This window comes from Saccopteryx leptura, chromosome 1, assembly GCF_036850995.1.
Source record: "Saccopteryx leptura isolate mSacLep1 chromosome 1, mSacLep1_pri_phased_curated, whole genome shotgun sequence".
In the NCBI taxonomy this organism is placed as follows: Eukaryota; Metazoa; Chordata; class Mammalia; order Chiroptera; family Emballonuridae; genus Saccopteryx; species Saccopteryx leptura.
The window spans coordinates 163,416,813-163,487,794 of record NC_089503.1 but is presented as its reverse complement, the minus strand read 5'-3'; the positions used below and the strand labels follow the sequence as shown (position 1 = coordinate 163,487,794).

Below are 70,982 nucleotides of genomic sequence, written 5' to 3'. Positions count from 1 at the left end.
GCGTGGGCTGGGGCGCTGAGAGGGAGTCCGACAGTCCCCAAAGGCGGAAGGGGCGGCGCGGGGCCTGGCGCACTAGCAGAGCCGGCAGCCTGCGTGCGAAGGGCGGGGCGCGGGCCGCAGTGGCCTGGACACCAGTCCTGCTGCTCTTGGCCGGCCGAGGAGTCTAAAATTAAACCGAGCGATTCTTGTGGCCTATTTGATATGCCGAATGATATTTCCGCCACGGCCACACCCACCCCGAAACCAGAAAGAAAATGACACAGTTCCAGTTCTTAGTCCCTCCCTGTTGACATTTCTGGGCCACGCTGCCTCTGGGGTCTCATGCCCCCAGCTGCCAGGGCTGGAGGAGGCAGTGGGGTTGAGCAGGAGGAAGAGTTCCACGGCCTAGGAAATGTTTTCTGCTCTCTTTCGTATGTTGAAATATTTTCAGTCTTAACATTTGATGCATACAAAATAATGTATTGAGTATATAAATTTTGCCCTGGCCAGATAGCTCAGTTGGTTGGAGCATCTTCCCAAAGCACAGAAGTTGATGGTTCAATCCCTGGTCAGGGCACATACAGAAACAGTTCAATGTTTCTCTCTCTTTCTCCCCCTTCCTCTCCCACTAAAATCAATAAATAAAAGTTAATAATATATACATATATGTATAAATTTTAAAGGAAACCAATAAAACAGCTGCCTTTGATTCTGTCATGTTATCAATGTCAATCACAGATCCGTGCATCTCGGGGATTCTGCAGCTTCCCTCCACCACTGTCCTGAACTTGGTTTGTCTCTCCTTGCCGTTTTTCAGTAGTTTTATCACAGTTGGATCCATTCCTAAACGATACACTGTTTCATTTTTCTTCTTTTTGAGCTTTATAGACCTAACACGCAAATGGCCGCATCGTTCAACATGTTGCTGTGTTTCTCAGACTCACGTGCACTGCTGAGGGTGAACACATTTGTTTTCACTGCCTGTAAGGTGTGTGTGGTTGTCTACCCACTTCCCTGTGGACACTTGAGTTGTGGCCAGTATTTTATTACTATTATTAGAGGCAAAGCTCTAATAAAATAAACTATGAAGCTCATGAAATTTGAGCTTAGCAGGGCCTCTCCCTCTCATGGGCCCCTTGGCAATGTGTTCACATGGTCATATATTTTGTGAATTCTGCAAAAGGAAGGCATTTGAGCCAGGATGGTTAGGACAAGTTTCTGTGCACGCTCTGTCAGCACTCCTCAAGCTGGGTCCCGGCCATGGGTGCTGTAGGCATTTGGGGACCCAGACAAGGTGGGTTGCATTGGGGATGCATTTACTGCTGACTCCAGTGGATTGTATTAGTGAGGTTCACAGTCTGTTCACATTACGCTCTTGCCCTTCACCCCATAGAGGGAAGGTGCAGGGACAGACGTTAATCTGTCCCACAGCGTGCAGCACTTGGAAGTAGGTGCGTGGGCACAGGGAGGTGGGGGCACCATTTGAAATGTAATGAGCTAAAAGCTGGTCTGTCAAAATTGATTAGACGTGGTCCTGGCCGGTTGGCTCAGTGGTAGAGTGTCGGCCTGGTGTGCAGGAGTCCCGGGTTCGATTCCCGGCCAGGGCACACAGGAGAAGCGCCCATCTGCTTCTCCACCCCTCCCCCTCTCCTTCCTTTCTGTCTCTCTCTTCCCCTCCCACAGCCAAAGCTACATCGGAGCAAAGTTGGCCCAGGCTCTGAGGACGGCTCTATGGCCTCTGCCTCAGGCGCTAGAATGGCTCTGGTTGCAACAGAGCGATGCCCCAGATGGGTAGAGCATTGCCCCCTGATGGGCATGCCGAGTGGATCCCGGTCAGGTGCATGCAGGAATCTGTCTGACTGCCTCCCCATTTCCAACTTCAGAAAAATACAAAAAAAAAAAAAATTGATTAGATGTGCCAAACTATAAGCAGGGGACCCAGTTCTGACCCATGTCCAAGCAAGTGGAAGTTCTCTCCCACTGGGAATGTATTCATTATTATATAATTATAAATGCACCTTACATTTTCATACACACAAAAAATGTTATCAGATACCCTGAGTTGGTAGGTCACAAACCTATAACAGAACTACAGAGAATCTGGATGTGAAGACACATGTTTTTTTATAATTATTAATAATAAAAAATGTTTAATATGCTGCATTGAAAGACATTTCATCAGTTGTTCCAATAATGTCAGGTACAGCCATTTTTTTCCCTCACATTCCAGGATCCAGTTCAAGATCTTTTCTCTATTTCTGCTCCAACTCTTAATAAATAAAAAAGTTCTTAAGTTTAACGTAGTTCAATCACAGGTCCCCATTTTATCCACCATTGTTAGTATTGCCAGAGCTTCCCAATCCTTTGGAAACCTCAGAAATGACTCAACCTTCTATGTGTTCCAACTCTCATCAGTTTCCTCACAGACACTTTGGGCCGTGGCTACCTGCATTTGTGCTGTGACTTTTGGAAAACTAGTCAGTCCTTACATGTGGGATGCTTCCTTCCTAATGGGCAGCCTAGTGAGTGACAATTTACTTTTGCACGTGCGTGACACATGCTGGACAAAGCCTAATATTTGACATCAAGCCCTTCATCTTTTGGGGTCAATGAGTCAAACCCCAGAGCCACAGTAATCCTACGCTTCTGGCCCCACTGTGAGTACTTTCAAGAGCTCAGATTCAGATTCCAAATTAAGTCCCATAAGAGCACAGTCTAACCAACATAAAAGTCTTCACTGACAGGGTTAGATGATGGTCTTCAAATGGCGAGACTGCGGGAAGCCCTCCCTGCCACAGTTCAGGTGGAAACCGCAGATGGCATTACTAATATGTTCCTCAGCATTACTAATATGTTCCTCGTTTGCATTATGCTGTATGGCAGGGAGGGGCAGGAAGACGTCCGGGGTGACTCAGTTCGACAAGAGTTGTGGAATGCATATATCCTACATGACCATTCTAAGAGTTTGCCCTGAGCTGTGTCTTAGAACAGGAACTGCTGTAATAATGTGAGCTGACCCGTTTGTCATCCTCATAGGATGTTGAGATGCGAACAGAAATAATAAATAGTGCTTATCATTCTTTTCATTCTGGGGAACTCTGGTCTGACACCTATTAGTTTATAGCTACTCCTTACTCTTTTTAATACGTGAGGCTCAGAAAGCCTGCATAAATTTACATCCTGGGGAAGATAGCACAGGGTGATGAGCTTTTGAGTGCCATTGGTTTTGTTTTTGTTTTTTCCATTTTATCATCAAAATGAACCAGACCATAGAGGGGACCCTACCACTTTCTGCCTTTGATACCGTTTTCCTGATAAGTAGTATGACAAAGCCTTCAAGTTCTAAAAGTTGGATTACTTAGTCATTTGACAAATTCATGGGCTCTTCCATGTGGCAGGCTGGGAATATCATGATGAACAAGAGAGATGGGTTGTACTCTCACTACGCTTCCAGTGGAGAAGGGAACAGTATGGGTGTAGGAGACATGCACAGATGGGCACACAGCAGACATGGGAGACATGGACACCGAGATCCAAGCGCTGAATAAAAATTGAGATAATTAACATGGGAACGACAAGAGAGGGCAAAGGCCCCAAGTGAGAGTTGGGCACATCCAAGGATCTGACAGAAGTCAGGAATGAGTCTACTTCGGTCAGGTTACACTGCAGTAACAGACGGTTTCCGACTCTCAGTGGCATTTAACAGCAAAGTTTCATTTCTCATTCAGACTGCAACGTAAGAGAAGTGATTGTCGGGGGTAAAAAGTGAGGTAGGAAGCTGAGGCAGTAATCCAGGCTGGAGAAGAGGGTGGTCTGAGCAAAGGTAGGGGCACTGGGGATACAGAGAAAGAGATAGAATCAAGACAGACATAGGACACAGAAGGCAAAGCCCTTCCTGATTGGACATGGACACAAACGAGGGGTCAGGGCTGACACTCAAGTCTAGTATACACGATGAAGCTTTCTACTAACCACAAAACGTGAAGATAACAGCTGTCGTAGTGATGAATTGAATACAATTGCATGATAAATATTTTATTGTTAATAATTTTAGAAATGTCTTTCTACTCCTCCCAATACATCCAAGACTTGACAATCGCAGTGATCCATGTTATTCTTTCTGCCCAAACTCCAGGCACAGGTCTATTCACAGATGTACATAATTGTTGGCAGTGAACCTTCTGAGATGCCAAATTAGGATACGCCTTGTGAAGATGAAGTCTAGTTTACAATCCGACGTTCATCCTAAAACTGGAACTTATGAATATGTCATTGTGTGGTTAAGAAAAACACAATGGACTGAGGGTATAGAACCCACTTCTGTAAACCTTAGCAAAGACTGTCACATACAGGTTCCACCAGATTCAACGTTACAAGGCTGTCACTCTGAAGACACAATATAAGAGCTATGACTATGCAAATTTTTGGAAACCTGACATCAATATGCACTCATTTTCTAGAGGAAAATGACATTGGCTTCCTACCTCACTCCATACACAAAAACTAACTCAAAATGGGTGGACTCACATGGAAGAGCTAACATTTAAGAACTCTTAGAAGAATATATAGGAGTAATCTTCACAGCTTTAGGTTAGATGCAACACCCAAAGCACAAAAGGCAAAAGAAAAAAAAAAGATAAATTTAAAACTTTTGTGCTACTTATGACAATATCAAGAAAATGAAAGACAAACCCCCCCCCAATGGGAGAAACAGTTTGTATCTCATACAACTATCTAACAAGGGTCTAGTATCCAAAATATCTACAGAAGCCTACAACACAACAATAAAGAGAAAAATAACCTAATTTTTAAAAGGGCAAAGGGAAGCCCTGGCCGGTTAGCTCAGTGGTAGAGCGTCGGCCTGGCGTGCAGGAGTCCCAGGTTCGATTCCCGGCCAGGGCACACAGGAGAAGCGCCCATCTGCTTCTCCACCCCTCCCCCTCTCCTTCCTCTCTGTCTCTCTCTTCCCCTCCCGCAGCGAGGCTCCATTGGAGCGAAGATGGCCCAGGCGCTGGGAATGGCTCCTTGGCCTCTGCCCCAGGCGCTGGAGTGGCTCTGGTCGCAACAGAGCGATGCCCCAGAGAGGCAGAGCATCACCCCCTGGTGGGCAGAGCGTCGCCCCCTGGTGGGCGTGCCAGGTGGATCCCGGTCGGGCGCAAGCGGGAGTCTGTCTGACTGCCTCTCCCCGTTTCCAGCTTCAGAAAAATACAAAAAAAAAAAAAAAAAAAGGCAAAGGGATTTGAATAGGCATTTCTCCACAGACAATATACAAATAGCCAATAAACACACACAAAGATGCTCAACAGTATCAGTTATTAGGGAAGTACAAGTCAAAACCACACTAAGTAGAATATAGCTATTTAAAGAAAAAGGCAGGCAATAATGCAGAGAAATGGGAACCTTCATAGATTGCGGATGGGCATATAAAATGGAGAAGCCACTCGGAAAAGAACCAGGCAGGTCCCTGAAAACATTAGACACAGAGTTTCCACGTGACCCAGAGAGTCCACTCCTGGATGCCGAGAGAAGTGAAAACCTGCGCATTCATAATGTGGTATGGCCTGACTGGGCAGTGGTGCAGTGGATAGAGCGTAGGGTAGGACTGGGATGCGGAGGACCCAGGTTCAAGACCCCGGAGCTCACCAGCTTGAGCCCAAGGTTGCTGGCTCGAGCAAGAGGTCACTCAGTCTACTATAGCTCCCCCCCCCCCCCCGTCAAGGCACATATGAGAAAGCAATCAACGAACAACTAAGGTGCTGCAACAAAGAATTGATGCTTCTCATCTCTCTCCATTCCTGTCTGTCCCTATCTATCCCTCCCTCTGACTCTCTGTCTCTGTAAAAACAAAAAACTAGAGACATGTTAGTAGGTGTTTAAGGCTAAGAAGCTGGGGAGTGTGCGGTAGAAAAAATGGGGAGCGACTGCCAATGGCTTTCTTTTGGGGGTGTTGAAACATTCTAAAATTATATTGTGGTGATTTCTTTACAACCCAGTGAATAACTGAATATACTAAAAAATAGATGTACATTGAAAATAGGTGAATTGTATGGTATGTGGCTCTCAATAATGCTTTTAAATAAAGCTTGTAGAGGAAGTATTTCTGGATGAGGGGCTCATGTGGATTTTTTTATCTTGTGCTCATCAATATTTTCCACAGTAAACAAGTGTTTCTAGCTATAAGAAAAAAGAAACAATGCTATTGGTATAAATGGTTTGTCTCGACAAGGTAACTCCTTAGAATCAAGCATAGAGGTCCATGGGCTGAAGACCATTTCAAACTTCAGCCATTGTCCCTAGAAGAGAACTTCCTGCCATTTCCTGAGTCTCCTCCTGCTCTCTATTGTAAAATACAGGAAGTTTTATTTTTTCCTTCCAATAACAAAATCTGTGGGTGTTTCTTTTTTTTTTTCTTTCTTTCTTTTTAGAGAGCTCTAAATTAGGAGTAGGTCCCAGCCTGAAATATGAGTGGGACATTGAGGTAGGAGGGATAAAGGAAACACTATATATTAAGCAAAGCAGCAGAAAATAGGACTATCAACACCCACAACAGAGATCTTTGAGGGAAGAATAAAAAACCTGACTATTCAGGCAAAACATAGTTAAGTGGCCCTTGTGCAAACGAGATCAGTTTACCTGCTTCTTGGAAGAAATACCCTAGGCTCGTCCACAGTGTTGTAGATGGGGCCGACGGCCCTGGGCATCTTCAGCCTTCAGTGGCAAACCCCAGCTTTCTGGGCAAGGTTAGGTCATAGGTGGCTGGAGCAGGGCTGGAAGAGACTGAACCCTCCCTTAGAGGAGCTAGGGGGAAGCCTACCTTCCAGTGTCCCTGTTTCCTCACAGCAGAGGCATGTAAGCCTGGCAGGCTTTAGCTCAATGACCTTCCTTTCCATTATTGAAGCAGGACCCAGATGGCATCCTATGAGACCCCTTTGGGGCAGGGTGTTTCTTTTTTTATTTTTTTTATTTTGTGTGTTGATTCATTTCAGGCTGAAGGCTTTTCCATGTTTGACATTTCATTCTTCGTTGCTTCACCAGAACCACCTGCCCTTAAAAAAAGAAATCTCAATTTGGGTGGTCATAAGTTGAGTGTGGCTTCACACATTGAGCTGAAAACTCATCTGCTGTAGAAGATTGCATTCTTGCTCCTTTCCTTACCCTGTGACTGGTAATCATTTGTTTGTAATCTCATAACAGTGAAAAGGTTAAGCAACAATGAATGTATGTGGTAAAAAAAAAAATTTCTTAAATATCGGCTTAATAGTATAACAATATACTCTGGGAATTAAAATGATTGTGTTAAAATAGATTATAGAGTCTAAAGGACGATATAAACATAGTTTAAAGCAGGGGTCCCCAAACTTTTTACACAGGGGGCCAGTTCACTGTCCCTCTCAGATCATTGGAGGGCCAGACTATAAAAAAAACTATGCACACTGCACATATCTTATTATAAAGTAAAAAAACAAAACAGGAACAAATACAATATTTAAAATAAAGAACAAGTAAATTAAAATCAACAAACCAGTATTTCAATGGGAACTATGGGCCTGCTTTTGGCTAATGAGATGGTCAATGTGCTCCTCTCACTGACCACCAATGAAAGAGGTGCCCCTTCCGAAGTGCGGTGGGGGCCAGATAAATGGCCTCAGGGGGCCGCATGCGGCCCGCGGGCCGTAGTTTGGGGACCCCTGGTTTAAAGAATTAGGGAGTTCCTCCTCCTTATTGTAGCATATGTTAATATGTGTATTAATTACTGCAAGTGGCTCAATTGGGCAGAGTCCACTCAAGACAGTAAGGTTTAGCTCAGTGCTGGTCAACCTGGTCCCTATCACCCACTAGTGGGCATTCCAGCTTTCATGGTAGGTGGTAGTGGAGCAACCAAAGTATAAATAAAAAGATTTAACTATAGTAAGTTGTTTTATAAAGATTTATTCTGCCAAACTTAGTGAAAATCTGACATAAAGTACTTGGTAAGTAATCATTGTTATGTGCTTTAACTTGCTGTAACTCTGCTTTATAAATTTTATAAAGTTACTTCCCTACTTTATAAATCACCATTACTGTGGAACCGGTGGGCTATTAGAAAACTTTACTACTAACAGAGATACAAAAGTGGGCGGTAGGTATAAAAAGGTTGACTACCCCTGGTTTAGCTAAAGCATGAATACAATTTTTTTTAAAAAAACCAAGGGGGATACCTGACTAGTTCATACACTTAAACGAATGAGCTATTGTCCTATGACAAAGACACATAGTATCTTTGTTGTGCACACATAGTATCTTTGTTGTGCATTGTGCTTCCAGAACTTGATACTCCTGTCTGATTATGAACCTCAGGAATTCTTTCTCACCGGCATTGTTAAGTAACTAGTGTTACTGTAGATTTAAGAGCTTAGGAGGTTGGTCATTATCAGAACTCAGCCTTAAATCTTCCTGGAATGAGGTGGGCATATAATAAGTTCCAAAGGTATCACATAATTTTTTTTCTCTAATAGCTCCTTTTTTAGGAGGACAAATTCCCCTTCCATACAGACCCCTCTCTCATCCTGCAGTTCTTAAAAAGCACCAATACTGCTTCTTACCACTTAGAGCAAATCAGTAATTCAGAGTAAGAGAATACCAAATGCAACAGAGGACGAAGCACAGGTCTTCCCAGTACCTCAAGAAGTATCTCCCAAAGAAATAACCAACAATTTTGTGGATTCCTGTGTTGTTTCTAATAATGTCCAAGCTGGAAGTCATATTTTCTGCTGTCTGTTTGGAAAACTCCCCCTGGATCAGCGGGTGGTGCCGGGGTTCACTGTTACACCTGAAGTCCGAAGCCCTTACCCACAATATGCCTGAGAAGGAGGAGGGCTGAGGGTCTTCCCAGTTCACATCCTTGAGGGAATGACTGCTCCAGAATGATCCTAGAAACAAGGGGTGCATTTCATCTCAAAGATGGGCAGGGGTAGGAATCCATTCCTTTCCAGGGACCCATGTCAGGGCTATCACAAGCCTCAGGAGAATTGAATCAGCTAGGTTTTATCCAAATCCTTTGGGCAGAAATTCATTTGGTTTCTGTCTCAAAACAGAAAGCTGCTGACCTGGTTGTCTGTGTGAGCGCCCTACATCTGCGCGGATGGATGCTGTAATTAAAAGCTTTGCATCAGGCTGAACATCTTAACTCCTTTAACCCGCAGCTCCCAGCTGGGGGAGAGTTTACCCCCAGGGGACAATGTCTGCAGACTTTGTTGATTGTCACACTGGAGGTGGGGATTGTAGTGGGGAGAGGCCAATCATGCTGCTCAACACCCTACACAAATGGTTTTCACTTGTAGACTATTGAAAAAAGGAGAATGACTTTGAGGACAGCGCAGGCAGAAATCACCCTGAGCATAAGCAAATTTGACTAAGATCATTGGGTCTATAATCTTCATACAACGTTAGGGTGATTGACTCTTTCACTGACCGGCACAAAATTTCTGGCAGACCAGCACTGATCCCTGGACTGATGGTTGAAAAACATTACCTTACAGTGCCCAGGACTGGTGCACATGCACCAAAGAATTACCCCCAAACCCCAAAGTTAACATTATCAAGGCCAGTACATTTGCTCCTTTTTCTCACCCAGACCATATTTTTCATATCTTTAATGATTATTTAAATTTTCTTTGAATCTCGTCCCAAACTTACATTTATCCCCCTCAGATTAGAGCTATAAATGACACATGGGCCTGATCATTACTGGGGAGGGGGTTGGGGGGAGAGAAAGGACAAATGACTTCATAATTCCTTCAGGACACTGGTCGAGGAATCACCTAAAGCAGTGGTCCCCAACCCCTGGGCCGTGGACCGGTAGCAGTCCGTGGGCCATTTGGTACCGGTCCGCAGAGAAAGAATAACTTACATTACTTCCGTTTTATTTATATTTAAATCTGAACGATGTTTTATTTTTTAAAAATGACCAGATTCCCTCTATTACATCTGTCTAAGACTCACTCTTGATGCTTGTCTCGGTCACGTGATACATTTATCCGTTCCACCCTAAAGGCCGGTCTGTGAAAATATTTTCTGACATTAAACCGGTCCGTGGCCCAAAAAAGGTTGGGGACCACTGACCTAAAGGACATGTTCTGTGTGAAGATTGCAGACCCAGAACTTCCCCGGGGAAAGAAATGACCCACATTGAATGTCTACAGGCATTTGGATGAGGTACTAGGGATATACCCAAAGTTCTACTCAAGTGAGACCATCACTATCTGAGGCTGATGGACAGAGGAGGAGATGGAGGGGGTGGGACAGGGACAGGATGGTCTCCCTGGGCTAGAGCCAGGGGAACAAGAGCGATGAAAAAATGCACAATAGGTTCGCCAAGGCTTGCTCTTGCCATTCCCAAAGAAAGGAACCTCCTAACCTCCAGTGCATTTTCCCGCACCTATGGACACGCACTTAAGGTAACCTTGGGTGAATTCTTAAATATCTGTAGCTTTTCCAATGTTTATTTTAACCCTGTTTCTCAAGAATGTAAAGCAGAGGAAAACCCTAAGAATGTGAAGGCTTGTGTGTTTGCATCAAAAAATAGTGGTGGGCAGACCCCTTTGAGGCTACTCTTGGGGTGGGGAAGAGAAATGGGTTAGGGCAGTCATCTGGGAACGTCCCAGAGATGTGCAGGGAGAAATCAGGGACATATGGAGGGCGCTTCCAGCCCAGACAATGAAAGCTGAGTCCTGTCTTCCATCGTGTCCAATCACATGGGGGGGGGGGTTAATGCACGGTTTTCTGATTTTGATCAGCATTTTCTCCTAACTACTGCTCTTGCATTCAAATTATAGCTTTCCAGAGGGTTTAAAAAAAGAAAGAAAGAGGAGGGAGAAGGAATGAAGGAACAAGCTGAGGTTTGCACAGTGATCACATAACTGTTTCATTCTAAAACTATAGATTCTGCCGTCTGTGGAGTTTTCACGGCGGGTTTGCCTTTTCTCGAGCTCAGTGTTGACTTCCAAACATTCACATTGCAGGGTTGGCACACAACGGTGGTGAGCAGGTGGGTGTCCTGCATGGGATGGATATAACGTGCTCCTTGAAATTTTAGGTCCAAGTAGGTTTGTCTGTAAAATGGCTCCCAAAGACTTTCTTGGCACACATCTCCACTGAGCATGAAAGGCACTCTGGAGGAAATAAGAAATGATGCCACTCAACTGCGTGCCAGGGGAAGATGGCAGATTAATGTCTGTCATAGCCCCTCTACTTTGATGTCCATCTCCTGGGGCCCCTCCATAGGCAGGAGGGACCTGCAGAGTGACACTCAGAGGCCTGATGTGATGCTGTTTTCACAGTGGGCAGGACAGGAGATGGGGCAGTGTGGGACTGTGTTGCCATGATGACTTGAAAATGGAAGTCCCTCATAGTTGGCCCCCCCACCCCCACCCCCCAAATGGTGTCATGATGAGCAGGTGGGTTCCTGCCAGCAGGTGCCGGGTGGGGTGGGCAGTGACAGGGAGCACAGGGCAGCAACACTCCAGGAAACAGTGACATGAACAGGGTGACTTCACCTTCTCCGCCTCTGGGGGGTCTTCCTCTTGTGTTTTTAAGCCTCTTTGTAAAAGGCTCACGGGGCCCACGTCTTCAGTTTTAGGTATTTTTATAGACAGAGGATACAGGGAATTGAGGATGAAAACTGTGGAGGGCTGTTGTCCCAATCCATCCTCCGTCTATTTTTATTTCTGCAGTTCCAGCAGAAACGTCTCCGTAACACATTCCTGAAAATGTGGGAGAGGAAGTGTCACAGAGGGAGCTTCTTGAATCTGGCTCAAAGATGAGCTGGGAACCCACCGAGGAGAAGCAGGTCTGTACGCAGCCCCATGAGAACACCTCTGCCTTTAAAATGTGATCGCCTTTTTATTTACTTACTTTTTTTATGTGAATCACATCAAATGGAAGCAGTGAGCCACAGTTTTTGATAGATGGTGGTGGTTTTGAGCTGGGCATTGGTTCCGTGCTTTAAGATGGAATACGAAATTAAAGAGAGCACACAAGAACCCAACTGGTTGTGTCACCCATGTAGCTTGGAGTGTCTTGTTGTTGACCTCGAAAAGCACAGGATGCCCTCATGAATGCCAGAATAATGTCTGGTCTACCAGGAGTCCGACAAGGGATGCCAGGTACATGTTTCATGTGCTTTTCTTCCATGCCTTTCAGTTTTACAGACACATTTCACCAACTGTGCCAGCAACCTTATGTTTAGCTAGTGACAGACGGGAGCATGAAGTGAATGCATCTTTTATTCTGTGGTGTGGCTGTGAGGGCACCATCCCTCCCAAAACTGGCCAGCCCCGCCTCCCTCAGCTGAGACTTGTAACTTGGCTAGAACACTGTATTCATCACACAACTTCAGGTCTAGGGTTTGTTTTTTCTTTCATATTCTGAAAACACACATACCCCGTTAAACCAAGCCAGCATTCTACAGACAGCCTGATTTTTCCTGCCCTTTTAAGTTGTGTTCTCGCTTTTTATTTTAAGACATTTTTGGGAAACGATGCAATTTAGGAGGAGGGGGGTGTTGTTTCAATAAGCAATATCAGTTGGCAAAAATTAGTGACATCATGGAGCTTTAGTTCTATTTGGAATCTAGGAAAAACTAACACATGGGCTTAGGGGGGAAAACATTTGGCAATTTGTTTTCTTTTGAAGAATGTCCTCTAAAAAAAAGCACCCGGGATCTTACTGAATCTGTTAAAAAATACCTTGGAGTAAAACCCAAATAACACTGTTCTAAACTACAGTAATCAATATTTTAAAAAAAAATAAGACAAAATGGTAAAAGTTCTATGGAGCTGTGAGTGACCATGGAAATGTCACAGAGCTCAAGGCTTGAACAAGGCCTCTGAGGTCACGGGGCCCATCTTGACTCCAGGTGGGACTGTCCCCTTCATTGTTTTAGTCCAAATTTTCTCCAGCCCCTTGGACTGTCTGCAGCAACACAATGGAGTCTTTTGAATGATGATTGTTACCCCAGCATTTTATCCATGGGAGCAACGCTGAGTGGAGACAATTTTCTGAATATAATGCTGCTTCTAATCTTCATTAGGAGATTTTTTTTCCTTTTCTTCTTTTCCAAGTGAGAATAGGGGAGACAGAGAGACAGACTCTCACATGCGCCCCGACTGGGATCCACCTGGCAACCTCCAACAGGGGCTGATGCTCACAACTGAGCTATTTTTAGTGCCTGAGGTAGAGGCTCCATGGAGCCATCCTCAGCACCCAGGCTGATGTGCTTGAACCAATCAAGCCATAGCTGCAGGAGGGGAAGAAAGAGAGAGAGAGAAAGAGAGAGAGAAAAGGGAGGGGAAGTGGTAGAGAAGCAGATGGTTGCTTCTCCTGTGTGCCCTGACCGGGAATTGAATCCAGGACATCCACATGCCAGACCGACACTCTACCCACTGAGCAAACCGGCCAGGGCTCATTAGGAATTTTTTAAAAATTATTTTTATTTATTCATTTTAGAGAAGAGAGACATAGAGAGAGAAGGGGGGAAGGAGCAGGAAGCATCGACTCCCATATGTGCCTTGACCAGGCAAGCCCAGGGTTTTGAACCGGCAACCTCAGCATTCCAGGTCGGGCCTATTAGGAAATTTAAAATGAAGGCAGCATCACTGTTTCTAAGGATGTGACTCTGTTTGGGGAAGGGTCTTAGCCTGCTATGCAACTCATAGACTGAGTTAATTCAAATGTTCACTGTAATTACCACGTTTTCAAAGAGACAGTTCTGGGTAGAACCACGCTATAATGATGTCCTACTATAACATAATATTTTGAGGTTTTACTGCTTGATCACATACAGTGATTCCATAAAAATGATATACTGTGCATTTCAATGTCTAATTGAATGTGTCTGTTGGAAAAAGTATTTATTGTTTTTCTTTCCTTTCCAACCCCAGTTTTCTTTCTGAATAACCTAAAAGTAAAATGTTCTCCACAGGACAAAGATAACATTGAATTAGCAAAGTTCCACAAATAATGTCAGTGTAGGTGCCATGGGCCCTGGCCTTTTCAAATGCTCAACATCAAGCTGTAATTTTCCTCTTCTGGTTTTATCCAGAGACTTTAAAATGTACAACAGGAGAAAATAAACAGGAAGTTGCATTTCTCTGATCTGGCAAATGAGGAGGAAGACAGGGCGCAGACAAGAAAAAGTCAGGAGAAGGAAGCCACCATGTTTTGTTTCTGTTTGTCAAAATTATGCATTCAAATTCTTCATCATGTTCTGACTCAGAAAACCTCCTCTCATCAGGAAGACACACCGTCTTCCTGGCTGTCCCTAGGCCCTTGATGACAGGGATGCCCATGACCCATACCCACATCTAGTTAGAAAGAGGTCCACAAAGTTCAGCTTAGCTCCCAACCAGAGCTTTAAAGAAAGATCTGACTTCTATTTTTAGTGACCAGCCAAGGAGGAAATTAGGCCGTATGCCGTGTCTTATTCAAATACCAACATGTTTGAAAATAGCAGCATACTTGAAACTGCAACAATAACTATTTCTATAGCAAATAGGATACACAAAAATCACAGATATAATTTTTTGCTTCATTTTTCTGAAGCCAGTTTTGTCTAACAAGCTCATCAGGACTAAGCCACTCAGTTCAGCTGATCGGAACAGTGGCCTCCAGACTTGGGGACTATGTAAAGCAGCCAAGTCTCTCAAATGAATGACTCGCTGACTGACTGAATGAATTGGAGAGGAGTGAACATATCAACTTTTCATTTTACCAGATGAGGAGACATAAATGCTCCACTAGCATCAAGAATCACCATCATTTTATGAGAAAGGACATTTTAACAGAAAAAAAAAAAGCAGGAAGGGAATAATTTCATAACAGAACATGGTTCTTTAGAGGAAAGAAAAGAGTTTTATAAAAAAAAAAGTCACTACAGTTTCTCTGTATAAATTCTAATAAAACATAGCAATATTTAGGAACCAATGAGAACCACTTAGTACATAGTATTACGGAAACCAACTTACCATTTTTAATTCCCGTGGAAGGTGGTTAAAGTATACTGATCTGTCTCACGGCTCTAGAATGTGTTAATGAATGTCTTTTGTTCCCTGTTCATTCACGGATTTTCCATTTATTCAACAAACACTTCCTATGGTCTATTGGCTATTAGGCACTGAGGGAGATTAGGACATGGAATAAGATTGTCTGCTCCCATATGGTACACAGAAAGAGTCCTAATTCAAGACAAAACATAAGAGGACACCAACAGGTCAGGAAAGCTTCATGGAAGAGGAGGTATTCGATGTAGATACTGAAAGACGAGAAGGTTGCAGTAGCTCATATTGGTCTGGTGGAGAGCCCTCAGGAGGGAGGGAGGTTAATAAAGTTATCCAAGCCAAGACGCCTTGGAAAGAATTAAATATGTTCAGGGTTGTGAGAATAATTTGGCTTGATAAGTATAAGAGAGTATTGTACTGGGGAAATACCAATGTCAAGATAGGCCATCTGGAGAGGATCTTCGACATCAATGTGAACATTTAGATGACCTCTAGCAACAAGGCACAGCCAAGCAAACAGGTGAGTGGTGATGGAGAGACTCCTGACCTCGAAATCAGAAGCCCTGAGTTTGGGTGTTGGCTCCTTCTTTCCAGGAAACCTTGAGGAGTTCTCTTAATCTCTCTGAGTTCTCTTCTCCATGTGCAAATGCCCGTGTCATGTGCTACTGAGTGATTAAATCACATAAGATGCAGTATGGAAAAAGCCTTGTACCATATCAGACAGGCGGTCTGAAATCACTCAAGTGCGCTGTCTGCGGACATTTGTTCAATAATCAACATTCAAGTTTAGGAAGGTGACCCACCTTCCTGGGATCTGGGGAAACACAGAGATGCCCCTGGGACCCTGAGGGCCAGGTTCTGCATTTTGGCTTAGACATGGACCCAGTGCACCTATGGGAGCTATGTGGCTCCCAAGAGGAGTTTTGTTTTGTTTTGTTTTATGAAGTGAGATATCTTAAGAAGGCAGTGGAGGGCACTTCTTTTTGACTGGTGTTTCTGCAGAGATCTCTGTGTCATTTAGCTGCTCCAGCCCCACACTTGGCCCCACACCACACAGGCCTTGCTGGAATTGTGCAGGCAGATGAGGTAATCCTCATAAAATTCTGCTAGCTATTCAGATGAAAGCCACAACTGTGTCTACAAGTGACAGAGTGGCAGGTACACAGCACAGACCCTACTGGCCCATGTCAGTTTGCCAGATGTTTCTATACTTTGTCTTCAGTTAGCTAGGTATCCTTTACCTGCCACACATCCCCCTTCCCCTGTCATTCTTCACCTGGTTGAGTCAATGTTTCATTACTCTAGCTCAAGGTCTCCACCACTTAAGTTATAATAGAGAGCTATTTGCCAAATGAGGATAAAAATGAGGAGCCCTGGCTGGTTGGCTCAGTGGTAGAGCATCAGCTGGTGTGTGGACGTCCAGGGTTCAATTCCCAGTCAGGGCACACAGAAGCATCCATCTGCTTCTCTACCCCTCCCTCTCTTGCTTCTCTCTCTTTATCTCTCTCTTCTCCTCCCCTCCTACAGCCATGGCTCAATTGGAGCAAGTGGCCCTGGGTGCTGAGGATTGCTCTATGGCCTCCGCCTCAGGCACTAAAAAAATGGCTCTGGTTGCAATGGAGCGAGGGCCCCGGATGGGCAGAGAATCGCCCTCTAGAGGGCTTGCCAGGTGTATCCCGGTCAAGTGGGAGTCTATCGCTGTCTCCCCTCCCCTCACTAAATGAAAAAAATAAAAGTAAATGAGAAGTAAATAATATATGTAGTGCAAGATCTGATACACAAAATGTGTCAACACCTAATAAGTGTTAGAAAGTATGGATACATGCTTTCAATTAAAAAAATACCATGATGTCTCAGGGGGGTGTGCATGGTTAAGTGTTTCATTTCTGAGATTTCTATGGAAGTATCAAGTTTTCCAACATGTATATTATACACACACACACACACACACAAACACACATATATACATCTATATTAGCTGGCCACTCTGGCCCTAGGATCTCCAAGTTTTCTCATTAAAAATTTGTTTCCTCAGCAGGAGGAATTTGCTCCATCCACATTGGTTAATGACTAAACGAACACATTTACAACTCTATCCAAAGACAGAGAGATGGAGGGTGGCCCCAAGAAAGGAAGCCTGGCTGATACTGTGGCTTCTCCAGGAGAAATGAGAGAAATACTTTAAAATAGTGAGAAGGAGGGCCGTATGTGTAGTAATCCGTGTCTTTGTTGTCTGAGGAATAGAGATTCTCAGCCTGGAGACAGAAAAGACAGGGAGAGCTGTGTAGCCGGACAAGCTGGCCCAAAGAACCACAGGGTTTGGGTTTTGTTTTTTGATGAAGTCAGATATCTTAAGAAGGTAATGGAGGGCATTTCTTTTTGACTGGTGTTTTTGCAGAGATCTCCAGTTTTTAAAAGGGATCATTCTGAAAGGTGTCACGAAGAACACCCTATTAGAGTGTCTGTCTCCCTGGAAATGAATCCTCCTTTGTACTCAGGGTGTTTCTCTGTTAATAAGAGCCTCCTACTATGACCCCAGGTTTCACGGCCTGCCTGAAAGTGAAAGCTGCTCTTTGTGCTTCATTTTTTTTCCATTCCTAAACACAGTCCTCTCCAATTGGAGTCACAGTCATGCCATTGCTACTAAATGCATCACTGCTGAATCAAAGGACAAGTCACAGCAACTGTCTTTGTTTCCTCCTCTTCTTCATTATGTTTATTTAGGTTGAAGTACAGTAGTTTTCAGTAAAATTCAGCGAGAATTTACCCACCACCCATTGTGAGTAGAGTACTGTGCCAGGTCACATACACAACAACACGAAGTTACTGGATCTGGTTCCTGGCCTCAGAATTGTGTTAGCTTGCAGATAATTATAATAACCGGTAAAATGTTTCAGCGTCTCCCTTTAACCTTTCCAGGCTATAGCTTTCTCTGAATTTGGCTTGTTGCTCTAGAATTCAGTTGCAGGTGAATTTGGATACACTAGATTGAACAGATGTCTCTGAGAAACCTTCCTGACCCCTCCACCTGCATGTTTGTCTGTACTCTGTCTCTCATGGGACTTACCTCTGCTTGATGCATTATTTATGGACACGTCAGCCTCCACAATCCGGGAAGCGAACCGACACAGGGATTGGAGCCCAAGGAGCGGAGCCAGCAGACGTAGGCTGTTTTGGAAGCCAGACTCAGAGATTAATTAACCATGAACTCTTGGCCACGCAACTCAACCTGTGAACCTTAGTCCTGCGTCTGGAATTGAAGGTAACAACAGTGCCGGTTTCATAGAACAAATGTGAGAATTTATGCTGTTACTGTATGAACTCACTTTGTGAACTATTATTGCTGTGTTAATCTTATTATATCCCTTATGTGCCGTAGCGAAGTGCCTGGCCTATGAGATATACTCTATCACTAATCATTGAATTATGGAAGAATGACATTAACCACCCTGGGGTGTATGATTGTTCTCACTCACATTCATTCTTTGGCCCACCTTGTGAACAAGGCTTACCTGTAGTGCCTCGTAGGTTCAGAATGGGGAATTTGTAAGGGTTAAATGGGAACAAAGTTTGCTGGAGCTACCTACCCATTTAGATAGTGGGGTCCAAAAGCCCCTCCCTTCATGCTTCCTATATCTGGCTTCTACCTCAAGGGCAGGTAATCCCATGGAGGCTCTGGAGTAAGACAGCACTGGGTTCAAATCCAGGGTCTGCCAATTTCCTAATTGTGTGCTACAGGGTAATTAAATTTTTTTCCCTGAGTTTTAGTTTTATTATCTGTGATATGAAGATAACACAGGACTTGATAATTAAAATCAGATAATGTATTCAAATAAGATATTGTGAAGAATTTGAAATAAACTGAAGAAGTATTAACTACAATACTATCCATCCTTAGTCCCTAAACTTTCATAGAGCAGCTAATGTGGTCTATGCACAACACAGATGGTGGGGACAGACCCTGTCATCGGTGGGGTAGACAGAAGGGTACTTGATGACAGCACATGGTGTGGCCAATGCTGTGACAGGAATAAGGACAGGGTGCCCTGGAAGCAGCAAAGGAGGCACCTACATGACACCCCTGGCTGGGAAAGGTGTCAGGAGCTATCAAGGAGGGCTTCCTAGAGGAGGTGATTACCGTGAAGAGGCTCGACAGTCGGGCAGGAGTAAGCCAGGTGGACAGCTCTGAGAAAGCATGTCTCTTTGGGAAGATGGAGAGCAGCTCTGACAACATGAAGCCATCAAGGTGTGCGGGTGCCAGACCGCGGTGGGCGTCGGTTGGTTTAGTGAAAGAACGTGTACGCCTCCCTGGCAGAATCGGGAGGCACTGACGGGCCAGCCCCTCACCTGGAGGCTGTCTGAGTGGAGGGCAGCGAGTTAAGAAGAGCATCTGGATGTCACGGAAACAGGCTGGAGCTGCACCAGCCTCTTGAAGCCACCAGTGAGCAGACGCACGGGCTTCACCGCCGCCGTTCCGTGGCCCCCCAGCGATGACACCCACCCCCTGAGGGTCAGCTGAAGGACTACCTGGAGCTGGGCACGTCAGGTGCGCAGCAGAGTGTGTGTCACACAGTAAGCGTTTTCCTAAACACCAGTTCTCTCTGCTTACCCGCCGTGTAGCTAACACAGGAGAGCTGCCAGGCAGCTCTCCTCCCTTCCTTCCCTTTCCTCTCCCGGCAGTGTAAGCAGCAGCAGCCAAGCGCCAGGGACACGGAGGATGTCCACCCAGGCGAGCAAGTAGGCGTTCCAAGCCGGCGTTCCAAATCCAGGACCCCGGCGGGAGAGGGCGGCGCATGCTCAGTGCGCCGCGCCTTGGGGCCGTGAAGTCCGCGGTTAGAGGAAAGCCGGCAGGGGCGTAGCTGAGGGCGTGGCCTGAGACAGAGGCTGGGCATGCTCAGTGAGTCCCGCCGGCGGGGCTGGGATCCCTGCGGCTGAAGGGAAGGCGGACGGGGGCGGGTCTGAGGGCGGGACTTACCCGGGGCGGGGCCGTGCGAAGGCGCATGCTCAGTGCCCGCAGCTGCTCCTTCGGTCTAGTGCCGCAGCCGGAAAACCGCAGCTGTGGCGGCGGTGGCCGAGGGGGTGCGACGATAGGGGCGAGAAGGGGCAAAGCACTGAGGACATCCCTGATAAGGCGGGAGCTGAGCGCCCAGTCCGCGGCGTGTCGCGGGGCGGCGGGCGCGGCGGAGGGAGCGAGGGCCGCCGCAGTGATTTTGACGTTTGCGGAGCGTCGTGCCGGCGGCCGCCCCGCCCGTGCCCCCGCGCCCGCGGCCTGACGGACTGAGCGCGGCCTTATGATGGCTGGCCTAGGGCCTCGCCACCAGGGCTGAGCGCCCTGCACCCCGGCGCCCGCGGCTGCCGCCGCCCCCGCCGCGCGGCCGAGCGCAGACAAAGGGGAGCGGCCTCGCTCACGCGCGCTCGCGGGCGGCGGGGGCGGCGGCCGGAGGCAGGGGATCCCGCGCGCGGACCCCGCGCCGCCCCGCCGCCCCGCGCCTGCGCTGCCGGCTGCGCACCATGTGAGCGCCCGCGCGGCTCGCCCAGGACTTGGGACCATGGGGGACGCCGCGGACCCGCGGGAGCTGCGGAGGACGTTCATTGTCCCCGCCATCAAGCCCTTCGACCACTACGACTTCTCCCGGGCCAAGATCGCCTGCAATCTGGCCTGGCTGGTGGCCAAAGCCTTCGGGACAGGTAGGCGGCGGCGCCCCCGCCCAGCCCCTGGGGGGCGCGCGTCCCGGCCCGCGCCCCGGCTCCCCGCCGCGAGGCGCCCCCGGTTCCGGGAGCTGCTGGGCGACCCCGAGGGGCAGAAAGCGTAGACTCCGCAGGTCTCGATCGGAACCAGAGCCCCGGAAGGGTCAGGCGGGTTCTGGCCAGGCTGCTCTGATTGGATCGCAGAGGGCTTGGCTTTCAGACAACCGTTTTGTCCGGGTCCGACCGAGGTTGATTTTCCTGCGTGCGGGTTCTTTCTTCCTGGGATGCATGCCCCCCCCCACACACACATACTCACCACACCCGCAAATCCGACTTGCTGTCTTCATTATTCCGAGGCAGGGGGGACCCGTAGTACCCTACATTGATCTTGACACTTGGAATGATGGCCGCTGCTCAGGCTCCGGAATGTCAGGTGGCCCAGGTGGAAACGAACTGATTTTTTTCTGTCCCCTGCGAATCCTGATCGTTCTTCCATCGCGTTCCTGGCGCTGGGCAGGCAGTGATTTAAAACCGGTATTTATAGCTTGCCAACGATAGGGTGCTGTTTCCATTTCGTGTTTACCAGGGGGACAGATTCTTTTTTATCAAACGGATTTTGGCTTCATCAATGCAGGGAAATAAAAACTGCCTGTCGTGGGATTTTTTTTTTCTTTTTCCCTTTTTTTTTTTTTTTTTTAAATAGGAGGGTGTTTTTCAGGGCATGGGGCTGTTGACACAGATTGGCAGTTAAGCCCATTCGCCAGTACCCAGTCTTTGCAAAATAACAGGAAAAGGGCCTCCTGTTGTAATTCCTCAGCCTCCGCTCCAGGAGCCCATGTTATGGAAAGCTGAAAAAATTACAGCTTTTCATTTGCATTTACGCTCTAGTAAAGTAATTTTGTCTGATAACTCTTAAGGAGTCATGTTGTAAGATTTCACTTGCCCACCGAATCAGTTCTGTAGTATGTAAAATATTCGTTGAAAAGTTTCTTAGCATTTAACAGACTTTTCTCCAGATGTTAAATACAGTTTGAGGGAAGTCAGGGTGGAGGTGCAGGGGTAGGAAATGGCTTATTTCCACTCTTAGAACTGTGAAAAGATGTGGGTAAGGATTTAATTCATTCTTACTCCTTAAACATACATTCCAGGATATTTTTCAGTCTGCACTTTTCACTGAACCAGCGAATGAATCTCAGGGTTTGGAAAATTTAGTTTTGAGGGGAACTTCACACTGGCATGATTTTGTGTTGACAACCATCATTTTACGTGACTTCTCTCATGCTTTGATATAGAAGTAGAAAAAGATGTTAAATGTTTTAAAACGGACATCGGAAGTAAATGTAGTAAAAATAAAAAAGTCATTGCAAAGGTTTATATTGTAAAGATGTCTTTGGAACTAGCTGTGCACAGCAAGACCTAGGAGGAAGCACAGAGCGTTAGTGCGTTTTTATGTTCTGGCTGCACTGATAGCTGCAGTGAGAATAAGAGACTATTTTTTATTTTAGCTTGAGCAGCATGCTGAAGCTCAAGTTCATTTGGTGGAAAAATGAGCTCTATTTAAGTATGCAGGAAAGAGGGACAGAGGGAAACGTATACACTGACCTGTGTGGAAAGGCAGAGCACGCTGAGCGAAAGCAGAGGGGAATACGTATCCACAATCTCTTCTCTTCTGAAACAGAGGACACCGAGCACATAGATGTCAACATGTGGCCCTGGGTTCACAAAGGCTCCTAACCGGAACATGCCTCCTTTCTGACTGCATCTGTCAGGCACCTTTACTAGATTCTGGGGCACAGGAGGGACACATATTGAACACACTTCCAGAAGAAAGGACGGGAAAGGATTCTAATGGCAAAAGCCCTGGCCCATTAGCTCAGTCACCTGGAGCATCATCCTGAAATGCCAAGGTTCCTGTTTCAATCCCCAGTCAGGGCACAAATGGGAAGCAACCAATGAATACACTGCTAAGCAGAACAAATGAATGCACCCTCCCACATCCCATCTCTCTAAAATGAGCCAATGGGAAAAAAAAAGCATCTCTGGGGTGTCAGGCACTGTGCTCCATGCTGTGCATCGAGTTGTCCATTCGGGATTCGCAGCAACTCTGTGATCTAAGTGCTGTGTTTCCCATTCTAGGAAAAACACGCCAGTGCAGAGAGGTTAAACAGCTTCCCCACTTCCACCACACTTTCCACAAGGGCAGAGATGGTGAGCTAGGATTTGGCATTGCTACAGATAGACATGCTGGTAGGTCCCCAGTCCTTTAAGTACATTGCTTCCTTTCTTCCTGCAGCAGCCCTCCTGATACAGTTCTCATTTTGTAGATGAGGGAGCCGGCTCGAAGATTAATTTGCTCACGCTGAAACATCTGACCAGTGGTGGGTTCTGCATGCCAGCTCAGGTCTTTCTGACTCTGAAAGCTTTGCTCTTTACCTCTCTGCAAAGTAATCTTTTTAGCTGCTAGTGTAATATGCACATAGGACATGTTAAAAGTCTTTCTCTTCTTTCTTTCTTTCTTTCTTTCTTTCTTTCTTTCTTTCTTTCTTTCTTTCTTTCTCTCTTTCTCTCTTTCTCTCTTTTCTCTCTTTTCTCTTTTCTCTTTCTTCCTTCCTTCCCTTCCTTTCCCCTCCCTCCCTTCCTTCCTTCCTTCCTTCCTTCCCTCCCTCCCTCCCTCCCCTGGCCGATAGCTTGGTTGGTTAGAGCATCATCTCAAAGCACACAGAGGTTGCCAGTTACCAGTTTGTTCCCTGGTTAGGGCACATACAGGAACAGATTGATGTTCCTCCCTCTCTCTCTCTCTCTCTCTCTCTTCCTTCCTCTCTCTCTAAAAATCAATAAAATATTTTCTTTTTTAAGAAAAAAAGTCTTTTTTTTTTTTAAAGAGTAGGCAGATCTTAAACTGTCAGATGGGTTAAGTGGATATTATTGGTGCTTAATAACAGTTGCCTTGGCAGCAGTTGAAATGGTTTAAAAAATCATGAAAAACAAGCTAAAGGCCTTAAAGTGACTTAGTAAAAAGGAATAAACACATTGGTAACAATGTCATGTTTGTGCATTTTCTCTATTCTTTAGTCCACAGTCTTCCAAAGTATACATTTATTCAGGTATGAATAGAAAAAAAGTAACATCTTATTTCTTTTGATGTCCCTATTCTTTATTTGCTGCAAACACTAAATGTGACAAATGCTAATAGACAACATAATATGCAATTAATATTTTAAAAATTAGCTCAACTTTGTTCTGATTTACTAAAATAATTTCCTTAATGATGAGATACAGGGTTTTCAGGCATAGATTTAGTCTTTTTTCCATGATAAACTTTCTAACTTTTTAAAAAAAAATTTTTTTATTATTCATTTTAGAGAGGAGAGGGAGAGACAGAGGGAGAGAGAGAGAGGAGAGACAGAGAGAGAGAAGGGGGGGGAGGAGCTGGAAGCATCAACTCCCATATGTGCCTTGACCAGGCAAGCCCAGGGTTTCGAACCGGTGACCTCAGCATTTCCAGGTCGACGCTTCTTCCACTGCGCCACCACAGGTCAGGCCTCTAACTTTTGACATGTCAAAAAGTAGTCAATTTTAGAGCCATATCCTGAAAAAATCATTTAAAATGATAACTAGAAATCAATTGTGGGCATAGAATAAGGTTATTCAGCCATAAAAAATAAAGCAAGCTGAAATGTTGTAATGCTTCAAAAGCAGAAGGAGTATATACACTTAATCTGAAGTCTAATGTCAGAAGTTTTGTCATATTCTTCCCTTTACACTAAAAATATTCTAGATCGCCTGAACCCTAATAGTATATTGTGTGGAATAATGCAGATACAGCTTTACTCAAATAAAGAATAAGTTTGTTTAGATGCATTCTAGCTAAATAAACAGATATTCTAATTACTTGAAGCAAATTGCAGAAGAGGAGGAAATTACACTTGCCTTCTCTACTGAGCAGCTTAACCCATTTAAGCAATAACATTACTAAGTTTGCTTTAAATGTTCATCTCCCTAATTCCTTTGGAGAAAAAGTGGGTCCAGAGCCCCTCAGGATACTCTCTTCCTTACTCAGTTCTTGAATTTGGAGATCTTAGCCCATTTCCTCATGTCAATTTATCATTTCAACTTGGTCAAGTAGTATTCTTTCTCCCTGTCCTACCGTTTAGTGCAGGGGTCGGGAACCTTTTTGGTTGAGAGAGCCATGAATGACACATATTTTAAAATGTAATTCCGTGAGAGCCATACAACGAACCGTGTACGTTAAGCACTATCCAATAAATATTTGGTGTTGTCATGGAGGACAGCTGTGATTGGCTCCAGCCACCCGCAATCATGAACATGAGCGGTAGGAAATGAATGGAATGTAATACATGAGAATGTTTATATATATATAAACATTTATTTATTTTATATATAAACATTTATATATGTTTATATATATGTTTTTTGTTTGTTTGTTTACAGAGACAGAGTCAGAGAGAGGGATAGACAGGGACAGACAGAAATGGAGAGATAAGAAGCATCAAGCATTACTTTTTCATTGCGCATTGCAACACCTTAGTTGTTCATTGATTGCTTTCTCATATGTGCCTTGACTGTGGGCCTTCAGCAGACCAAGTAACCCCTTGCTCGAGCCAGCGACCTTGGGTTGAAGCTGGTGAGCTTTTGCTCAAACCAGATGAGCCCGCGCTCAAGCTGACGACCTCGGGGTCTTGAACCAGGGTCCTCTGCATTTCAGTCCGATGCTCTATCCACTGCGCCACTGCCTGGTCAGGCGAGAATGTTTTATATTTTTAACATTATTTTTTTTATTAAAGATTTGTCTGCGAGCCAGATGCAGCCATCAAAAGAGCCACATCTGGCTCGCGAGCCATAGGTTCCCTAACCCTGGTTTAGTATGACATAAAATCACTGGCTACTATAAAAACACCTCAGTATGTATCTGTATATATCCCCACACTCGCTGTCATCCACAGCCTTCGTGAGGGCTGACTCTTGTGCGCGTGTGATGGTTGAGTTGGCAGTGCTGGGGTACACCATCACTAGGAGGGACTCCCAGCAGAGCTCAGTCTGGGAAGGTACTGCAGGAATCAGCGAGCCACTCGCGAGAGCTTGAAGTGGGGTGGGAAGGAAAGGAGACAAAGCTGCTTACAGTTACTGAGTGCTTAGAGTTGCGAGCGTCAAGCACTTACACATCTTAGTCCACTTTAATCCTCGTGACAGCTTAAGAGCTGGGAACGATTAATCATTCCAGTTTTACTGATGGGGAGCCTGAGGGCCAAAGGTTTAGGAACTCGTCCAAAGCCACCCAGCTTCCAGGGCCAAGGTCTGGACCTGGGGAATCTGACTTCATTCGTGTTCTTGACCACCACCCTACATGGGTAGAAGTCATGTTAACAGAAAAGAGGCATTAGATACCAGAGCGATAATCCTGGTATTTTTAAATAGCTGAGTTTGGGGTGCGTGGGGAGTAATTTGAATGAAAAGGTCATCTGTGGGGTCACCTGAGGTTTTAGGGAAGATGAAGTTACCTGAGCTTTTGAGCTTTCGTGACAGGGAGGATGAATTGCGATGCCATTGGCAGAGAAAGAAAGCAGCATGCTGGAACAGCAAGTCACCTTTGCTTTTAGAAACCTTGAACTTGGACTGTTGAATACCTGAAGAATCCAATGAAGTGGTTAGCTGTGATTGTAGATGGGTATAATTGAGAAGCAGAGGCTGGAAATATCAATTTGGAATCTAATGTGATGAAGTCTAATTGACATTGGAAATGGATGGGATCACAGAGGGAGAGAAGACATTGTAGGTGGAATCTAGGGTAGTGAACACTTAGAATGCTTTGGGGGGGCGCTGAGGAAAAGGAGGCGGAGTTAGAGCAGTCCGAGTTAGGAAGAGAATTGCAGAGGGTAATAATTCTGAGGCCCTGGGAGGGGCTAGTCTTACCAGCATCTGGTGTTACACACACAGGTCTTTAACCTTGCCTTCCCAGTTCCCTGGTGGTCTAGTGGTTAGGATTCTGCGCGCTCTCTCACCATGCCTTTCTTCTAAGAGTCTGTGCTCTGTGCTCTAGTGGGGGACAGATGATAGGTGTGTAACTGTAGTAGAAGTCAGGAAATGCGTAAGAGCCGGTAACTGGCACAGCAGAGAGGGTAAGCAGTGCACGTTAGCCTCCACTATCTGTGCAGGGAGAACCCTGAAGTGGAGATGGTGGTTAGACGGGACCCTGAAGGAAGGCCAGCCGAATGGGGCTGGTTTCACAACACAGACCAGTGGGTTGGAGGAGGTTGTGGAATGGAGTAGTGGGCAATGCAGAACCAAAGGCCAACTGGGACAGAGTTGTTTGAAAGGCGAGCTTAAGGGACTTGTGTTTATTTAGCAGATAAATAAATTGTCCAAAGCTCATTGGATTTAAAAAACAAACAAACCTACAATGACTGATCATGTCTTTTGTGCAAGAGTGAGAAGAATCGGGGGAAGGAGCTCTCCGCAGCCAGCGACCTGACTGTGTGAAGTGTGAAGGCGGAGCTTGGGAGCAGCAGGGAGCACGGTTTCCCAGTTTCCCAGAGCTCAGTGTGGCTGTGAGGATGTGGGCAGGGGCCAGGCGGGCCTTTGGTGTACGTCAGAGGAAGGGTTTAGCCCTCAGAGGAGCTGGCAGACTTTGAAAACCCTAGGGTCTGTTACTGGTGTGTGACATGAGCCAGTTTGCTTCTGAGAAGTGAGTGCATCTGGCTATAGCAGAGATTGGTTGGTTTGGAGCGAGGACAACCATGGATGTGGGAAGAAGACACAGGTAGGGGTAAGTGCAGCGCTCCTGAGGGGAGGCGCTGCCCGCCTGGACTGGGGGAGTGTGAGCTGAGATGTGAGGAGGGGGTGGATTGGGGCAAGACCTGCTGATGGGTTTGGTTTGGGGTTAAGGGGAGCAGGGTTGTTGACTCCAGGTTTCTGACTGTGCAGGTCGGTGGTAGTGTGGTCTGTTGGTGTAGGAGACACTAGAAGATAATCAAGTTTGGGGGGAAGGCTTGATTTGGGGCATCTCAAGGTTTTATAACCTTTTTTTTTTTCAGTGTAATTTAACATGTATACGATAGTACAGAGACTCCTGAATGCCCTCTACCCAGACTGCCTGGTTAACATTCTGTCTTTGTTTTATTCTCTCTCACTTCCCCTTCCTCCCACACAAGTGTGCATATGCGTGTGTGTGTGTGTGTGTGTGTGTGTGTGTATACAGGATTTTCTGAACTGTTTCAGGATGCATTCAAGACATTGTGCCCCCTAATCTAAATATTTCCATCTGTCTCCTACAAGGAAGGGTAGCTCTCTTACAGAATTGCAGAAAATTATAAAAACCAGGAAATTTAAGTTCAATGCAACATCGTTATCTAATCCACAGTCTAGTTTCAAATTTGCCAGCTGTCTCCATGTCCATTATTCCTTTTTACCCTTCATTCCAAGATCCAGTCCAGGACCGTGCTTTGCAGTGGTTGATGTATCTGTTTAGTTTCCTTTAACCTGGAAAAGCCTCCGTTTGTCCTGTCTGTCATGACACTGATACTTTTGGAGACAGGCACTGTACCCCATGCAGAGCTGGATCACACCCTCCTGGGCTCTGTCGTAGCTCTGGCCACACCCTTTTTGCTCTGTGCACCTGCATCAGCAGCCCATCTGCTGCTGGCATCGGCGCCTCCTCCCCATCCCGCTACCCTGCTCTGCCATGCTGGGCTCTCAGTCAGCAGAGGTCCCTTCCACCAGGTTGGAAGGACCGGGGTGATGAGATCCTGGCACAGCTGCCGGCACTGTCCCAACGAGAGTGCCTGGAGTAGAAAGAAAAGCCAGGTGCTCAGAGACCTGCCCCCAGACAGAGAGCTGGAGACCACTTCCCAAGCCGTACCTCCTGCCCTCTGGCCAAACCCACCCTGGCTTTTCTCTTTTTCTCTCTCCCTCCTTCCTTTCCTTCCTGCCCCCCCCCACTCTGGCCGCCCCTCCCTAGCGCCTGCCTCTGCACCACCAGCGCCCATCTCTTCACCAGCACATGTCCCCTCTTGCCTCCCCTAGAATGCACAAGGCACTGGGGCAGAGGTGCCCAGGAGGCATCCAGACACAAGCAAGATGTCAGCCAGGCAGCCCTGGAGGAGAGACATTCAGACAGAGGAAGCTTTCTTGACCCTGTCAGAAGGACTTCTTCTTAGTCAGGACTTATCATACACTGGGCAGGGAGGTGGGCAGGGCACAGGTGCAGGGAAGAAGAAAAATAAAGAAGAAATCCCATTCTCACTACCCCAACATGTCTGAGTCTGCAGTGTTGATTGTTTCCTTTATAGATATGTATTTTTTATCTTGTAAAACAATAGGCAAGTAATTTTATAGAATGTTCCTCGGTTTGGATTTGTCTGATGTGTCCATGATTAGTCCATGATTAGAGGAGCAGCTGGGTCCTCAGGGAATCGTAGCAACAGGCACATGACACATGTGCCAGGGGTGGGGATGTTCAAGTGGTGTCTGCTGTTTCTCCACTATAAAAGTATTGTTTTCAATTTTTGGTTAAGTAATTTGTGGGGAGATAGTTTGAAATATTCTGTTCTTCAGCTTGTACCCAGCATTTGGGACCCAATGATGATTCTTGCTTGAATCAATTACTGTTGGTGATTGCTATCATTTCCCCCGCCCCCATTTATTGGTTGGTATTCTACAAGGGAGGGTGTTTCCTTCTTTCTTTTTTGCTTATGTATTCGTTTATCAGAATGGACCCACCAATTCTAGTTTTATTCAATGGGCTATCATCCTTAGTTGTCCTTGCTTATTTTGATGCTTAAGTTGTCCCAGATTTGGCCAATGCGATCTCCTTTCAGCTGGGCCCTGTCACCTTAGAACATGGCCCATCGCTTGTGCACATGCCTTACTTTTCTGCATAAGGGTATGTGCACACATGTATTCTTAGCCCATGCTGTACTCTCCCTGCTGCAGCCCTGGAAACACCATTTCTTCAGGAACCCTGGCTCTTCTTCGTGGGAAGGGTGTTGGGCACCACGTTACAGGCGCACTGACTGGTGCTGGGATTGGGTAGACGGAGCTGAAAATGCACGTATGTGTATGTAACACAGAGCTCCCTCCATTTCTCTGCCTACATATGGATGTAAAACACCACCTGTTCACTTCCCACTTCCTTCCCAACACAAAGTTCCTTCAGGTCTTTCCCTTCCCCTATTCGTGACTTCCTTGTCACTGAGAAACCTGGCTCCCATGCTGAAGCTGAGGCTTCTTTGTGGCAGTCCAGGGGGAGGGGCATGTGGGCTGGGGGCTGACGGGATGGGAGCTCACAGTGCTACAGGCTTGCAGGGCGGCAGGAGGGTGGAGGAGTAAGTTGGGCTCAGGAGTGCTGTGCATCATGTCACACATCGTTTGGTCAGTGGGGAAGGAGGGAGCTAACATTTGATTGGCATCTGCTTCGATGATGAAGCTCTGTTTTGGAACTTGGCACTTTTTCATTAAATGTTAGCGGGCCTGCTGTGGTGTAGGAGCTGTTCTAGGTGCTGTGGCCGGACAGAGGTTCTGTGACACAGGAGGAGACAGAAATAAACCCACCTAAGTAGTACAGGTGAGGAACAACTGTTCCATGGACGGTGACACAGGATGGCTGACTGGGTGCTCTGGGAAGCTACATCTGAGGAGAAGACATGTAACTCGGTCTGAAGAGAAAGAGCCGATGGTGTGTAGGGTCCAGGAGGGCCGTTAGAGGCAGAGGGAACATCCATTGTGCCATGCACAGGCCGTGGGCTCTGTGTAGGGCAGCAGCAGGAAGGCGTGGGCAGCCAGGGGATGGTGGAGGGCACTGAAGTCGAGAGGAGCCGTCAGAGGCAATTCTGTGGAACTGGGGAAATTTGAACTCAGAGAAGCCAGTCATCATGCTCAGGATCCTGTATCAAGTAAGCGGGCAGCCTCAGACTCATCTGCTCAACTCCACAGTACCCCTCCACCACACTGCCTTCCCTGGCAGCAAGTGTGGGTACACGGACCACAAGCCTGGCTGTGGGAGGGAATACCACTGCAGAAGGAACGAGGGCCTGGGGAAACCCTTCCCGGTTTCAGAGAAAATGGTAACATTTACAGGTACCTGGATGCGGCTAGTAGCCAACCCAGCTTTATAGAAAATTATAGAAAAAGGCCTTGAGCAATACCATGTCCACGCCCTCTGCCTGCATCTCAAGTTTTCAGCTGATTGCAGATGTCAGAACTTAGATCCATCCGGTCAGGACTGATACCAGCATGATCCGGGACCTTCTGCTCACCGCCTGGTGCACAAGAAAAACTTGTCTCTTCCCCTTTGCAATCTTAGGAGTGGTGGTTCACACATCCGCACCTTGAGTAATTTTTTATCTGTCGTGCTCTGGAGATTAGGGAGAGGGCGAAACCTCTTATCTTTGATTTTGCCCGTTTACTTTCTAAGGTGCTGTTCCAGGTTCATTCATTTTAAAATGGGATAGAAAGTCCAAACCATTTCTTAAAAAAGTGATTGTCCATGCTATTGGTAGAAATGATAGACATTTTTGAAGTTTTCTCTTAATCCTTATTTAGATCAAAGGCTTGTTTTTTTTTTATTCTCAAAACACTCTTTCCCTTTGCAAGGGCGGGGCCTTTCTAAAGTTCATGCTCTTGTAACTGGTTTGTATGTCATATGGGGTGGAGGGGGCCCTGCGTTGTCTGTCTGCCACCTGTGTGCTCTCCCTAAACCACTGTCTTTTTCGTATGTGGTCAGCCAGGTGGGATAGAGCTCAGGCTCTGCATTTGGGCTCCTATCTGTGGAATGGGAGTGCGATCGCCAGGGTGGAGGACAGAACGCAAGCGTAGGGACGTGTCTGACGTACAGGAGAGCTTTAGCGTCACTGCAGCCCTTATATTTTACCTGTGTTGACAGTTTCCAAGAGTTGTTATAAAGATCACGTGCGGGGATATGTAACTGAGTGTCTGGCGGGCTCACAGGGACCACAGAGAGGTTTGTATCCTGATAATGAGCCTCTTCTTTGCACAGCTAATGTTCAGACACCAGGAGATAAAAACCCACAGGTAGACATTTCATAGTAACTCTCTTAAAATTAGACAATTTCCCCTTTACCATAGTTTTCCTAAACAGCTTCTGCGTCATCCTGCAATGCCCACATTGAGAGGAGTTCTTGTTCCATGGTCTGATGGTTTTGGCGGAGCTGACATCCCAGCCAAGGCCACCATCGGGTAAAGTCTGGCTCACCACTGGTTAATGCAGACGTGAAGGAAGGAAAGTGGTTTCAATTATTGAACGAGGATGGTATTTTTAGATGTCGCCCAAATCCCAAATTGCTCCATCTACTCTTGACCTCTTTCCAGAATCCCGTATGGTCCCCAGATGCTTTTTGGATCTTTCCACTTGGATGTGTTCACTGACTTCACTGTCTTCTCCCTTCGTGTCCCTATCTGTGTGGTCTCCCAGCTCTGACCTTTCTGCTGTCAATACTGAACGCCAGATTCATTTCTCCCATACGTCACTCTGAATGTGTCACGCTGTCCTCTGAGACCGTCGGCCATTTCTTGTTAGTTGTCATAGGAAGGGCTCGGGTTTAAAGAGGTGTCAGTTCCAGCCTCCCATGCCAGCCAAACTTTCTCTTCCATGTGAACCCCTTCTCAGCTAGACTGTTCGGTGTGCTGTCTTCCACTGCCCTTCTGTTTGGAAAACCTGTTCTTTCTGATGAAACGAATCCTCCCTCTTCTCCTGTCTTCCTTCTTTAAGATGGGTCAGGTCAGCCCACTGCTGATTCTTCTTCCTCTGAACTTTAAGCACTTAACTGTTCATGCCTTTCATTCAGTGCCTGATCATTTCTTGCTTAGTATTTGCCTCTGATTTCTGAATTGCTGAACTTTGCCCATCTTTCTGGACTTATTGGCTCCCTGAGGATGGGGCTGACTTCTCATTCCTTGAATTCCCCAGAACCATGCTAGTATAAAGAATGAGCATGCAGCACTTACCATAAGATTCCTTAATAAAAAATTTTTTTTCTAAGTGATGTCTTTTACAAAACTTTAAGGTGAAAATTGCTAAAGACATTTTTTGTGAATAAAATTTTTTTTTTGGAAATGCTGACTTGATTAGTGTTGTGTATTATTGATCTTATGCTAAAGCTGCATATTTGGGAGACTCCTAGAATCAGGGACCCGGGGGGCTGCCTGGACCTGACTATGCAGGAGAAAGGCAGGCAAGGGACCGCTGATGGTGGCTCCATAGGAACCTCAAACTTGGATGCTGTCTTTCCGTGTCCCAGCTTTGATGAAAAAGCATGCTGCGCAGGAGGCCCGAGGGGAGAAGAAGCCACACAGCATAATAGCGTAGAAAAGGCAAGAAAACTGTGACAGGTGTTTTGTGTGGTAGTCTTGCTGCCATCAGAGGAAAGGCAGCTCCACAGGAGGATTTGGAAGTAGACCTTGGGAGCCAGGGGCAATGCCAGCAGACAGGAGCTCTGGGAAGGACAATTGGATCTTCCTGTCTGGTCCCGTGTGTAAACTGCTTGTTCTGTTCCTCCACTGAGCAGGTTGCTTGGGACAGGACGGGGTGTGGCCCGTGGGAAGGTGGAGGCAGTGTGGTTCACATAGTAAGGGATCTTAGGAGGAGTTCTTAGACAAACTATTCTGTACTCTGCGGGGCGAGGCCAGCACTCTCCTGAAGTAGCTGTTACGATGTGCTCCTGTTGACTGCTTCAGTGGGAGGGAAGTTCCTGAGATTCGCCCTCAGAATCTCCTGGCTCACTCTGTGTGTGTGAGGAGGCACAAGAGAATACTTCCCCACAGCCACTGGACCAGAGCCTTTCTCCGCATTTGCCTTGTGGTCTTCCTCTAGAATACACTCAGAATGGTGTCTTCTGTGAAGGCAGTTTCTGTCCCTCATTTCAGATGACCTGCCAAGGTCTATTAAATCATCTTTTTCAGTGAAATGGTTACTGTTATTTTTAGGAGGAATCTTAACTTCTATGCCAGAAATAATAGCATTGTGTTTCTTCTGTAAAAAAAATCCTGTAAGAATTTTCCCCTATTCTTTATAGAAAATGTGCCAGAAGAACTCCGAGAGCCATTTTACACAGACCAGTATGACCAGGAACACATCAAACCTCCTGTCGTCAACCTGCTCCTGTCCGCCGAACTGTACTGCCGCGCAGGGAGTCTTATCCTTAAGAGTGATGCCGCGAAGCCCCTCCTGGGCCACGACGCCGTGATCCAGGCCTTAGCGCAGAAGGGTCTCTACGTCACTGACCAAGAAAAGCTGGTGATGGAACGCGACCTCCAAAAGAAGCCCATCCAAATGGTGAGTCATTTAACCTCAAGGTGACTTTGTTTGGTGGGCATGCGTCAGAGTGTGAATTGTGTTACACGTTCATTCACATGCTCGAAAGACCTCTCAGTAAACTTCTGCATGGCAGGTATGTTCGTGTGTTTAATGAGCATGATAAGCTCTCATGGAGAACCCTCAGCGAAGGGCTGAGCTGGCCTGGGACATCAGGCAGCATCTCTGGAGACAAAGCCCATGTTCAAGATCAGTGTCTGCTGCTTCAGTCTGTGGTCTTGCTTGGGCTTCAGTTTGCAGAATGCCGGGCATCCTCAAAATTGTATTAGGAAGAAAATGGTGGCCCTGGCTGGTGGCTCAGTGGATAGTGTCAGCCTGGCCTATGGATGTCCCAGGTTTAATCCCTTGTCAGGGCACAGAGGAGAAGTGACCATCTGCTTCTTGCCTCCACCCCTTCTCTCCCTTCTTTCTCTCTTTTCCTCCCGCAGCCATGGCTTGATTGGTTCGAGCATGGCCTCAGGTGCTGAGGTCAGCTCTGTTGGAGTACATCAGCCTCAGGCACTAAAAATAGCTCAGTACTCGAGCATCGGCCCTGATGGGGTTACCAGGTAGATCCCAGTTGGGGTACATGTGGGAGTCTGGGAGTCTGGCTCACTATCCCCCCACCACCACCAAAAGAAAGAATGGAAGGAAGGAAATAGGAAGGAAGGAAGGAAGGAAGGAAGGAAGGAAGGAAGGAAGGAAGGAAGGAAAAAGGAAATGGTCTGCACACTTGATGAAGTCACACTACTATGATACTATGAGACTATCTTACTTGGAGGACGGGGGATGTCTATGTGTAAGAGTGTGTTAAGAATGTATGAAATTATGACATTGAAGAAGGGTGGACAAAGTCAGTTCAGCCCACCTGGCACCGAATGAGGTAATGAGCTACTTTGCTTCCTGCCTATTTTTCTTCTCCTTAAAAACTCATTTTATTCTTTTCAAGGAATGGAGAATAATTTTTCAAGAAAAATTTAGTTGCTGAATTTAGTTATAGATTTTGAATGGAATTATTGAGGATCACTAAGAGTGCTTATGAACAGATGTGAGATTTTTCAGCTCTCATCGACGACTTCAGATTCACCTGCGCACCTGGTTATGGGCGTATCACACAGGCAAGCAGCTCGCCGGCAGCAGCAGGGTGAGCAGGGTTCTCCCGGGACGTCCTGGCAGTGGTACAGGTTCCCCTGGGGCATCTCCTGCCGCAGTGCCTGGTGTTCCCGGCCCGGTCTTGGTTCTGATGCTCACGATGACTGGGAGTCCCACAGACCGTGTTTGTTGAGTAGCTGCTCCAGCACCTCAGAGAGACACATAACCTAGTTATCCTGCGCCGGGAGCAACACACACCTAGCACACCCCTGCGTTGTTTTTCTGGCACGGCTTGTGTGTGTGTGAAGATGCCTGTTGACTGCGGATTGCATTCCTGTTGGGTTTCTCGTGCACACGGTTGATCCTGCTGATAGCTGTGAGTGCATTTAAATCTGATTGCAGGAGCTGATATGTGAGGAACGTAATTTAAGTGATCTGGGATCCCTGTTTATCTGGTCTGGTGCTGCCTGTGGGTGGACCCAAGCACCTTAACCCTTTGCAGTCTGGCACTGGTTGACCTACGTTTTCCCTGCATGCTCTCGGGTTTTGTCATACCTTGAGTTCAAGTTTTCCAACTGCTGTGCCATTTTGATTGATTATATTACTATTTTTCTAACATGTCTTGAGAAAATTCCTCAGAGTACAAGTGAAAACTTTGTTCCTTAAGAAAATATTTGGTGTGTTTAGAGTAATGAGAGCAGGAAGTATCAGTTTTCTTCTTTGTCCTGCTTTTTGGGAAGTATATTGGAAAACAGCATGTTTATTTGTACTAAGGATATTGAGCCAGCCTTCCACCTCTAAATTATCTTAACTTCTGGGACCTTTTAATTCTATATGCTGCCTTTCAGCTTCTTTGGGGAAAAAATTATGTGGTGGCAGCAAAAGTATAATTGTAAGCATAAGGCAAGTTTGACCAGTATGTCTTATTAATCTTAGGGTGGGGACTGAGAGTAATGCTGTTTGAAAAAATGAGAATATGGACCTGGCTGGTTGGCTTAGTGGTAGAGCGTTGGCCTGGCATTTGATTCCTGGTCAGGGCACTCAAGAGAAGCGACCATCTGCTTTGCCACCCCTCCCTCTCTCCCTTCTTTCTTTTTTTTCTCTCCCCCCTCCCCACAGCCACGGCTCAATTGGAGTGAGTTGGCCTGGGGCACTGAGGATGGCTCCATGGAGCCTTTGCCTCAGGCGCTAAGAAGAGCTCAGTTGCTGAGCAATGGAGCACTGCTCCAGATGGACAGAGCATCGCCCCCTAGTAGGCTTGCGAGCTGGATCCCGGGTGGGGCGCATGCAGGAGTCTGTCTCTCTGCCTGCCCTCTTCTCAATGAATAAAAAAAATTTTAAATTAAATTTAAAAATTAGAATATGTTAGATAACATGTGCTTAGTAACACGGTGCTTTTAAAGACAGATTGCTGTAAGGAGAACCTGTGCAATGTTTCCTTCTGTATATCAGCGGGGAAGTATTTTCAGGCACTGTGCTTTTAAACCCAGTGAATAATTATCATGTTAAAATGTGTTCAGCACAGAAGCATTATCTGTATACCTGTAATCTGCCCGATCACTATCAGAAATGTGTGAGTAAAGGATAAATGGAAGCAATGCCCAGTTTCGATGTTAGAATGCACACTGTCCCGGGAGCTGGCATTCACATCCGTCTGAATCAACACGGCAGGTGCTGCCGAGCGGCTGCCAGGGGGAGGGCCGTGTGCACTGCGATCACAGGAATGCCATTCTGCCAGGAGCATGTGCTGGCCCAGGCATTGCTGTTTGTCTAAGTGAGCACTGGTGTCTAGCGTGATGTGAAAATTGAGGGACTCTGGCAAATGAAGCCAAATGATAAAAATAAATAAATAAAATGAAATAGTTTATGAGTAAAGAGAAATAGCAAAACGAAGTTGCATGTGTCTTGTATTCAGTATCATCAGGTTGGGCTGGGGATTTGATCATTGTCATAAAATCTTAAATTCATAGACTTAGCCAGAAAGGACCTCAGGAATCAGAAACCAGTATGGGTGACATTTCCCGATCATGAGGGACCTGGGGAACTTGGGATACAGATCCTGGCCCTCTGCAGGGCTGCTCTGTTAGAACGTCTAAAAAGAGGGGTTGCGACAAGCCTTTTAAAACACGTATCCTGGGTGTTTTATGATCAAGGATGTAACCCATTAATCACGCACCTAATTTTGATTCCATTGTTTCTAGGTAACATATTATATGCACCTCAGTTACAAGTTCACCTCATCTTTTTTTCCCTCGAGTTATAAGAAAAGGTTATTTAGAAAGTCACAGAGTTTATTTAGAAAGTCACAGAGGGGGTAGAAGTGAGCCAGCCGGGCTGTGTGGGCTCCAGAAACCAGTCACAGAGGCAGAAGAAGGCCTTGGGGCTCAGGAGAGGGAGAGGCAAAGGTTACACACCTGGGGGGACAGAGAAGGGGCAGAAAAGGTGCGGACAACTCCCATCATCTTTAGAGGTCTTATCTTCTAGTCTGTTTATTTGTAATAATTTGTGTAGAATTCCTAAGTTTATTTTCTCATATATAATGATTTTGTGATCTCGCAAAACCTTTTTATATTCATATTTATAACAAAACTTATAACAAAACTGAAATCAGTGAGGTCATTCTGCTTACTCACTGTACTTATAGAGCTTCCACTGCGTGCTGGGCATCGGCCGCTGGGGCTGGGGCATTCTGTCCCTAGTGCCTCACTCTCCACAGGGTCACAGAGCAGTGACCTGTGATCACGCACAGGCCTTGGAGCACAGAGACCACACTTTTTCTCCATGAGCCAGGCTTTGCAGGACCTGGAAGCGTCTACCAGTGGGGCAATGGGAGATGCTGAGTTGGAGCCGGAGGCGGGGCCTTGAGGAGCTTTCCGTTCAAGCATTAAACCTGTTTTGAAAGAGAAGTCATTTGGAGTTACTCCTGAGAGAGTGGTGGAGATGCGTTTTGGGGTTTTTTTTCTATACAGGTTTGAACAGAGCAAGCTGTAATCATTCCTAAAGTACATATTGAGCTCCCAGTATGTCTTCACCTTGGCTGGAATGAATAGAGTAAAAGTTGAACAGTTTTGTTGTGGGTCAGAGGCCTTCTGGAGAACTGTTTCACCAGGTTGATTTGGGGACAAGGACACAGTGCTCCGTGGCTGGCCCGTTTCCATCTCGAACCCCGGCTCCCAGAGTTGGGGTCTCTCAAGGGAGCGTGCGTTGTCCTGCCAGCTAGCAGGCAAGTTGCCTCCCAGGCCTGCAGCTCTGTCCTAGTGGCCGTGCTGTCCGGGCTTGGGCCAGCAACTCCGTGGAGGCCACAAGGCCGGCTGAGGTCAGGGCTGGTCTCCCAGTTCCTCCGGCCGATTGGCGTGGCTGTACTTGTCCACAGGCTTTTGTCCAGAAGGATGTGGGCAACTTCTCATTACTGGGTAGGTTGGGGGAGGTAATGGTCCTTTGTACTGGGCCATTTGAGTCTCTTGTGACACTGTCCCTGCTGTTCCTCAACGTTCCGTTGTCTCCGTGGTTTCCAGGGACCTCGCATGTTGCCAAATGACACATCCCGACCCTCCTTCCCTTCTCTCTCTCAGGACAGTGCTAGGAAGTGGGTCCTGTCTGGGTGGCGGGGCAGATGCAGGAACAGCTAGCCTCATGTGGTCAGTTCCTTTTCTGGTGAAGTCTGTTCTGTCTGGCTCAGTTTCCATACACACCCAGCTGTAAGAAATTTGCTGACAACCTACCTTTTTTTTTTTTTTTTTTGAGTGTTAAGCGGAGCTTTACTGATAGCTATTTTTAAATGAGACGTCATAGTTCCGTGTAGTTGGTGTAACTTGTAGCTTCTGAGAGTTGAAGCTGATTTCTGGCTGAGCCCCACAGACGCTGGGAAGCCTTTCAGAGCTGACAAGCCATAAAATGCTACACACTTTGAAGGGTGCCGCATGCGCCTGGTAAGACCACGCTAGGAATGCAGAGCGGTCAGCAAGTAACAGGACGTAGCTGTCAGGGTGCACTGTTGGCATAAAGCAGCCATGGTTCCACTGAGTGGTGGGGGCTGGGCCCGAGCAGTCAGGGATAAACACTGCAGAAGTCCACCTTGCCCGCGTTACCACCGCCGGGATGTTTGGAATATACATGTGTTCTGTGCTTGAATCTCATGGTGGGACAGCGTCGCCTGTGTCAGTGGGCTTTTGGTAAAGCAGCCCACGTCTTGTTACTTTGGTGGTGGTTTCTCTGCTCATGCGTCTCTGCTGACTCCGGGCACCTCCCTTCTCGGTGGGCCCGGTGCACGAAGGCAGCGTGGAAATCCCTGGTCTAATTCCTTCGAGAATTGATGAGAGGACACTTGCTTAGGGAAATGAATAAATGTTGACAGTGCAGCCTGAGGATGCTCTTTAGATGATGAACTGTCCTGCAGGCCAGCCCCATGGTCATCCACTGACCACGTAATGTGCGAGGTCATGGAGACACTGCCAATCTTCCTGTCACTCAGAACTGTGTGGAGCACTTCAATGTCCATCTCATTGGATGCCTTGTGAGGTGAGAGGTTCAGTGTCACCCACATTTAACTGACCAGGAAGGTGAAGCTTGGTGAAGTTGGAGCAACTTCCCAGGGTCAGAGCTTTTCTTTCATAAATCAACTTTGGTGAGGCATAACTTAGGTAAAGTAAAACATGCCTGTTTAGAACAAATAGTTTGAGTTTTGACATATGCACACACACATGTAAATACTACTCCAGCCAAGATAGAAAACATTTTCACCTTCCTGCCCCCCCCCCCCACACACACACACAGACTCCCTGTGCTTCTGCTGTTAGCCTGCTCTAGACACCCATCAGTCTCCTCTCTGGGCCCGTGTTGTGTGTTCTGGAGTGTCACGGATGAAGCGTGCTGTGGACTCCTTTCACGTGGGGTTCTTTTGCTCACATCTGGATTCATCCACGTTGTCCTGAGTGGGTTGCTCCTTTCTGTTCTCAGTGGCATCCTACAGCGTGGACACTGTTTGTTCCTTCATTTACCTGCCAGCGGACACCACTGTTTCTAGGTTTGGCCTGTTATAAGCACAGCAGTTGTGAACACTGAGTACACTTCTTTGGGGACGTACACTTTCATCTCTTGGATGAACACCTAGGAGCTGAACTGATGCATCCTCTTTGTGAGTGTGTGTTGAACATATTCGTTGTGCCTTGATTTTGGTCCCAGCAATGCATGTGAGTTCCCTGCCAATGCTTATGCTGTTGTGTCTCCTTGTGGCTTCAGTCTGCACTGCCCGGGTAGCTGATGTGACTTAGTTCTCTGTCGTAGGCTGGTCGGTCACTCACACAGGCAGCTTCTCTCACGAAGAGTCTGTGCAGGGGTGGGTGCAGGGGGGCAGTGTGGCAGACGAACAGGCTGGGTCTCGTCGGGTGCCGTTGACTGCTGGGGAGAAGAACCGGAATGATGTGATCAGGAATCAATGGGTGGGGAGCAGCACAGTCTCTTGGCGGCCCTCTCTGAGGAGACTGTTTGGTGGGGACCAGAAGAAAATAGGAACAGACACGCAAAGACGTGAGGGCAGAGCCGTCCATCAGAGGACCTCTTCTTTTCTTCAGCCCTGGACCATTTCCAGGTCCCGTGTTAGGGGGCAGGGAATGTGCAGGTGACTGAGGTCCCATCCAAGTAGAACAAGAGCATGTGTGCAGGTGACTGCACTGGACAGAGAAGTCAGTGATTCTCAACACGGCTGCTCAGAGTGTCACCTGGGAGCTTTCTAAAAACACCACCATGTTCTCTTTCTGGTGATCAAGTCAGAATTGAGTAAACATTTAAAACTTCTGTAGCAAACTGTACTACATCCAGTGAACTGCACTATGAAGTGGAAATCGAAAGGCAAACTTGGAAAAAAGATTTGCCACCCAAACCACCCAGAGCTGGTGTACCTGATATATAATGAGCTCTTAGAAATCAAGAAATGAAGAAAGATGAACATCCCAAAGGGAAAAACAGGCAACAGATGTGAGCGCAGTTTTCCAAGAAAAAATACAAATGGTTGCTAAACCCATGAAAAGATGCTCATCCGCATTAATCAGAGAATCGCAGAGTTGAACAAGAGTGGGGTTTTTAAAAAATCTTTTAGACTGATACCGATGATTAGAAGCAAATGACGTCTAATGTTGGGGAAAAAAATGTGGGGAAACAAGTACAGTGGTAACATTGTTAGCAGGAGATAAATGTTGCTTCAGCGAGCATGTTGCTGATTATCCAGCCAAAGTTAACATGGGGCGGGCAGCACCACCATAAAGAACCCTCCTGGAGCGATACAATGTTGTAGCATCATTTGTAACACCAAAGGTGGAAACACTGTACTGTCTACCCGCCTGATGTATGTTAAACTCTGTAAGAGAATACATAGCTGACCTGTAGACACCCCTAGTGGAGGAGGCTGGGAGAAGCACTTCCTTCTTCATAGACTCTATAATGTCTGGTCATTTAAGAACGAACCACCATAGACCACTTATGTATTTTAAAACATAAAATAAAACAAAACGAAAGGTCAAAGGAAAGACTAGAAGTCTTACATGGATGAGAGGAGGAGGAGGAGGGAGTCGGCAGCCAGCGGGAAAATCAGTTGGAGGACTTTTGCCTTCAGACATGTGGAGTGCTGACAGTCTGCACTGGACCATAGCCGTCAGAGGAGGGAGGGGGCACGGAGTTTAGAAGAAGACTGCACCGTTCTAAGTGGATGAGACGCGGCAGCAAAGAGCAGTTGCAGATGACACTGACGTTTGCGAGTTGTATTACTGAGTAACAATTGCAGTCTTATCAGAAATGGGGAAATCAGGGAAAGGAGGGTCCTGTGAGTGGAGGATGAGTGTCCTGGACATGGGTCCCTGGGGCGAGCTGAGTGCCAGGCTGCTGGGGTTCAGCTCGCTTGTCTCCAGCGCGGACTATTGACGCGCTCTTACGGAGTCTCGTCTTCTGTCATCTCTACGTCCACAACCGTGTATCAGGGAAGTTATTGATGTTTCAGAATGCACAAGCACATTTCAGAATTTGGTTCCTCACGCTTTGCTCTTTGTGTTCCAGAGCGCCCACCTGGCAATGATGGACACGCTGATGATGGCATACACTGTGGAGATGATCAGCATCGAGAAGGTCATTGGCTGCGCTCAGCAGTACTCAGCTTTCTTCCAGGCCACGGACCTGCCCTACGACATCGAGGACGCTGTCATGTACTGGATTAATAAGGTAGGAGGGCACCCCCTGGAGTGGAAATGGGTTCTGTCACCCTGAAAAAATGAAGTCCTCAACTATGCACCCCGCCTGCTGTGAACGGTTGTATCCCAAATTTGTATGGTGAAATACTTGGCTCTGGCCGGTTGGCTCAGTGGTAGAGCATCGGCCCAGCGTGTGAATGTCCTGGGTTCAATTCTCAGTCAAGGCACAGAGGAGAAGCACCCATCTGCTTCTCCACCCCTTCCCCACCCCCTTCTCTCCTCTCTCTTTTCACCGCCTGCAGCCATGACTCTGTTAGAGCGAGTTGGCCTCGGGCTCTGAGGATGGAACCATGGCCTCACCTCAGGTGCTAAGAAGAGCTCGGTTGCTGAGCAACGGAGCAACACCCCAGCTGGGCAGAGCATCGCCCCCTAGTGGGCTTGCTGGTGGATCCCCTCCTCTCACTGAATAAAAAAAAACCCTGTGGTGATAGGAGGTGAGACGTGCGGGAGGTGATAGGTCTTGAATGGGATCAGTGGCCCTCTAAAAGTGACCCTAGAGAGCTCCCTCGCTGTGTGAGGTCACAGAGAAAAGAGGGCCAGGAAGTAGGCCCTCACTGGACACTGTATCTGCCGGCGCTTGGACCTCAAACGTCTAGCCCCCAGAACTACAAGAAACAAGCGTCTACTGTTCGTATGCCACTAGCCTGTATTTCTGTCGTAGTGGCCTGAGCAGACTGAGACACACTTCATTACTCTTCCTGTTTCAGATCCAAGTGACAGCTGACATTGTGCAATCTTGTCACAATTTCCCATTCCCTTTTAACTTAAAAAAAAAAAGCTATTAAAATTATAAAAAGATTTCTACATATTCTGTAAGTTACACTCAAAGTAGGGAACTGTACACTGTGGGTGTTCAGTAAATATTTTTTGAATCCAAGAATGAAATAATTTTCTCATTTTTCCAATCAGATGAGGTTTGCCTGACTGAGTTGCACAAGATTCTGTTGATTATAGATCTGTCTTCTTGGAAATGTCTGTGGAACTGTGATGAGTTATTTGTGCCCCAAAGATGCTTAAGTTGTCCCTTTATCCCTCCTGTGGTCGACTTAAGTAGTTCACTCCCATTGTTTGTCCTCCATTTACAACTGTCACCCCAGAGAAACTTAAACCTCATCTCTGAGCAAGACCTGTGCAGATTTAAAAGAAGTTTTATCTTCATCTACCTGTCCTTAAATGCTTGCCTGAAACTTGTAACAAGAAGCTAAAACTTCTGCAGCCTCGGTGTCAGTGTAGCCCTTGGGGTCCCTTTCCCTGCATTCATGGTGACCTTTCTGTCCACTCTGCCTTCGCTGTGAACCACGGTCACACACTAGACCTGTCTGCCATCAGTAACTGTGTGACCTGCACGTCCCATTGCAAGCCTCTCATTCTTGACCCTGTAAAAAAATTTTTTTTTCCGGTTGGGAAAACAAAATGTTCTTCATCTAAGTGGGACTGAAACTTGACATCAGAAATCTGACCACAGGCATTTTAAGATGCATGTCATTTTATTGTGATAGTTGAATGTAAATTCAATGTAATGTTCTTATGTCTTAAGGTAAATGAACACTTGAAGGACATCATTGAACAAGAACAGAAATTGAAAGACCATCACATGGTAGAGGCTCCCGGAGGTCAGAAGGTATATATTCCAAAGAAAAAGCCATGCCTCTGCCAGACCCCATGCTTCCACATGCCACTTCTTACTTTGGGAAACATTAAGAGTTGTAATTGTGCCTATTCCCCTCATAGCCACTGTTTGTTAAGTGTGTGAAGACAGGAGTCTGATTCACTTTTAAATATTTGGATTTGCACACATTTTTATTTTAGCACAAAGAGAACTTTTATTCCTTCTCAAGTGAATTTGATCCTGTTTCTCATCATTAGAATTTTTACGAATATAAGTGTTGATTTCACAGTCTTACTGCCAAGCACAGGTGTTGTTATTAGGAACAGACAGAGTCACAGTGTTACTGTGCCGTTGGTAAGAAGTCGACACACCTTCCTTCTGCATCAGCGAGCTCACCTGGTGGGACATGCCCGGTGCCTGTCCTGTGGCCCGTGACCCACGGAGCTGTGGACAGAGCCCAGGCTCTGGGTGATGACAGCTTACCTCTCATCCTTGTCCAGACACCCTCATTTCCTGCAGTGCCCTATATGGCCATCTTCCTGGTAAAACATGCAAATGTTGAGGGAGACTGCACTGTGTTATCAGTGTTGGAGAAAAATTAGAATTGCAAAGGTATTTCTTGAGATTGTGAGGTCCTCTGGTGATGTACTTCTGATTGTGGGGTTAGGCGGTGTCCTTGGAGGAGGCGGGCGTCATAAGGAATTGCCATGTCCGAGGAAAAGAAACAGTTTACAGATGTGCTTTTCTCTATTTTTTTCCCCCAGTCACTCTTTTTCCTCCTAATATGCCTTTTGATTCTAAAGTAGGAGGCCCAGTGGAATCTGGATTTCAGATAAACAACAAATACCTTTTTGGTATAAGTTGCTTGAGTGTCCTGTATTTTTATTTGCTAAATTTGGCAACCTTGCTTTAAAGATCTCTAAAGCTTATAACCAGTGACATTAGGTCCCACGTCTACACTCTTAGAGGTCTACAAAGTGCTGTACTCGTGGTCAGACTCGTTCTGCCACTCATGACCTCACAAGTATCCTGACCTCTCAGGGCCTCTTTTTATTTGGATTAAATGGCTTCTAAATTCTATGACTAAAGTGATTCTTAAATTTTCCCTTCTCATTGTATTAATAAACATCGGGCATTACAGATGAAAGGTTCACAAAAGTAGTAAGTTGGTTATCATCAACTATATATGTAGTCTACATACCTGGTCGGGTTATAAAGACCTGTGAGTGTAAACATCAATGGAGGCCTTCTAAGAGGATGTGGGCTTGAACGTGGTCCTGGTAGGTCTCATGTCGGTATTTGCAAAGTAGGACAGTAGGTCACAGGGACGTGTGATTGCAGACATTCTGTTGGAAGCAAGAAGCATATTTGGGAATTAGCTAGTAGACCATTTGGATGGTTTTTGAAACAGCTGTGTATTTGTGGATGTGTATTAAATTTACAATACTAACTACAGTACTTGGAGAGTTTTTTTCTCACAATATTAGAGATGTGTCTACTCAGTGTAACATTTTTAAAGAGAGAAATATTGGTGAGGTATTATTATTCTACAGGGGGTTGGGACTTGGATGAAGGGATTACTTTTTTTTTTTTTCCTTTTTTTCTTTCTGTATTTTTCCGAAGCTGGAAACGGGGAGAGACAGTCAGACAGACTCCCGCATGCGCCCAACCGGGATCCACCCGGCACGCCCACCAGGGGGCGATGCTCTGCCCACCAGGGGGCGATGCTCTGCCCCTCTGGGGCGTCGCTCTGTTGCGACCAGAGCCACTCTAGCGCCTGGGGCAGAGGCCAAGGAGCCATCCCCAGCGCCCGGGCCATCTTCTCTCCAATGGCTGCGGGAGGGGAAGAGAGAGACAGAGAGGAAGGAGAGGGGGAGGGGTGGAGAAGCAGATGGGCGCTTCTCCTGTGTGCCCTGGCCGGGAATCGAACCAGGGACTTCTGCACGCCAGGCCGACGCTTTACCACTGAGCCAACCAGCTAGGGCCAAGGGATTACTTTTGGAGAAACAATGTCCCCCTCACTCTAACTGTGTTCCATTTGAAGGCACGGTCTCAGACTAGAGCCCATACTTCCCAGTAAGAAAGCAGCAGGTGCTTGCTGTACCCAGTGACCTCAACCCACGCAGACCTCCACCCTGACCAGAATTTCTTAGCAATTAAAACTATAACCCGGCCCTGGCTGGTTGGCTCAGTGGTAGAGCATCGGCCTGGCGTGCAGGAGTCCCGGGTTTGATTCCCAGCCAGGGCACACAGGAGAAGCGCCCATCTGCTTCTCCACCCCTCCCCCTCTCCTTCCTCTCTGTCTCTCTCTTCCCCTCCCGCCAAGGCTCCATTGGAGCAAAGATGGCCCAGGTGCTGAGGATGGCTCTGTGGCCTCTGCCTCAGGCGCTAGAATGGCTCTGTATGCAACAGAGCGATGCCCCAGAGGGGCAGAGCATCGCCCCCTGGTGGGCATGCCGGGTGGATCCCTGTCAGGTGCATGCAGGAGTCTGTCTGACTGCCTGCATCCCTGTTTCCAGCTTCAGAAAAATGCAAAAAAAAAAAAAAACCCAAAAAACTATAACCTATTTTTTGTGTAACTCCATTTCTAAGATACCATTGAGAAGAGGTTCCTGAAGCCTGACCCATGTAGGGCATGTTGCTAGGCCTGGGACCCTTTCAGAATGTCACATGGCCCAGTTAGGACAGCAAAGGCCCAGTTGACAAGCCTGTCCATCTGCTTCCCAAACATGTTTGATCTGTGAACTTATTTATGAATGACATATACTAAGGTTTCATAGAAATAGGGTTCTTTGGAGCCTCCTTTGGGAAACATTGGTTGGGAAACAATTGGTTTCTTACCTGTAAAATTATAATTGATTCAGTTGTCTGTTTCATTTATTTATAAATAAACACTTAAGTTCTGATACAGTGACTCACTCTCGGATACATCGTTTGGTTTGACTCTTAGACTTACCTTGGGCTCCCTTTTTATACTGTTATTTCAATTAAATGATTATGAGGACTTAACCTTTCACAAGGCACTTGACCTCTCTGCCTAAATTAAGTCACTTCTGTTCAGAATTCTGGCCCCAAGATTCTGTTCTGTAATGACAGTTTGTCCTGTGTGGACTTTTGTGATCAGTGCTCATTAATTTCCTTCTCTGATACCTATTCCCAACATACCTTTTGCCAGCAACACAGCACCCCAGTCTAGAATGTTCCTATTCTGTTATCAACTCATGTGCTATAGTTTGGTGAGGAACTTGCCATTTTAAATATTTCAAAAATTCAGAAATGGTACCGTGATTTTTTTTGCCCAAGCAATATTAAATGAGCATGGTTGGACCTGAAAAGACGTGTGTTAGATGTCCCGCTGCCGCGACGGCCACCTCCAAGAGCTGCGCGTATCCTGCTCCCTGCCCACGCCTCCCTCACCCTGGTTGAGCATCCATTGGTGATGCCTGCCTGATTTACAAAGGGAACTTTCCCACTTCCACCATTTCTTCTGTCATCTCTTTATCTGTACGAGTGGATGGGTTCTTATCTGATGGGTTGTAATGTATTTCTGTCCATATATACCTGTTTCTTTAAGTAAGCCTGTGTATTTATAACTAAAGTATCGATTGACACTTAGAAATGTTGTGTGGGCTGTAGATGTGGAGCTCCACTGTCGGAAATTTGACTGTGACATAACTGGAAAGAATTCTGATGACTTTTCCCTCTCCCTTTGTTTCTGCTGCTTCCTCTGAAGTCTCCCTCCAAATGGTTTTGGAAACTGGTTCCTGTAAGTGTGCCCTGTGACTTGACTCTGTTACTCTGCAGAACTGTAACCATAGCATGGCATTGCTCGTGTCTTGCTGGTACAGCCCTGTCATGTCAATCCATTAGTCACTGCATGGGCTGGATTTTAAGGTATTGTGAGACGGACAAGATTTAGTCGCGGTTTGGGTTAGAAGTGGTAAAAACCATGCGATGCGGAAGCATCTCTTGCTGATCTTGTCAATTATCACAGACCCTCTATAACTCGGTTTAAATAAAAATCATGAATATAGATTCTCCTTAGTTTTAATAACGTTGGTAAAAGTGAATATGAAATGCATGTGTAAATTATTTGTGTTTTAAGATCATGCTTTTGAAAGAATCCTTTTCAACCTGAATTGTGGGGGACACTCTGTGTGATAAAAAACATGACAGGTTTTCTATGTCTTGACCAGTACTGGTCATGACTATATTTAGTTCTGAGGTGGCCTGAAGGGTTGATCTTACAGAATTAAATGGGGATAGGGGGTTAGACTGCTTAAAACATGTGCGTGCATCCATGTGTACCCGTGTCTGTGCATGCATATGTCTGTGTCTGTGTGCCCTGTGCAGAGGCAGGAAAACAAGGCACATGTCCTATTCCTTATTCACAATCCTGGGTGGTGGGCTCAGTCCAGTGCAGGGTGAAGGCCCCAAACCTGCTGGACCAGGAGACCAGGGGAATCAGCAGGCTGGCCAGTTCGGAGGGTTTCCAAGAAGCAGGCTACTTTGTGTCTTGCTGTGTGAGGAGGGAGGGTGAGGGCTGGAGCCGTGCTACCAGGTGTGCAGGAGAGAGCCCAACACTGATGCTACTGGTTGATTTCTCTCTCTCTTCTGCCTGCCCCTGCCCCTGCCCTTTTTTCAGGATTGATTTTTAAACTGTGTCTGCTATAAGCAGTTTTCTAAGGACTCTGTAAGATCAGTAATCAGTTAAAAAATGTATATAGTTGCATGTACAGGACATTTTTCTGATTATAGGTACTCTGTGAGTTTGGAACATACCATTAAATGTAGATGTCTGCCCTGCACTGGTTAGCAGGAACAAGCGTGTCTAAAACTCTTCAAGAGGAAAAGCCATCCCATGAACCTTGCTCTTGGGAAGCCAGTGGGGGAGAAACAGGGACGCTGCCTCCTTCCTCATGCATGTGTGTGCTTTTCTGAGGGAAATCCAGTCTCACCAAATACTTAAGTGTTCTCTTTTCACTGCATGACTTTTCTATTTTTATTCTCAAGTATTTTATTGCATAATTATACTTTAATTATAAAATAGATGACCAGTTTAGATGAGAGTTAGACAAATATTTAGTTTTGATTATGTTTTTTTAAAAAAACTCCTGAATAACAGTAAGCATTTCAGCATCAATTTTGCTGATTAAATACTCGAGTGTGCATCTTCATGACATCTGGAGCATCATTTTTCCTGGCTTCAGGAGAGCTCATAGTCAGTAACGGCTAGCCGTGTGCCCAGCAGCATGCAAAGCACTTTATGTCGTCCTCTTGTTCCGTGCTCCCATGGTCCTGTGAAGGCAGGTGCCATTATTACCCCCTCTTTACAGAGGGGAAAACTGAGACATGAGCGCTCATGAGTGGCAGAACCAGGATTTGAACCTGGGTCATCTGACTCAAGAGCTTGTCGCTTAACCGCTATGCTTGACAGCATGTCTCATTTTCAGAGAATTGCCATAAGTTTGTGTCCGGTCCCACCACGCATTCTTCAGTAACACACCAAGGTTTGTTCTGATTTTCCGAGGGGAGCAGAAACCTTGTTCTTGCTGTTACTGGTTCATGAAACCTCAGCTGGTACAGCTTTTTCTGTTTTAAAGTTGTTACACTGTGTCTGTGCTACCTGACATTTGGGTGACAAGCCAGCATATGGAACTGTTCCACATCCTCAGAGCGATATTTCTAATTGCAGATTAACTTTGGGAGTAGCACGCCCTCCTCCCTGCTGGATGCTGACCGCCTGTCAGTCTTTCTGCTGGACTAGCGTTCTGGCTCTCCCATGGATGGATGTGGCCTCCAGAGTGAGGCTCACATTAAAACAACGAGCCGTGCGCTCCACGGAAGAGCGGACTGGCAGTCAACGTACCACATCTTCTGGTCCATTCTGTGATGCTTTTTAATTGAAGCATTTAGGCTAGATGTCGCTTCCCATGAATTAGGGATGTGATGTCATCAGGCACCAGCTTCACTCCTGGGGTGCTGCTGTGTATGTGACCTCGGAAATGGAATGTCTGGTATCATTAGGGGAGAGGATGTCTGTGAGTCGTTCCCATTGCCCGTGTCCTATTGCATTAGTACTACATTAGACTGCGATACTGGTTGTTTTTCCCTGTATGTTGTTTAGTACTTATTATTTCCATCTTTTTTTTTATATATATATCGCAGGCTCGTTACAGGAAGGAGCAGACATTGCTGAAGCAGCTGCCGTGCATCCCGCTGGTGGAGAACCTGCTGAAGGACAGCACAGACGGCTGTGCGCTGGCCGCCCTCATCCACTTCTACTGCCCTGGCGTCATCAGGCTGGAGGGTGAGTGTCCCTGCGCACCGCAGCGCTCCTGAGCGGCACACAGGTGCGGCCAGTGCTCACAAGAGCATTTAATAAGTGACATAGGCTGTCTTAGAAGGTTCGTGTGTGATCCTGAGGGAGGTGATGGAGTGAGGGGGTGCTCGGCCGCTCCATCTCTGCACCGTGACCACTGATCCTGAGCGCTTGCGTGTGTGGTGTGTGTGTGTGTGTGTGTGTGTGTGTGTGTGTGTGTGTGTCAGACCCCATGTAGCCGCGTGCCTATGCTGAGTCGCTAAGTAGGATCTGAAATGTGCATCGCTGTGACCGACCCCAAGTCATCACCTTGCTCTTTTCCTGTTTGAAGATGTTTGTCTGAAAGAAACCATGTCTTTGGCTGACAGCCTGTATAACCTGCAGCTGGTGCAGGACTTCTGCCACGAGTATCTGGCCCAGTGCTGCCACTTCACCCTGGAGGACATGCTCTACGCTGCATCCGCCATCAAGGTGTGTTGTCCCCTTCACCTCCCGTGAATGCCACATGTGACTGCATGTGTGGCTGGCCCGGCTGCCCAAGGCTCACAAACTGCCATTGTAGCAGCGTGGATGAGGCTGGCTCCTCCTCGTCACTTTGACTTAATCACCAGTGTTTAAGAGGGTGCATGGAATGAGCTCCCTTGCCCTCCTGGTGGAAGCAGAAACCAGTGGGGCTCTCCTTACAGGGCATGGTGACAACGTCAAACTACATTTAAAATGCACAAAAGCGTGTATAAGAATTATTTACAGTTGTGAAGAGTTGGAAACAAATTATCTAACTAGGGATACAATTGAAATGTTTTGTAATGTAGTTGAGCTGTTTTAAGGAAGGAGGTAGAGGCATTTTTACTGATACAGAAAGCTCTCCAAGACATTATTAAGAAAAAAAAAAAAAGCAGGTAGCAACCATTATATATAATACAATGTAATTTATATATTTTTTAGAAGTCCTTTTTCTTTTGCATGCAAATCTATATACATATACAGGTGCTTAGGAAAAGGGCCATAGAAACACAAACACAAAACTTTTAATTGAGGTTTCTCGTGAGAGTGTGGTATTTGGGGAGAGGAGTTAAAGTGTACTTTACTGTTTCATCTGTATATCTGTACTCTTCTGTTTTGTGTACATTTTCTAAGTGTGTTCCTATAGCTTCTTACTGTCTTAACTAAAAGACAGAAAGGAGAGCTTTTCATAAAATTCATCTGGTATCATCCCTGGAATAAGGTGACAGAACTAGTCCTGCTTAACTTTCATAAATTCAGAGAACAATGCTCTTCCTAAGCTGTATTTACTGGGAAAATTATTTCTTCCTTTACTGACATCTTGTGGCCAAACACAACACAGTTATATCAGGACAGTTATGGTACCAGGCTGTTTGCGGTATTTCCTCCAGCTTTAAGAAGATACAGTTTACATGTAACATTGTGTAAGTTTGAGGTGTACAAAATGATTACCACTATACATTAACACCTTTATCACATTGCATAATTGCCATTTCATTTTTTGTGGTGAGACTATGTAAGATCTCTCTTGCAACTTTCAAGTATATAATACAGTTATCACTGATTATATCATTAGAGCCCCCCAAAAGATTCATCTTATAACTGGAAGTTTTTACCCGTTTACCAACATCTCCCATTCCCTCCATTCTATTCTGTTTTGTGAGTTCGGCTTTTTTAGATTCCACTGTACGAGAGAGCATACGGAATTTGACGATGGGATTTCCTTCTTTCTTGTGGCTGAGTAATATTCCATGGTGTGTACACACCACATCTTCTTTATTTATTGATCTGTATCTGCTGACGGACACTTAGGTTGTTCCCCTGTCTTGGCTCTTTTGAATACTGCTTTCGGTGAACATCGGAATGCAGGAATCTCTTCGAGATCCTGTTTCTGTTTTCTCTGAATATCCAGTACACCCAGAAATAGGATTGCTGGATTATTCAGCAGTTCCATTTTTAATTTTTTGAGAAACCTCCATACTGTTTTCCACGGTGGCCTCCTAATTTACATTTGTATTGTTTTAACCAATGAATGAGATTTTGAGTCTTATATTTTAATAGGTACTGTCATTACTTTTTGGTCCGGTTTACCTATTTTTCCTATTACTTTCCTTCCCTCGCACAGAGCAATTACTTGGTGTTCATGGCAGAGCTCTTCTGGTGGTTTGAAGTCGTGAAGCCACCGTTTGTACAGCCCCGTGTCATCCGTCCACAAGGAGGTACCAGCTTTTAAAAGTGCTCCTGGGAGCCCACAGAGTGGGAAGTGTGTGTAGCCTCACCCAGTTATTCTTTAGAGGGGAAGCTGTTAACCTTAATCAGTTCTCCATATTCAGCTGTTTAAAGCTACTTACTTCTCTGTGAAAGCCAGAGGACGTAGGAGAGAGAAAAAACTGGGGAAACCAGCTGTGACTTTGAAGGCTTATGCTGTGGCGCCTTTAGCTTTAGCAGGTCCCCTCTCCTTTATCTGCATTGCTCACCCCCCCCCCCCATACTGAGCTTTTCTTCCCTTTAAGATTCTGAGGTTTTAACATTGTTACCCAGAATCCACGCAAAGTATGGCCTGGCTTTAATTTGTCATTTGAATTTGCAACAAAGAATACCTATAAAGAAGTTGAGGCTCTGACCTGTGGTGGCGCAGTGGGTAAAACATTAATCTGGAACACTGAGGTTACCGGTTCGAAACCTGGGCTTGCCTGGTCAAGGCACATATGGGAGTTGATGCTTCCTGCTCCTCCCCCCTTCTCTCTCTTTCTTTCTCTCCTCTCTAAAAATGAATAAATAAAATCTTTTAAGAAATGTGAAGGAAAAAAAAAAGTTGAGGCTCTTCCCTAAGTGGATTCGGTATGAAGGTGACTGTATAATTAGCACAACCAATACCTACACAGCTTCTTACAGTTAACAGCGTTTTCGCATGCATGCTTTCTGGGTCTCATTTGTGAAGCCCACTGTTCAAAATCATCAACAGCTGTCATGTCAGGGTCTCAAAGGCAAACAGTAGATTGCATCTCCCCCCTCCAAGTTATTTACAGAAATGTAAGCTGTGCCAGGGGTTTATCAAGTGAAACTCCTTTTGTCTCTTTAACTGATTACTAGAATGCCAAACATTTCCTAAAGAAGCAAAAGTGGGCTTCTATAACTAAAGTTCTATGAAAACTTGAGCAAAATTAGATGCTTAGATTTATTTTTATTTTAAATATCTGTAGTTATTTTATATGAGGTCTTTTTTTCCCCCCAACTAGCCTTAATCAAGCGAATTTTTTAAGCCAGAACATACAGGAAGAATTTAAAGAAAATTTTACCTTATGAAAATGACTTAAGAAGATAGCTTTAAATGTACAACTATGGTGTCTCCATAAGTCATAAGGGAAACTGAGATTAAGTTTAAACTTTTATGGATGGTCTAGAACTGTTGAAATAATGTTGGAAACATGCTGCGTGTGTAATTTTGAGGGGTTTTGATCTTTTGCTGTAGCCAACCCCGTGCATGACCTGCCTTCCGGGCCTGTTCTGAACTCTGCTGCGGGCAACACCTTGGACAGCTCCTGCTGCTCTGACTTCGCTGCGAGGTAGACTCCGGGCCCTCACTGCCTTGTCCCGTTCTGCTCACCATCAGCATCACAGTACATCTGTCACATGAGAGTTTTAAATTTTCAGTGGGACGTTGACCTACCTACGTTTAGTTAGCTTATCCTATTACAGCCTTTAAATGTAATTGAAATTTACACTGAAACAAATCTTTCATTAATAGGCTTTTATGAATCATGCTGAAAAGTGGGAGGATATATTCTAAGGTCCAAATAAGCAGCCTAAGACCAAACTTTTGCTGCGTAACTTGTATATACTTGAGAATTGCTTCAACAATAGGTAACCCTTAGGCCTGAGGGGGAGATTTTTAAATTCTCATTAATTTTTAACTTTTGAGGCAGTTTCCCCTACTATTTTGTTTGCTGTTTACTGCAGCTGTCGAAGATCAGGACAGAATGTTTGTTGTTATTTTGAATCTTTACTAATGCTTTAGTTCTGTTGGGAACTAAATTGGAGCAAAGTAAAAATTTAACTTTGGATAATCCTGACCTCTGACCCAAGTACTTGATAGAGAACATTAATTTGTTTAAAAATGTTTTTCAGCAGATCCTCCAAGAAGCTTTTCATGTGCATTAGGGCCTAAAGTTGATATTGACTTTGGACTTCCTGATTCATCTTTTTTAGTTTAAACTTGATATATTTTGAGAGTTTTTTTTTTTTGTTAGACATTCCAGCAGATCCGTTAAAAATACATTTTAAAAATTATGAGTAAAAAGCTAAACATACTTGTTGTACAAGTTATTGCCTCAACATGGAAATAGGAACTTGTAGAGAAGGGGGTCGCCCTTCTTCATGTATAAGAGGTCTCGCTCAAGTGCATGCCCGTGAGTGTCGCCAGAGCTAGGATTGGCCCTCACACAGTGCTCGCTGCCTTTGTACCACTCCTCACGTCCAGGCTTCTCGATGCCTATAAAGCATTTCCTGCAAGTTAGGGAAGCATTCTTCTTCCCTCACCCTCGGCCTTACTTACTGCTTCCTTGAAGGTCTCTATTCCATGGCTGTTCCCAAGATTTAGCACGAAGGGGTCAAGTGAGAATATTGTGACCCAGAAACATCTCTATTTCCCCATAGCAACTGTTGCCCTACATGTTACCTCCTCCATGATTACTTCATGGTTCCATGGTGATATTTCCTTCCTTGAAAAGTTAGAGAGCACTCAGTGGTCTAGGTTGTAAATCTTGTGCTGTTAAATCTGTGGAACTTTGACACTTTCTGCTTGTAGACTAGATTATTCCAAGGTTACGATTTCTAGGTCGTCAAGTTCTTCAGGTCTCTTGTTCCTATGAGTCTGTCTTCGTTTTGTTTACTCATTTGTTTTATTTTCAGATTCCACATATGAGTGAAACCATATGGTGTTTGTCTTTCTCTGCCTGAGTTGTTCCACATACTGGTTGACTTCTTTATCTAGTGGAAGATAACATGACTTAAGAGAGCTAGAGAAGTCACTATATCCTGTCCCCCAATCCATCCTCAATAGATCGGGGTGGGGTGCTTAACTTCTTCACCTGACTACACCACAGGCCATGTCAGACTTAAAACTTAGAGAAAGTGAATTCTGGCCGAATGTCATTGTAACTTGAGAAATAGATGGTCTGATCTCCTGTATTGATTAGAATCAGGTAGAATAAATAACAAAAAAAACCCAGGAAGGCTCCATTCCATCATAGGCATCGAGGGCTTTCTGTGATGGCTCCGTAGGTTCATCCTGACCTGACAGGTGGAGAGGTCCCCGCAGCAGGGCCTCCACCATCCACGGGGCTTAGAGCTCCTGTTGTTTTTACAAAGTTAGATTCGACTCAAATATTTCAACCTGATGACTTTCATTTAACTTTCTCGTTTCTGAGTTTTTCTATTTGTAGAAAGAAGATAATGTTCGTATCTTCTCTCTCAAGGACATTGAGATGTAGATGCAGGTATTTCAGGCTCCTTGGCTACAAGACATAAAATATGCAGCAACACTGTACACAGTCACAGTCACGCTTTAGAACAGAGTCAGGGGTACTTCGGCCCTTCTGTGTGAAGTGTGCAATGAAGCGGCGAAGCCCCTGACCACCTGTCCTTGCTTCTGCTTTGCAGCAGGGAAGGAGCTCCGTGTCCACACTTGCATCATTTGCCGCCTAGACATTCACGCCCCCAAGTTCACTCATCAGCCTCAGGTAACATATTTGAAAAAAACAAGGAAATGCCATTTAAGTAGGTTCCCTCAGAAATGATTAAGAATAAATGTAAATTAAAAATATGCAGTCATTTTTCTTTAAAATGTTATATATATACCCAGTAGTTGATTTGTCTCTGCTTGCTTTTCTTAATAAAATGATCTGTTTACCATGTGCACCTATGAATCCTCAAATGTGTGAAATCTGTAAAATTGCTCTAAGTTAAATTTTTTTACATAACTTCAATGATTTTTTTTGTTTGTTTGTTTTTGCACCTGAAGGAGGAATTAGAAGGTCTTCATCTATGTCTTACGTTGATGGCTTCATAGGGACGTGGCCCAAAGAGAAAAGGTGAAGAGAGAATTATTTAGTATAATCACATCGTCCAGAAATGATAATTCCCTCTGTAGGTCTCTTTTCTGTTGTTAGCCACTTTGTAATAGACTTTTCCTTAGTCCCTGGATTTGAAAAGGGCAACATAGGCAGGTGATAGAAAAGAGGGGCTCCCTATAGAAGGTCGCCTCATACCCCTGACCTTGAGAACAGTGTGATTGAGGAGTTACCCTCTGTGCCTGGGGGTTCCATATCTGTGGATTCAACCAACCTGGGATTGAAAATATTCCGGGGGGGGGGGTGTTGTTACACTGTTGCTGACATGTACTATGTAGGTAGGTCTATATTTACACGGCATTTAGATTGTATCAGGTATTCTAAGTATCTAGAGATGATTTAAAGTACACGGGAGGGTGTGCATAGGTTACTTTTAAATACTATGCCATTGATATGAGGGACTTGAGCATCCTTGGGTTTTGGTACCCACAGGGGCATCCCAGAACCAGTCCTCCACCAATGCTGAGTGACGACAGTCATTTTAAATAATTGTTGTTCAATGATTTAAAAGAAAATAATTTTTTTTCTGGATTATTTAAGGATTTTCTCTTTGATTCCTTTTTTTTTTTCTTTTTAGGTCATCACTGCATGGAGTTTCATTTGATATTTCTTTCGATAAGGAAAGTACTGCACAGAGATCGACTCCACACCGAGGGATCACCCGTTCTGTTAGTAATGAAGGGCTTTCCCTGAACAACAACCGTGCATCTAAAAACATCCGGAAAAGTCTGTCCTTCAAGCCCGTGAATGGCGAGGAGGCGGCAGAAAGCATCGAGGAGGAGCTGAACGTGGACTCCCACCGGGACCTGCCACCCTATATGCCCCTCCCTGCAGATGAACTGAATTCCAACACTCGTTGCACGCTTCCAAACGGCGCCTTACAGAACAGAGCCCTGCTGGACGAGTTTGGCAACCAGCTGGAGACCCCAAGCATCGAGGAGGCTTTGCAGATCATTCACGACATGGACCAGGCACCCCTCACGCCGGGGCCGGACCAGATCGCGAATGGCTTCTTTCTCCACAACCAGGAGTTGAGCCCCCTCAATGCAAACCTCCAGCTGCGCCCATCTAGTCCTGACCACATAACTGACACCCGAGGTGCCTTGAGTCCCGCGACCGATGACACGGAGGTGGACACTGGGATCCATGTTCCCTCTGAAGACATTCCTGAGACGGTGGACGAGGAGTCCTCGCTGCGAGACTATACTGTGAGCCTGGATTCAGACATGGACGACGCGTCCAAGTTCCTTCAGGACTACGATCTGCGCAGTGGCGGTGCCCGCGAGGCACTGAGCCCCTGTCCCAGTACCGTGAGCACTAGGTCTCAGCCTGGGAGCAGTGCGTCCTCGAGCTCCGGGGTCAAGATGACCAGCTTCGCCGAGCAGAAGTTCCGAAAGCTGAACCACACAGACGGGAAGAGCAGTGGGAGCAGCTCCCAGAAAACGACCCCAGAGGGCTCGGAGCTGAACATCCCGCACATGGTGGCGTGGGCCCAGGCCCCCGAGGATGCTGGCCTCCCACAGGGACGGGACAGCCCCCAGCTCCTGGCCGCTGACGTGCTGCAGCTGCGGATGCGGTTGGAGGAGAAGCGCCGTGCCATCGAGGCCCAGAAGCGGAAGGTGGAGGCCGCTGTCACCCGGCAGAGGCAGAAGATGGGGCGCACAGCCTTCCTCACTGTGGTGAAGAAGAGGGGGGATGGCGTGGCCCCGCTGCGGGAGGAGGCGGCTGGGGCGGAGGATGAGAAGGTGTATGGTGACCCAGCACGGGACCGGGAGCCACAGAGGGCCAGTGGGCAGAGGAGCAAGTCCTTGGCGGACATCAAGGAGAGCACCGAGAGCCCCCCCGCCCGGTGGCCCAAGTCGCCCACGGCACCTGTGGGCCCCGAGAAGCAGTGGGCGCTGGCCAGCCCTGCAGAGGACACCGGGAATGAGGGCGAGATGTTGGAGTACACCAGGTCCATCGAGAAGCTGAACTCATCCCTGCACTTCCTGCAGCAGGAGATGCAACGCCTGTCGCTGCAGCAGGAGGTGCTGATGCAGATGCGGGAGCGGCAGTCCTGGGTCATCTCCCCACCCCAACCCCCCCCCCACAAGCAAGGCCGGGACCCCCGCCCGCCCCGCCAGGCCGGCCCCAGTCTGGCCAGCGCCCCCTTCTCCTCCGAGTCCCCGCGTCCCCCACAGCCATCCCCACAGACTGCGCACAGGAAAGGCACGTCTTTCTCTGTTAAGAATCAAAGGACTCCTCGGCCAAACGAGCTGAAAATAACACCTTTGAACCGAACGCTGACGGCCCCGCGGTCAGTGGACAGTCTCCCTCGGCTGCGGAGGTTTTCCCCAAGCCAGGTGCCCATTCAGACACGCTCGTTCGTGTGTTTTGGGGATGACGGAGAACCGCAGTCCAGGGAGCCCAAACCCAAGGAGGAAGTCAGGAAGGAGGACTCGGACCCCAAGGGGGCCTTCCAGCTGCACGCCCATCCCCCAGAAGAAAAGGAGGCAAGACCTCTGGAGTCGACCGTTTCTGAGGTTCTGTCCCAGCCAGTCACAGAGACCGTGTGTCTGACGCCGAATGAGAACCCATTGAGTCAACCCGCGGCACCTCCTCCCCGGCCTGCCTTTCCGCCTGCTGCTCCCAAAAACGTTAATCTCATCGAAGTTTCCCTCTCGGACTTGAAACCCCCGGAGAAGGCCGATGTATCTGTTGAGAAAGACGACGGAGAAAGTGACAAAGAGCAATTCGACGAGGACCAGAAAGTGTGCTGCGGGTTCTTCTTCAAGGTACGTGGCCCAGGCACAGGGTTTTGGGCGTCCCATGGGAGGGGACAGTGTCTTAGCGGACATGCTCCTTTGAGCAGCAGCCCCTTGGTTCCAGCTGCCATGAGTCCTGGCGTAGGTTGGGTCCTGTCCTCCCCATGGTGGACTGTGAGACTTCTAGCCCACTGGCTTCTAGAACCGTCTCGTCACAGTCACGGGACATGCTGCTTTGCCTCCTCTACCACTTTCTCACTTGCACAAAAGTCTTTTTACAATTGAAGTTGTTCAAATCTCTTCAGAAACTTATTCAGAGGTCAGTGTGTAAAAAGCTTATAACTTGGCACTGTACTTAGTCATGCTTTTCTTTTTTTAACCATGTAAAACAACCATTTTCTTAAAGAATACCCCCATGCCTGTTCATCTGCATGTCATTTACATGTTATTTCAATATCTTCCCCTGGATGATGGGGTGGTTGTAGCCTCTTTGCTGGGCTCGCGGCCTCAGAGGTACCTTTCCAGTCCTCAGATGCTACTGGAGACAGTGTTCAGTGAGCCTCACTCCAGTTGAATGTCCTTCTAATCAGAGAGCTTAGGATTGCCTGCTGAATAAAGTTCAAGTCCCTGAGCATCCTGTTCAGGGCTTTGCGCAGACTGGACCTGCGTGTTTGGGCCCCCTATTCCCTTTAACTTCTCTTTTGGATGGTCCTTTAAGACTAACTCTGAGCCGCATCTGTCTGCTGAAACCTTTGTCACTCCTCCCGTAGGTGTGAGCTGTTTCCTCCTCTGTGTCCCTGTTGTGTCCTAAACACACTTGCAGTGGCACCTGTGGCAGTATGCGGCCCCTGCTATGAGCTGCGTGTCCTGGTGTCCCTGTAGAACTCTGAGCTCCTGCAGCCACTGCGCCGACTTGTCCCCAGAGTTCCGAAAAGCCTGGTGCATCGCAGTGTGTGGTGTGTTGGGGACACGTGCGAGTGTCGGACTGCTTGTGTCTCCAACTTCCTTCTGGGATCTCTGACTGGGTCCCCATGCAGACTCCTTGTTTGTGCGTCTTCCCTGCAGGATCTTTAAGCTCCTTGACCTAAGGCATCATATCTTTTCCATGTTGTAATGTCTGTGCACCTGGCGCCCTGTTCATGGTACTGTGACCATGGGAGACACCCAGGTAATGCATGTTGAGTTAAAGCATTACAAAGAGTCATTTAGACAACAGACTGCTTCTGCAGCTTGTGACTCTCCTGAATTCTGAAGCATTTTGGAAGCTGTGTAGACCCGGAACCATCCTGAACAATCCAGGTAGAAACTGAGGCAGGCCTGGGAGGCCAGCAGACCATGGACTCGCAGTCAGGTTAGAAGATCTCTGTAAGAGAAGTGTTAGACCCACCTTCTCTGCAAAAGGAAAGTGTGTGTGGGTCAGAGCCCATCGAGTGGACTCAGACCTCAACTTTAAAAAATGCAGAGGTTGCCTGACCTGTGGTGGCGCAGTGGATAAAGCGTCGACCTGGAATGCTGAGGTCGCCGGTTCGAAACTCTGGGCTTGCCTGGTCAAGGCACATGTGGGAGTTGATGCTTCCAGCTCCTCCCCCCCCCCTTCTCTCTCTCTGTCTCTCCCTCTCCTCTCCTCTCTAAAATGAATTAATTAATTAATTAATTAATTTAAAAAATTAAATCCTAAAAAAAATGCAGAGGTAGTTTCACGTATGGGATGTAACTGGGTCGCTGGGTTTTTTTAGTGCTTTGATATCAGTTTTTTCTGAGCACATATTTTAAATACAGTTTTTAAAATTATGGGAGTTCCCCATTCAAGTTATTTGTTAGGGTCCAAAAAAACAAAAACTGTCCTTTTTTTCCTCTTTATGGTTGGTTTTTCTTTGATAACTTTCTAGGTTTAGAAACATAGTAAAAGAACATGCATCCTTTGTTACCTGACAGAACTTTAACCCATTTCTTGCTTCAGCATTTCTGGGACATGCCCACATGTGGGGTGGAGTTGGAACGAAGTGGCATAGATAGTTTAGCTTTTCAGTTTTAAGAGACTATTAGTACCTAAAGCATTTCACCTTTTTTCAATGACATTTGTTGTCAGGATGACCAGAAAGCAGAAAATGACATGGCGCTGAAGCGGGCGGCCTTGCTGGAGAAGCGGCTGCGGAGGGAGAAGGAGACACAGCTCCGCAGGCAGCAGCTGGAGGCGGAGCTGGAGCACAGGAAGGAGGCAACCAGGCGAGGGCTATGCGGGGGGCTGGCTGTGGGGGGACAGGTGAGGGCGTGGGGGGCAGGGAGGGAGACAGGCGAGGGCCCCTGACTGCAGGGGAGGGCAGGCGAGGGCATCATCTCATTAGGTTTTACTATCAGATTTGTCAGATGTCTGTCGTGTTGTAGACAACTGAATTAATGTTGATTTTTGGTGCTTTTTTAGAAGTTAATTTGTTTTCCTAAAGTATTACTTGATTGTGTACTTTTATCCTAAGTTTGAGGCATTTCAAAGTAAAGTTCTCTAGAAACCATATTAACTTAAAATAGCTCCACTGGGTTTTATACACACACACACACACACACACCACACACACACACCACACACACACATCTTGTTAATGGTAGGTTTAGACATATCTTAATGACCTATGTTATCTCAGGTGTATTTTAAATGAACCGTCTTTCTGCAACGTGGGGAAATACAATGACCCTGCCCCCCTCCCCATCAGTACAGGGTCGGAGGGGGGGGGGGATGACCCTGTCAGAACACAGCCCGCCCCATCCTCTGCCCTGTGGACTGAGACCTTGACCCCGCCCCCCAGGCGGAAGACGGAGGAGGAGCGCCAGAAGAAGGAGGACGAGCGTGCGCGCCGTGAGTTCATCCGGCAGGAGTACCTACGGCGCAAGCAGCTAAAGCTCATGGAGGACATGGACACGGTGCTCAAATCCCGGCCGCAGCCGGCCAAGCAGAAGAAGCAGCGCCCCAAGTCCATCCACAGGGACCACGTTGAGTCCCCCAAAACACCCACCCAGGGGCCCCCAGGTAGCTCCCCTTGTGACCAGGAGTCTATTCACGAAAACACCAGCGGTGTGGGGGGGGATCCTGAAGGGACTGGCCCTCTGCTAGGCTGGACCCACCTGAGGTCACGCACTCACTTTCTGGTGGCCCGTGGGGATCTGGGTGCATGTACATGCTCATGCACACATGCGGACACTGGAAAGCCCATCGGGGGCTCTGCCCATTGCAGCCACCCTGGTTACTAAGCTTCTTTCCCTGCTGTGAGTATGTGGGGTGGGTGAGTTCACGAGCTCTTCTTCTGGACATGGTCAGAATCCCAGTTTATACTTTTTGGAGTTGAGAGGATGTGTCTTTTTAAAAAAATTCAATGTGCACACTAATCTTTTTAAACAGTATTATACTGAAACTAAAAATCATTGAAAATTAGAGAATTCCTATCATATTCTTAAATTAAGGAAAAAATAGCATCACTGTCTTTCCTAGCCAATGAAACTTTTTGATACTCAGCATTGGCCACAATCAGTAAGTTAATTTTTCACCTAGGAATTAGATATTCCTAAATATATTTTATTTTATTTTGTTAATTAAATTTCTTTTTCTTCACTTTTTTCCCTTAGAATTACCATATCATGTCTTATATTAGACGTCCCTTTTGGACTAACTCCTGATAGCCATTAGTTTTTATCATTTTTTTCTGAAAAGTAGGTTCACCGCTCATTTTAAATAAACTCTGCATCTATGCATGCAGACTCAGTGCATGTTTGGATTATGAGTAACAGGAAGGAAGAGGACAGAACCTTTTCACAGGCTGATGCTCTCCAGTGGACACACTCTTCCCTTATTGCCCTGTTAAATATCTGGTTCTGTTATTCAGGATCACAACTTTATCGTTTTCTTTTCAGTCTCTAGCCTTTCCTTGGCATCGCTGACCACGGGCGACAATGAGAGCGTGCATTCGGGCAAGAGGACCCCTAGGTAACCGTCACGGCGACACCTGTCAGAGGGAAGGGTCAGCCCCACAGTTCCTCTCTCTTTGAGGAAGAATGAGTCAATCATGGTTCCAAATTCGTATAAGTTTTGTTGACTTAGTATGGTTAAAAGAAATTTATGTATGAGAGGTCTGCTTACCTTTCACTGTTTATCTTTTAGAGTTTTAATATTCCTGACATTTTTAGATACTTTTTATAAGCTATGAAACATGAATAATAGTTGCTAATATATTGCGGGTCAAGGCATAGTTTGTGGAAACAGGAGCCTCCCATGCTCCAGTCCCACCAGGTACAAAGTTTCTTCCCCGTGAGAGTGACCCGGAGCAGGCTGCTAACTCAGGAAGGCTCCCTTCTGCACCCCTCCCTGTAGAAGTCAGGCCTCGTCACCTTATTCTCCAAACCCCGTGTGCCTACATACGCCTCTAGCGATGCCTCTCCTTGTGCTCCAATCCAGGCCGGTCCCCACATGGGGACACATTCATACCCTTGGTCAGGGAGGCCCACGGAGGGCCTGCCACCTCAGGGCCCTGGGGGGTTTGCAGCCGCTAGTGAGACACATTATCACCGTGTGTGACTTTAAGCCTCTAGGTTGATTTCAGTTGGTTTTCTCACACAGACCCTTCTGATCCCTGGCTCCTTTCTCTGAGTCGTAAAGAGTGTTTTATCTGTTTAGATCTGAGTCTGTGGAGGGCTTCTTATCTCCGAGCCGCTGCGGCAGCCGGAATGGAGAGAAGGACTGGGAAAACGCGTCCACCACATCGTCAGTGGCATCGGGCACAGAATACACAGGTTGGCGTCTCTACATTTTTAAGGAGATGTGTTAATTTAAGGAGAATAGATATAGATTCTACTGAAGAGAGCCTTACTGGCTTGCCTCTGGTCTAAATACAGGAGAAGCTGGTCACAGCCCATGGACGCAGGTGGTCACTCTCAGGGGGGGCTCGGGTTCAGTGACACAGGGAGGCAAATGAACTCTGAACGAAACTCCGCCTGTGCTCTGCTTCTCTGACCATCTCTATGTTGCAGTTTGGGTCTGAGACATTCTCAGTATTCAGGTTGTGTGGCTCTGAAAGATGAGATGCACTGGGTCCTGGGGGCACCCAGCCGCACGTGGCCCGTCGGGTCCTGTCCCAGCAGGTCCTGTCCCAGTGGGCCCTATCCCTGTGGCAGGTGGGCAAGCATCACTGAGATAGAAGCAGGTCGAAGAGCAGGATGTAGGAAGGCTGCGTCTAAAGAAACGACACAGGAAAGAGGAGCTGGCAGATGTGCAGCCCCTGACCAGTACGGGTGGGAAGGCCCCAGGGCGGGCAGCAAAGCGCCTCAGTCCGCGGGGACCTGCTGTGGGAGCCAGGGGCGGCCTGCGAGGTGGAAACTGCCAACTGCCCACCGAGCTTCCTTCCGGCTCTTAGCACAGCTGCTCACAGCCACCCGACTACTGGGAGACGTGTCCCTGCTGTCCCCTCTGCTTCTCCGAGTCACTCCCCCTCATGGTTGCCATGCACTGTTGTGACCTGGAGCTGCAGGGTTGCTGCCGCACTCGGGACAGCTGGCAGGAAGTGTGCAAACTAGAACCCCATTGTAGCACGAGGTCAGCCATGGTAGGAGTGACCAAGGTGGCAGAAACAGGTCAACGCTACAAGTCAGGGCTAATTCCTCCTCCCCCCCACAAAGAACCCATCCCTCAGCACTGCTGAGGGAGGCACACCCACCCCCAGGGCAGAGTTAGTGAGTGAGAACAGGGACAGTGTGCTTCTGCTGCCCCTCCTAGCAGGAGCAGTCCAGGGAAAAGGCGAAGTGCCTCTGGGCTCCACAGATGATGGAGAACGCTCAGACCCAGAGGCAAGGAATGAGGAGGTGGAGCTTGTCCTCGGAAAGCCTAAGGGCTGCGGACTATCTCCTTTATGCTCACCAGCAGCCCTTGCAGACTTGGGGGTGGGGAGGCAGGCGTGGGTCCCCGCCGCTCCAAGGGCATCACAGTGCCTGTGTGCAGAAGCCAGGTGGGGGTGTCTGCAGCCAGGCCTGCAAGCAGAGGGCGGTTTTCCATATGGTACTCACAGTGGCGGGCTCTGGTGTCTTGTGGACACAGCAGCACCTCTGACTCAGGAATGTGTCCTCACCCTGATGCCTTCCCACAGGACCAAAGCTCTACAAAGAGCCCAGTGCCAAGTCCAACAAGCACATCATCCAGAACGCGCTGGCCCACTGCTGCCTGGCGGGGAAGGTGAACGAGGGGCAGAAGAAGAGAATCCTGGAGGTGAGCGCGTCCCGTGAGCGTTCCTTCCGCTTCCTAGTGAACCTGCAGGCGTCCCCTCTGTCAGCGCGGAGCAGGGACCCCTCACAGGCCCCTGCCTTCAGCACTGACGATACTGGGAACTACATTGTCATTGTTAGACTGAGTCACCTACTACAGGGTTCTGGGCCCCGGTGCTGATAGAAAAGTAGACATTTTCCTGCCCACATTTGTGCATTCATGTCTCACGAACGCAGATAACATGGTTTTCCTTCTACAAAAAGAAGCTGTGTTGTAAGGAGGGTGAACCAGTGACACAGCCACACCCAGATCAGGACCTATGGGACACTCAGCACCTGCAGGTCCCCTTCAGGGTGACAGTGCCCACAGCGCTCACAGAACCTCAGTACGAGGTGTCTGCATATATTTTTATCAAAGCATGCCTTGCTTTTATAATATTCATATTTTTGGCTACTAAGAATTTAAATTAGACAAGATCGGGTGTGTTCAGGGTGGTATGGCCGTAGACCTAAGAATTTAAATTAAATGTCATCAAGTTTGACCGAGAAACACAATTATTCGGCAAAATGGCTAAGGGTTTCTCTGGTTGTTTTGGTTTTGTTTTCCATTGTGAAGGAAATGGAGAAGTCAGACGCCAACAACTTCCTGATCCTGTTCCGGGACTCGGGCTGCCAGTTCCGGTCTCTGTACACCTACTGTCCGGAGACGGAAGAAATCAGTAAGCTGACCGGGATTGGCCCCAAGTCCATCACGAAAAAGATGATTGAGGGACTCTATAAGTACAATTCTGACAGAAAGCAGTTCAGCCACATTCCTGCTAAAACTCTCTCGGCCAGTGTGGATGCCATCACTATTCACAGTCACCTGTGGCAGACCAAGAGACCCGTGACGCCCAAGAAGCTCTTGCCCACGAAGGCATAGGCATCGGGGGCGTACCTTCCTCTTCCTGCCCACAGAGCGTCAAATCGCCAACAGGACTCACTTTCCCCGAAACTCAATGCGGTCTGTCGTCAGAGCGGCTGGAACACAAACCCAGAATCTTGACAGTGAGCGCAAGGGGACGCTTCAGCTCAGGCACGCAGAGGGCGGCCCCGGGGCACCCGCGAGATGCCAGGCGCCGGAGCACTGGCCCTCACACTAGCTGGACTTACAGTGGAAATATGGTTAGATTACAAATGATCCGTTTCTTCAGTGCTTTTTCTTTTTTTTAACTTTTCATCTATGTGCTTGACTTCAAATGGTTTATTTTGATATCTTCCCATGGGGGTTTATTCTCGGACACTTTGTTTCACATGCGAGCACGTGGGGGGGAAGTGCACCTTCCCAGGGGATACACTCCTCCCTCGTGGCGCCCAGAGAAACACTAGTGTTGAGTCTGAGCGTGGCCCTCACATTTCCATGGTGTTAGAGCATTTGAAGAAGTATCTGTAAGTATTTACAACCTTGTATTTATTATTCACTCAAGTATTAACATTTCTCGATTAACTAGGGGAGGTGCTGCAAGAGCTGCTAGGAGGTTTGCTTTAAACCACATGCGCTTAGCCAAGAATATGTTACTTAGAAGTTGCTGATTGAATCAGTGTTTTGTTTTCTTTTCACACTACTCTGGCCAACTCAGAATAATGTAGAGTTCTGTTATCAAGTGAGGCTTTCTGTCTCTGAAGTCAGCCGTCTTCTGCACTGGCGGAAGTGCGGGACCCAGAGAGCAGTCTGCCACCCTCAAGGTGGAAGGTACCCTGCCCACAGTCCCAGCGTCTTCACCTTATATTTATAACTGACATCAAAATTATATTTAGGATTTTTCAACATGTACAAAGGGCTACATTTCAATTTTAATATAGCTCCCCATTACTTTATGTCTATTGAATTTTTCTTTACTGTTCCATTCAAGAGGAACAGCGTAGATCACGTCCACACGGGCATGCCTGTGTGACTTGTCCCTTTAGCGGTGTGTGACGGAGGTTGGTGGGGGAAACTTCATTCTCAGGAAAAGACTTGAATGACCACGTGACCCTGTCATGTCTCAGTGTTGTGATTTGGGGGCAACGGTGTCGTGTTGCACATGAGATACCCAGTTTGTTTACTTTCGTGGGAAGTAGAGGCTAAATATATACACGTTTCTCTGAGTTGTTAGAGAAATCACTAATATCTCCTATGATGTACTTACTTATTTTAAAAAGATAATAGGAACGAGGTGTCTCTGGACTGTACTTTTCTATTATTGTAGGGACTTTAGGCATCAGTCCATCTGAGTTACCTGCATTTTCTCAAACACTGTCGATATTTTACTGTAATTTATGTTCTTATATTTATGTATATTTGTTAAAACTGTAAAAAAATTTTCACAGATATTTTTTTCCAATATCTGTGCAAGATATATGTGTGTGTAGCTCAAAACCATTTGTGACCTACTGTTTGCATGTGCAAGACCAGAATGTGTAACCCTTATATCCTAACTGTATATAATACATGAACATTAAACACAGGGAATTGTATATCGTCCTTTCAGTTCTGTCCCATTGGAAGGACATCATTGTCAAATAATGTTGAGGTTAAGATTTTTTTTTTTAAAGGTAAATGACTCTAATTGAAACGTTGTAAACAGTACTCAAAAAGATAATTAGTAAGCATTTTGCATTACTAAATTTGTTCTTTGAAATCAAATTTCCCTTATCCGAGCAGTCTTCTTCATGTTACTCAGACATGAGATTTTTTTTTTTAACAATTGGATGCAATCCAATAGAGGAAGCAGTTAAAATGAACAAGGACCACCCTTTATTCCTATATCTGTGCATGTCCAATATCGACTGTCCGCGTCTAAGGGCAGGAAATGGGTGTTACTGCAGATGTCCACGCCAACCTCATTGCTGCAGAAAGGACATGAAGATGGTTCTTTAAGTCTGCAGATTTTTTTTTTTTATGATGCAGCTGTTTTTAAAAATCATGTTTTAAAAATTATACCAAAAAAATTATACAAGTGAAAATTATGCCATTTGATGAAGCCCAGAGATTTTCAGCAACCTCACGGAAACGCACTGGTGCTTTCATCCCTGGAGGTCAAATTTTTATGATGATTATTCAGTTAACGTTTACCAAACCCTTGTCACGGTCATGGTTCCTGTGCAGTGCGTCAGCGTCTAGCCTGATGCGTTTTGGGGAAGCTCTCTGCTCCTCTCAGCTCCGTGTCAGAATGACTGTTACCATTTGTATTTGGCCATTTAAAGCCAAGTCCAGTCTTTAATGATGGTTTCCTGGACGCTGTCAGGCAGTGTCCAGTGTGAGGTGAGCTCACCTGTCCCCTCAGAGCGTTGCCGACAGGTGTCCCAAGAGGCTGTAAAGTGTGTCCCGTTGGCTGTTTGCTGCTCCCGTGTGCTTCCCCTCATTGAATAAACGCATGGCACCCGATGGCTCCCGTTTTCTTGAGTAGAATGTAGCTTTCCTGTCCAATTCTTTGAACTTAGGTGAACATATACCATTTTTCTATGTCTGAACCTCTACTTAAAATTAACAACTTGAATATGTGTAAGAGGCAAGGGTTGATAATGTCAGACATTGTTTGAACCCTGACACGACGGCATTTAGAAATCTGTAACTGTCTGTGTAGCTCGGTCTTCCTCGTGGAGGATAAATTATGTTTGTGCCCGGGTTACGTTCATCTTCTCCGTATTACCCCATCACTGTGGGTGAATCAGTAATTCAGTTTGCTAGAACACTTTCTGCCTTGAAATTGAATGGCTAACCAACGTAGCCGTATGACGTCCATTCTTGATTGTGATTCTCTTGAGTTTTACCTGGCTTTTGCCAGTTCTACTCATTGAGACCACTCAAGTGATTTAAAAATGATCTTAAGAACAACACAACCAAAAAACAAAATGCCTTCACACACAATCACACCTGAAGAAACACCTGGCGCTGCAGTGTGGCTCCTGTCCTTCATCCTGTACCAGGTGCTCATGCCCCAGAGCAGAGCTACACTCACCACCGCCCCGCCCATCCCGCCCCATATTTAGTAATAAATACTTTCATTTTCACAAATACAAACACTTGTCCATAAGGCTCAGGCTGCTTTAGGGAAGTGTCCCCTAGACTGGCTAGTGGCTAATTAACTGGGCAGAGGAGTTCCTCTGCCGAGTGGGAACTGATGTGATTTCGTCACCTGTCTACACAGAGATGATGGGGAATCCCGTCCATCAAAAACACCTGAACCCTGGCTGGTTGGCTCAGTGGTAGTGTCGGCCAGATGTGCGGAAGTCCCAGGTTCGATTCCCGGCCAGGGCACACAGGAGAGGCGCCCATCTGCTTCTCCACCCCTCCCCTCTCCTTCTCTGTCTCTCTCTTCCCCTCCCGCAGCCGAGGCTCCATTGGAGCAAAGATGGCCCGGGTGCTGGGGATGGCTCCTTGGCCTCTGCCCCAGGCGCTGGAGTGGCTCTGGTTGCAACAGAGCGACCCCCCCCCCGAGGCGCAGAGCATCGCACCCTGGTGGGCAGAGCGTCGCCCCCTGGTGGGCGTGCCAGGTGGATCCCAGTCAGGCGCATGTGGGAGTCTGTCTGACTGTCTCTCCCCGTTTCCAGCTTCAGAAAAATAAAAAAAAAAAACAAAAAAATCTGGGTCCTGGCCAGTTGGCTCAGCGATGGAGCGTGGGCCCAGCGTGTGGAAGTCCTGGGTTCAATTCCAGGTCAGGGCACATGGGAGAAACGCCCATCTGCTTCTCCACCCTTTCCCCTGTCCTTTCTCCCCCCCCCCCCCCCGCAGCCAAGGCTCCATTGGAGCAAAGTTGGCCCAGGCGCTGAGGATGGCTCCATGGCCTCTGCCTCAGGCGCTAGAATGGCTCCGGCCACAACGGAGCAACGCCCCAGAGCGGTTGAGCATGGCTCCCTGGTGGGCATGCCGGGTGGATCCTGGTCGGGTGCATGCAGAGTCTATCTGACTGCCTCCCTGCTTCTGACTTCGGAAAAGAAACAAAAAGAACATCTGGCCAGGAGTGGGGGGTTCTGCAGCTCTCCCACATGGACAGTTGCTCGGAAAGTAGCTCCGTGCCTCCATCCACAGCTACGATCTTCACTTTCCGACAAAGCCGTGTGCATGCCTGCTAGCAGCCAAAACCTGGTCTGCTGTCCTTCCAACCAGAGACTGACGGACGCCTGGCCCCCCACGGACCCTGCGTCCACATCAGGCAGCTGTGCTGGGCTCCAGCTGCACAGTCAGCCTCATCACTGAAGAAGGTGCTTAATAAATAGTGTCAGACGTACAAGTCCTGGTCCAAAACTCAAAGTCAGACGCCAAACCAAGACTAATTTCTGCTGGGGGCCACCCCTAATTGCCTACCACAGATGTGTTTTCCCTCAATATATAAACCTCAACCAAGGTGGCTTTCCTGGTCTGACTCCCTCTGGTCACACCTTCCGGGGACTTCGGTGCAGTGTCAGATCCCAAACCATCACCACAGCGATGTTCTGAGCACCTACCCCGTCTCCAGGCTCAGTTCTTCTTGGCCCCGCCCACACATCTGCCCACATGCCCTCTTCACCTGCAGGGCCCCCCACCCTACTCAACCACAGCCTGGGTAAAAAACCACACCTCAG

At 46.9% G+C, this 70,982-nt stretch overlaps 2 protein-coding genes across 5 annotated transcripts in view; one reads left to right on the top strand and one right to left on the bottom strand.

Annotated features, from left to right (window-relative positions):
* The window catches only part of DDX59 (DEAD-box helicase 59), an 11,868-nt gene extending 11,698 nt beyond the window's left edge, over window positions 1–170 (bottom strand). The window contains exon 1 of the mRNA XM_066379860.1: window positions 1–170. This exon is cut by the window's left edge and continues 476 nt beyond it. The gene's annotated coding sequence lies outside the window, so the exon portion shown is untranslated.
* A 19,851-nt stretch (window positions 171–20,021) lies between these two features.
* On the top strand, window positions 20,022–68,805 carry CAMSAP2 (calmodulin regulated spectrin associated protein family member 2). 4 transcript variants are annotated; one of them, XM_066379857.1, is made up of 18 exons: window positions 20,022–20,702; window positions 33,749–34,008; window positions 42,163–42,324; window positions 43,891–43,974; window positions 47,696–47,728; window positions 50,131–50,272; window positions 50,616–50,755; window positions 52,413–52,506; window positions 53,760–53,853; window positions 55,952–56,028; window positions 56,310–56,379; window positions 56,996–59,192; window positions 61,252–61,388; window positions 61,964–62,184; window positions 63,063–63,135; window positions 63,823–63,938; window positions 65,285–65,403; window positions 66,016–68,805. In XM_066379857.1, exons 1-18 carry the CDS (start codon window positions 20,564–20,566, stop codon window positions 66,319–66,321), a joined length of 4,464 nt encoding a protein of 1,487 aa, XP_066235954.1. In that variant the 5' UTR covers window positions 20,022–20,563; the 3' UTR covers window positions 66,322–68,805. The 4 variants fall into 4 exon arrangements, with proteins under 4 accessions (XP_066235954.1, XP_066235956.1, XP_066235953.1 ...); XM_066379856.1 differs by having other exon boundaries at window positions 20,023–20,702; window positions 55,949–56,028; XM_066379858.1 differs by lacking the exon at window positions 47,696–47,728 and having other exon boundaries at window positions 20,023–20,702; window positions 55,949–56,028.
* Window positions 68,806–70,982: the final 2,177 nt, after the last annotated feature.

Excerpts from the sequence above, each read along its gene's own strand:
- CAMSAP2 (XM_066379856.1), top strand. The coding sequence starts at position 20,564 with ATGGGGGACGCCGCGGACCCGCGGGAGCTGCGGAGGACGTTCATTGTC. Across the intron at positions 62,185-63,062 it reads ACCCACCCAGGGGCCCCCAG|TCTCTAGCCTTTCCTTGGCA; the intron begins GTAGCTCCCCTT and ends TTTTCTTTTCAG. Across the intron at positions 63,939-65,284 it reads ATCGGGCACAGAATACACAG|GACCAAAGCTCTACAAAGAG; the intron begins GTTGGCGTCTCT and ends GCCTTCCCACAG.